The sequence below is a fragment of the Xyrauchen texanus genome, chromosome 15, assembly GCF_025860055.1.
Source record: "Xyrauchen texanus isolate HMW12.3.18 chromosome 15, RBS_HiC_50CHRs, whole genome shotgun sequence".
NCBI lineage: Eukaryota > Metazoa > Chordata > Actinopteri > Cypriniformes > Catostomidae > Xyrauchen > Xyrauchen texanus.
In genome coordinates this window covers 11,176,534-11,248,622 of record NC_068290.1, presented here as the reverse complement: position 1 = coordinate 11,248,622, position 72,089 = coordinate 11,176,534, and the positions used below count along the sequence as shown (strand labels likewise).

The window sequence follows — 72,089 nt, the reverse complement described above, 5'->3', positions numbered from 1 at the left end:
CTCCCACGGCTCCACCTCCCGGGCCTCTTACGGCTCTGCTCCCAAAGACTCCAGAGCTTTCTACGGCTCCGCCTCTCGGGCCTCCTACGGCTCCCCCTCCAGAGCCTCCCACGGCTCCACCTCACGAGCCTCTCACGGCTCTGATCCCAAAGACTCCAGAGCTTTCTAGAGCTCCGCCCCTCGAGCCTGCTACGGCTCTACCCCCCGAGACTACAGAGCCTGCCAGGTCTTCGCCTCGGGGACCTCCCACGGCGCCACCTCCCTTGGCTCCACCTCCAGAGCCTTCCAGGCCTACTTCGCTAGAGCCTCCCACGGTGCCACCGTCATCGGCTCCACCTCCTGAGCCTTCCAGGCCTTCGCCCCTAAAGCCTCCTTCGGCTCCACCTCCAGAGCCTTCCAGGCCTCCGCCTCTAGAGCCTCCTGCGGCACCACCTCCCTCTGCCCTGTCTCTTGGGCTCCCCATGGCGCCGCCTCCTCAGTCTCTCAGTACCCCGCCTGCCGAGTCTCTCACGGCTCCGTCTTCCAAGGCTCCGTCTCCCAAGTCCTCCACGGCTCCGCCTTTCACGGCTCTTCCCTGGCCCCCTGACCCTGTCCGGTGGCCCCCTGACACTCTCCCTGTCCTGTGGCCTCTTCCCTGGCCTCCTGACCCTGTTCCTGTCCGGTGGTCACCTTCCAGACCCCCGGACCCAGTCCCTGTCCTCCAGTCGCCTTCCAGACCCCCTGACCCAGTCTCTGCCCTATGGCTGCCCCCTAGATCTCCCGACCACCCACCTGTCCACTATGTTCCCCCTGACCTTACCTTGAACTGCCCATGGACTGTCTCACTTCCCTTTGTCTGTCCAACGATTATCCTGCACCGCCTCCCACGGCCGTCAGGAGCCGTCCTATTCAGAGGGGGGAGTGCTGTCACGAACCCCGCTCCCTCGCTCCGCCCCCTTGAGCTCGTACGCTCTTTTTCCTCCCTCGGGCTTCCATGCCCGTTTTGCTCGTTCGAGCTTGCACGCTCGTTTTTGCTCCTACGAGCTCACATGCTCGTAGGCTATCTCCCCCCTCGGGCACACATGCACTCCGCGAGCGTACTCGCTCGCTTCCCGCTCTCATCCAGAACATTATGACCACCTGCACTCATCCCAATCACCACGTCATTGTTTACACCTGCACTCGCATCATCTGCACTCCTGTTCATTGTTTACACCTGCACTCGTCACTATATATTCCACACGCATTCGTTTCTCCAGGGTTGGTTATTGTACTTAGATTCCCGTGTCTTTGCCCCCTCTAGTCTCGTCTAGTTTTGACCCCCCTTTGATTCATTACCCCTTAGCTTGCCAGCTCTCTTGTTCCCCTAGCTCCCCTGTTTAGTCCTTCCCGCTACTCATTCTGATTACCCCGGCTTTGACCCTACGCTTTCCTCGACTACTCTCCTGGATTTGCCCTTTGTACTTTCGCCTGCACTGCTTTCTTTTAATAAAGCAGTTTCATCCGACATTGTGACTGTCTCATCTTGTGTATGTGTGTTCGCTACACAAGGTTTATTTCTATTTCTTCTGCCCAAACTAAATTCAAAAATAATTCTGTGTCTGCTCGTATGAATGTAACACATCATAAGAAAGTGTTTCACCGCTGTTCAAATGCACTTTGGATTGCATAATTTATATATATAAATGTTTTTCATCTGAAAGGACTAAATATTAAATTAAACAAATTACAATTAAATGCAAAGTAATCTCTTCAGTAATCAAAATACTTTTTGAATGTAACTGTATTCTAAATACCAATTAATTAAACTGTAGTGGAATACAGTTACTTATATTTTGTATTTTAAATAAATAAATCCCTGTTATATGTATTCCGTTACTCTACAACACTGACTACAACACATCGAGACAGCATCACCTAGATATCATATAAATACTGAGTCTGTTCCCTGAACAATCAAACACAAATCTCTCACTAAAAAGGTCAAACTTGGAAAAAATTAATAATTGAAGATAAACATCATGTAAAGGGAGGGCTACTAAATATTATATCTCTTTCTACCAAAGCACTAATTGAAAATGAAATTATTACAGATCATAGTTTGGATGCACTCTGTTTGACTGCCACCTGGCTTAAACCGGATAAATATATTAGTTTAAATGAATCTACTCCCTCGGCTTATTGTTATAAACATGAGCCTCATCTGAAGGGTCGAGGAGGAGGCGTTGCTACAATTTACAGTGAAGTTTTTGGTGTTACTTAGATAACAGGATATAAGTTTAAGTCTTTTGATCTAATAATGCTTAATATGACACAGTCAGATATAAATAAAAAAATATCTGTTGTCTTTTGCCCTTGCTACAGTATATAGATCACCTTGGCCTTACTCTGGCTTCCTTTGTGAATTTGCATGTTCTATCTGATCTAATAGTAAATGTAGATAGAGCTTTAATTGTTGGTGACTTCAACATTCACATAGATAATGAAAATGATGCATTGGGATTAGCATTTATTGATATTCTCAACCCTCTTGGAATCAGACAGAATGTGACAGGACCGACTCATTGCCATAATCATATGCAAGATTTAATTCTGTCATATGGAATTGATGTTGATACTATAGAAATTATACTGTGTTCCAAATTAGGTTTGAATTACCGGATCGGTATGCACTGACCGCCACAGTGTTCCTGTTAGAAAACTCTGAGTCATTGATAGGCAATATATTCCTTTAATGATCGCTCTGATGTTGACACCTGAAGATGCATATGTAAGAAGGACATATGTAAGGTTTCTAGAACAATAGAGAATAGACAAATAGCAAAGTATTACTAAAGTGTCATCATTTACACACATTGAATGTAAATAACATAACTCAGTGTTCTAGAGCATTATCTTCTCATATACAATCTATAATAATCACTATATTACGTTAATAACTCCCAGATAATCAACATTGAGCATTACATCACTTAACTCAAGCGTGATAAACCGATCACGCTGATATAAATGAACTGAACTTATAAACAGTATCTCTAGAGTATACTCAGACAATATATATAACATAATAAAGTAAATAACAGTAATCTTACTTAGTCTGTTACTCATACAGTGTCCCTAAAACACGAGCAGTCCAGATAATCTTCAAGTCAGAACGGCTGATGCAACAATATGGTGCTACACTCATTCACTGAATACACAATTTCCGTATCAACGCCAATAGCTTATATCTTAACTCCGCCTAACGCTTATTCTGTGCTCCTCTCCATTATAAGAACAAACAGAGAATTCTGTACATACTGCATAGTGATGACATCTCAGATCATTACCTCATCTCTTGTTTGTTGCGATCAGCTAATGTCACTCAATCTACAGCACGCTATTGTTCAGTTAGAACTATTCTTTCAACCACTAAAGATAGCTTCACTAATAATCTTCCAGAATAGTCTCACTTACTCAGTAATCATCTGGGGCGACCGAGCATCATCTGGGGCGACCGCCACTGATTGCTTAAATGATAGAAAACACATATCATGTATTTGTAGTTTCTGTATGCAAATGTTTTCACTCATTATATGCATTTAGTTGTTTTAAATAACTTTCTACATTTCACCACATATTATTTCTAAATTTCAATAATTTCCATCCTACTTCAGAGAGGACTAAGCTTACTTCTTTTTGATTATTATGTTTTTATCAGAGAAATGTGTGAATATTAAGCATTCATTCTACTTTTTCCAATTCCTTTTCTAACTCTGTGTATGTTTAAATATACTTTTTTTCTAGATGGCCCCACTAACAAGCAAAGAAAAGACTGCTCGCTACAGGCAGCGGATCAATGCAGATCCTGTAGCAAGAGCTGACTATCTTGCCAGGAAAAAAGAAAGGTAAAATCTATAGGTAGTTAACAGTAAATAAAATGTAATGTTTGGCCACCAGAATCAGTGACAGTATACTAATGTCAATAGTTTATTATACAATAATTTGTTTCAGCTACCAGAGAAGAAAGCAAAAGGGCACAATCAAATACATGAAGTCAGATGAACTATCAGAGAGAGAGGAAGAAACAGAAAGCCAAGTGGAAGGCTGCATCAAAAGGTTACAGGGAGAGGAAGAAGATAGAAAAGGCGATGCTGGAAATGACACCACCATCCTTAGAAAACACCCCACCAGTTTTAGTTGGTATAGGGCTTTATGAGCAGCAGGAGAATCCAGGGCAAATTGTGGTGAATCCCCTACCTCTAGTGGAGGAATTTAATCCACCGATGTCCTCTACACCAGAGAGAGAAAGAGAGAAAACTCCCGAGAAACGAGAAAGAAAGAGAAAGAGACTGCAGGCTCAGAATCGTAAACTACGTGAGGAGAACCGAAAACTGGAAGAAAAACTAGCAGAGATGATAAAGGAAAATGCTGTTCAATGTTATGTCCAAGCGTTTAATGCATTAGTATTGAAAATATTAATATGATGGTTATGTGTCAAATGAAATAGTGAGGAAACTGTTAATGTTATGAAATGTGTCAAATGAAATGGATATGCTGATTCTTCATAACATTTAATTAAATGTGTTTTAGCTATCAAAATCATTGAATAGTCTTAATTGCCTGCTGTTTTTCATCATGTGGGGCGACCACTTGTCATGTGGGGTAACCAACCATATTCAATTCTGTAGTAAATTCAAAAAATAATGTCTGTCCATTTTGGTTGAAATATAATTCATTGGTATAACATCAATAAGTGGATACTATATCTACACATTTTAAATCAGTTTTATGGATTATATGAGTAAAAAAAATATGTAATTGCTTTATGAGGGTGACACTGCCATTATAGATAAAAATGTATTTAACATCATTTGCAATAAGTGAAAGGACACATGAGTATATCTTTCTTAAACAGTTCAATTAATTACTGATACTTCTTAAAATATAACTTATGTAAAGGAAATCTATTAATTTTAAGATAAATTACGGTCGCCCCAAATGACTTTTTTAAGGTCGTTGCCCTATTCATTTGAGTTTAAAAGCACTAAAATATCTTTGTTTGAAGTTTTCACACACATTTTCACTACACTCCAAATGTTTAGAAAATAGCCAAATATATTATTATTTCAAGTATTTTAAAAATCTCCTCTCAAAGGCCTTATACGTCATTGACCCATAATCAGAAATAAAATTTGAACTATTTAACAGTGTATCATAATTTTGCTCATTAGAAACTTCAATAATTTGCTGTCATAGGTCATGAAGAGCTAACAAAACTTATAAAAAAATGAAAAGCCACATGTATGTTAGATCAAATACCAACTACGCTCTTAAAAGAGGTGTTCCCAGTCATCTCAGAACTTCTTCTTAATATTATTAACTCCTCACTCGCCTTAGGACACTTTCCAAGAAACTTTAAAATGGCAGTTAACAAACTGCTTATTAAGAAGCCATAGCTTTATCCTAGAGAACTTGCTAATTACAGACCGATTTCAAATCTACCATTTATGTCGAAAATACTAAAAAAGGTAATTTCCTCCCAACTAGGTTCATTTCTACAGAGAAATTTAATATATTAAGAATTTCAGTCAATATTTAGGCCCCATCACAGTACAGAGACTGCATATATCAGATTTACAAATGACTTGCTCTTATTATATGATCGCAGCTGTATTTCTCTTCTAGTGCTTTTAGATCTTAGTTCTGCCTTCGACACAAGAGATCATGACATTCTCTTGAATAGGCTGGAGAATTATGTTGGCATTAGTGGACTTGCATTAGCATGGTTTTGGTCCTATGTATCAGACTGCTACCACTTTGTACGTGTAAATGAGGAATTGTCAAATCAAACAAAAGTTAAGTATGGAGTGCCACAGGGATCAGATTTAGGATCTCTGCGTTTTTCCTTATGCATGCTTCCCTTGGGAGATATTGCTTGATTTTCTTTATTTTATATTTCTTCTAAATCCAATGAAAATTCACAGTTCTCAAAATTAGCAGTGTATTAATGAAATCTAAGATTGGATGGCCAGAAATTTCCTTCTACTCAATTCTGACAAAACAGAGGTACTATTGATTGGACCAAAAGCCTCTAAAAATAAGCCATAAAATTATAATTTGACTCTCGATAGATGTACTGTTACGTCGTCTTCTTCTGCAAAGAACTTAGGTGTTATATTTTATACCAGTCTCTCCTTTGAAAATACAATTTCCAATGTTTGTAGAACAGCATTCTTCCACCTGAGTAATATTTCTAAATAAGGACACATGCTCTCTGTTGTTGATGCCGAAAAATTAATTCATGTTTTCATGACCTCAAGACTAGATTATTGTAATACATTACTGGGAGGATGTCCAGCAAATTCAATAAATAAACTTCAATTGGTTCAAAATGCAGCTGCCAGAGTGCTGACTTGAACTAAGAAATATTATCATATTAGCCCAATTTTATTGTTGTTACATTGACTACTTGTTCAATTTCATATTCATTTTAAATTTCTGTTAACTACATACAAAGCTTTGAATGGTCTAGCTCCACAGTACTTAAGTGACCTTCTGACACGCAAAATTCCATCACATTCATTACGATCATAAACTTCTGGCTTGTTAATAATTCCAAGAATTTTTATATCCACAAAAGGAGGTAGATCCTTTTCATACTTGGCTCCTAAACTATGGAATAATTGTACACTGTTTGGGATGCAGACACACTCGTTATAGCACTATGCATATAAAAATGACTTGACTTAAAATAAACTAATCAAATCAGGATTGATTGAGTAATATTCACAATTTCCTTTTCATTCTCTGTTGAAGTTTTATCATCAGTATGAGTTACAACACTTGACAGTTATATAAGGGGATGTGAGTTGGATTAATTTGCCCATATGAGCACCGCTGTTCACTATGTTGGAACATGTGCACTGAATATTTGTGTTTTATTGACAATAATGCACCAGAGGCAGTGGATTTAGTCTATTCTGGCTCCTCACACTGATTAAATCCCTTAGAGTTTGTACCACCCTTGCAGATTGGAGAGGACTAGACCGAGCTGGTTTAAAGACTCATTTGACCTACACTTGTATTTGCAAAACTCTTTAAAAATCTCACCTGCTTCCATTGGACATCATATTCATCCGCTGTTCAAAGTGTAAGGAACAAAATGTCCTGTGTGCCCCCTGCCGTTCCCCCTCTCCTCTGTCGGGTGGCCATTGGGAGGTACAGCACGCCAGTGGTGTATAATGCAATTTGGTTGATTAAAAGAAAACATTAAAGCACTACCTTATTGAATTTGACGGCACGTACAGAACCGGATCTTTGCTGGCCACTCTCTTTTATTGGCTGGGATAAAGGGGATCACGTCATCCTTATCCTACCCAACAACCTTAGCTAAAAGGGATGTCAGTTAGGACAGAGATTTGTTCAGTACACCCTCCGGCCCAACCCTTTCCTTTCAGAACTTCTGACAATTCTGAGTCCAAAGGAGAAAGCAGAAGAACCCTGTCCTGGCATGGTGGAACAAAAGGGGTAGTCCTTTTATTTATTATAAACAAGGTCGATGACTCATAGTGTGTTTTGCTTTATTATTGTAGTGACTCATTCATTGTACGAAGAGAGTCTGGAACAAGCAGGACAAGCAAAGAGAGATGGGCCAACATCAGTGCTAAATAACAATCACCTGTCAGTTCTCTATATCACACTCCAGGTACACACTCTCACTCTTTCATTCTGCTGATTTATCATCTGTACTGTCTCAAAAGCAGCTACCATCAAACACTCACAAAAGCTCTGTCAGTAGCGTGACTCTACTGGATGTGATGCGGCACATCAGACCAGCTGGACTTACCAATAACAACCTAGACTTAGTTGTGATTAACATAAAGCTTACACTGTCAATCAAAAACAGAGTTTTTCAGTGCAGCTGTGTTGGGCATAAATGTAGAGTATGAAATAGCATACCCAATGCTGTTTTTCATTTATTTTGAGATCACAGAGATGACATCCTGTCAATAATTCACTAAAATGATACACAGATGTGTAACGGCTTCTTCCCCCAAGCCATCAGACTCCTCAATACTCAGAGACTGGTTTGACACACACACAAACTGAGTTGCACTTTAATTACTGTCACTTTATAACTGTCTGCTACCTTAATAAATGCTATGTGTATAGAACACTATCTCATAGTATGTTATGTTTACGTTTTTAGAAACTGTCATCTTTTTTCACTACTGTGTACTGGTCTCTCACTGTGCCTATCCTGTTCATTGTCAGAAATGTATTGTACGGTCTCGTACTTTTTGCACATGCACTTTATATAGGTATATAGGTATATATATAGGTATTTTATATAGGTATTTTATTTAGTTGTGTAGTCTCATGTGGTCCTGTGTTTGTCGTTTGTTGTTTTTATGTAGCACCATGGTCCTGGAGGAACGTTGTCTCGTTTCGCTGTGTACTGTACTAACTGTATATGGTTGAAAAGACAATAAAAACCACTTGACTTGACTTGACAATAAAGGGCCCCATCCACACAAATCCATTTTCAGTTTCCTAACCTCATTGTTTTCCAAAGTATGCAGTGCTAGAAAGCATTTTCAAATGTTTGCAGTAGAAGAAAACACTGGTCCAGTGTGGATGAGAGGTGTAAATACATCACACAAAAAAAGAAAGAGCGTTTTCAAACAAAAACACCAGTTTGGATGTGGTTAAAATCTGGGATTTTTTAACATAATGAAGATTGTTGAGTGTAACTCGCATAGATTTATCTTTTCTTGATACTTTTTTGTCTTGAAGCTTAGTAAAGTGTTTCTCTTGTAGCTCAAGGACATGAATAGCTGATGATTAACAAACTTAACTTTAATTTATCAATACCAATTATCCTTATGGGATTTCAGACTGTGCTTGGATTTGCCAAAATACCATAGTCTGCAATTAAAGATTGCAATATGAACTCTACAGGAGAGATGTGAGATAATTGGGTCTTTTTCTCAGGACAAAATAAAAAATAAAAAAGTTTACTTGATTTTTAAAAACACAATATTTATTTTGCTTACATGTGCAGGAAATTCTCTCTCAGCTAATGCTGTTAATTATACTGGGGCTCTTCCAACTAGGTACATTGCAAAATTATAACATTTACAAATTTTATTTCGTCATTTGTTTTTTTATAATTTTCATTTTGGTCAATCCATGTATTCCAACAATATGTATGATGTCTTGAATTTGTATATAGGCTATTAAATATATTAGGCTATATATATATATTTTCCGTGTTAAATTATATCCACTTTTGCAACTTTGTTGCAATGACGACATAACTCCTAAAATGAAGATAAAAACAAAGATTTAAATAAACTTAAAGCTCAAATAATTCACAAGTGCTTTTATAAAATATTAAGTTTCACATTTCTGCTTTTAATCCCTCCAAAAATTGGCCCGAATTGTTTCCCCTGAGTGGAATCGTCTTTTGATTCCCACGCCTCAAACGATTTCATGTTAAGTCATTTTTATTTGTATAAGGCTTTTCACAACATGCATTCTTTCAAAGCAGATTCACAGAAAATTATGCTGTAATGCCTGTAATGTCTTAAATAACTTACTGAGCAGTTTAAATAAAAAATGTGTTCGAAAATCATGCTTTAAAAATGATTTGTCTTTAGGCCCCCAGTGAGTAAGCCAAAGGTGTCTGCAGAAGCAGTGTCCTTTTTTATTTGGCTGATGAAGGCTATAGTTGGCATTAGTTATTGTCTGTGTATTCCATTTTAAGAGAGTATAGTCAATCCTATGACCAAGATGATGCAAGCAGAGATCAGTGATGTGTGCCTCGCAGTTGGGCTGGAAGCCAGGGGCAGTTCATTTCTGATGAAGTCCATCCTAAATACAAGGTGCAGGCTGTGGCCAGTGACGTGTCCCTTAGCTTTTCTGCATCAGATACAGAGAGCATGTGTCGCCATCCAGTCTTTGATATAATTGATACTTTCTGCTAACTTGGAGAATTAGGAAAGTTTACCAGGTCTCAAAGAAATATAAAGCGGAGTATAATTGGCTTAACAGTGAAAACGAATTCCATGGTTCCTATAATGTATCCCAGGGGAAAAGCAGAGGACCTAATACTGAGCCCTGCGGCTTTCTATAGTTCACTTTTATTTGAATTGAAAATTCCTTGTTTAAACATACAAAGTGGAAGCAGTTGGATAAATAGGACCTAAAGCATGCTAATAACTGTTAGCAAACGTCAACATAATTCTCAAGCCTATTCAAGAGAATTTTGTGATCTATGGTGTCAAAGAGGTGCTGTGGTAGATGGTTAGATAATTCCAAATTTCTATTTGATGATCTCAGTTAGATTAGTAAAGAAATACATAAAGTTGTTACTACTGTACTGCAAGGGAATATCTGGTTCAGTTGAAACTTTGTTCCTTGTCAATTTAGCCATGGTACTGAAAAAATACCTAGGATTGTTGTGGTTATTTTTGCTAAAATATTCAGACCTGGCAGTTTTAAGATCCTGTTTGTCTCTATACCTAGACACACTAACCACCTCTAATTGCTCTTTCAATTGTGTTCTATTTTCCGAGCTGCTCCCTCAAGAGCATAAGTATTGTATAGAGCATAAGTAAGAGCATTGTACCACAATCAGGGCTTTTTTCTTCAACTTTCTTTAACAGAAGGGGGCAACACTATCTACATTTACATTTATGCATTTGGCAGATGCTTTTATCCAAAGCGACTTACAGTGCAATTATTACAGGGACAATCCCCCCGGAACAACCTGGAGTTAAGTGCCTTGCTCAAGGGCACAATGGTGGTGGCTGTGGGGTTCGAACCAGCGACCTTCTGATTAACAGCCCTGTGCTTTAGCCACTACGCCACCACCACTCACTACGCCACTCATTCTTCTGAAATGTTTGGCATACTTTGTATTTGAGACAGATCTGGAAGATTATTAGTGAAGCTATCTTTAGTGGTCGAATGAATAGTTTTACCCCTTCGATAACGTGTTGTAGTTTGAGTGACCTTAGAAAAGTGCAACATGCAAGAGACAAGGTAATGATCTGAGATGTCATCCCTCTGTGACAGAATTGCTATATTATCAACATCAACTCCATTAGACAGAATTAAATCTAGTGTTTGATTATGGAAATTAGTTGGTCCTGTCATATTTTGTTAGACCCCAACAGAGTTGAGAATATCGATAAATGCTAATCCCAATGTATCATGTTCATTTTCTATGTGAATGTTAAAGTCACCAACAATGAAATCTCTATCCAGTAAATACTAGATCTGACAGAAAATCTGCAAATTCTCTAAGGAAGTCTATATAGGGTCCTGGGGGTCTGTATACAGTTGCAAAAGTAAAAAAGATGACAGAGTTTGTTTTTTTTTTTTTTACTAACAGTTGTGCTCAAATGTTTGCATACCCTGGAAGAAATTGTGAAATTTTGGCATTGATTTTGAAAATATGACTGATCATGCAAAACAATTATCATATGATGACATTTATTATCACATAGTTTTTTGGCTCCTTTTTAAATCATACAGAAATCACCCAAATTGACCTGATTAAAAGTTTACATACCCTTGAATATTTGGCGTTGTTGCAGACACACAAGGTGACAAACACAGGTTTAAATGGCAATTAAAGGTTCATTTCCCACACCTGTGGCTTTTTAAATTGCAGCTAGTGTCTGTGTATAAATACACAATGACTTTGTTAGCTCTCACGTGGATGCACTGAGCAGGCTATATACTGAGCCATGGGGTACAGAAAAGACCTGCATAACAAGGTAATGGAACTTTATATAGATGGAAAATGATATAAAAATATATCCAAAGCCTTTAAAATGCCAGTCAGTACTGTTCAATCACTTATTAAGAAGTGGAAAATTCAGGGATCTTTGATACCAAGCCAAGGTCAGGTAGACCAAGAAAGATTTCAGACACAACTGCCAGAAGAATTGTTTGGGATACAAGGAAAAGCCAGGAGAATTACAGGCTGCTCTGGAAAACGATGGTGTGTTTGTTTCAAGGAGCACAATATGACAATACTTGAACAAAAATTAGCTGCATGGTTTAGTTGCCACAAAGAAGCCTTCACTGCACCAATGCCACAAAAAAGCCTGGTTACAATATGCCTGACAACACCTTGACATGCCTCGCAGCTTCTGGCACACTGTAATTTGGAGTGACAAGACCAAAATAGAGCTTTATGGTCGCAACCATAAGCGCTATGTTTGGAGCGGGGTCAACAAGGCATATAGTGGAAAGAATACCATCCCCACTGTGAATTTTGCCAAGACGAATGGGCAGTTATACCACCTGCAAGAATTTGGGGCCTCATAGACAACCATTACAAAAGATATGGTGGACGAAACCTGCAAAAATAATAAATAAATGTAATAAGAAAATGAATAAATGCCTTGATAAAAAAAATATAATTTTTTTTAATGTATTCCTGAATTTATTATTGTATGACTTTTTTTCCTTTTATTATTTTCTGTATTTATTTAAAAAAAAAAATCTTTCATTGATTTTTACATTTATTTATTCCCACATGTATGTATTTCCATATTTAAATATTCCCACATTTATTTATTTTTGTATTTATTCCTAAATTTCTGTCTCTTATGATAATTATGTGGGCTGGTCCTGCTTACCATTGGTTTATTGTAGATTGAAGCATGTGCTTGATTACTCTTGACTTGTTTTGATGTGATGTCAGGTCATAGACAAATCTTGTGTCGCATTAATAAAAAATAAATACAGCTGATTCTTCACATATATCTACAGAGTTGCGCAACTTAGCGAATTAAGTCGATAACCACGCATCAAATTACTATTTCATTTACAGTAGAGGAGCTTATTGATGTTTTAGGAGAGCCGTATGCCGGTATGAATGTCGAAACACATTCTAAATTGTAAGACTCTCTGCAAAATGCGTCCCTGCATATTCCAAATCCGTGTGAGTCAGAGGGTGTTAATGTAGGACGTCCATCTTATTTGCTTCCGATAAGTACTATTGAGCTCTCACCAATGATGCACTGGAGCTACGCAAGGACTTTCTCCCTCCTTTCCATGCTGCACACAGAAAAATAAAAATAAATACATGTATAGAAAATTATACATATATATATGGGAACATATAAATGAACACATAAATAAAAACAATGCAAAATAAATTAATAAATAAAAGTTAAAAATAAATACAGAAAATAATAAATTTAAAAGTCATACAGTAATAAATTCAGGAATCAATTTAATTAAAAACTAATTATATATATTTTTTTTTATTAAGACATTTATTCCTTTATTTTCTTATACATTTATTTATTATTTTTGCAGGTTTGGACCTCCATAAAAAGACAGCACGCTGTTATTGATGCTAAAGGGGGAAATACTTATTATTAAGAACTAGGGGTGTGCATACTTTTGAACAGGGATCATTTAATTTTTTTATTTGTTGCCATGTTTTGTTTTATGATTATGCCATTCTGTTATAACCTACAGTTGAATATGAATCCCATAAGAAATAAAATAAATATGTTTTGCCTGCTCGCTCATGTTTTCTTTAAAAATGATAAACATATTACAAATTCTTCAAGGGTATAAAAACTATTGAGCACAAATGTATATCACACAAATATGTTTGCTTTAAAATAATTAAACTTGTGTCCTGACCTCTAAGTAACATCAATATAAATTGTAGTAACACCTTCTCCTTGACCCTTCAGGCAAAGCTCATGTTTATTACAATAACCTGGGGTTATTAGACTCATTTACACTAATATATTAATCTAATTTAAGCCAGGTTTCTGTCAAACCAAGCTAATTTAAACTATGCCTTAATTTTGAGCCCCTTGTATCACTCTGTCTGTTGTTTTCTCTTTGTGTTTACAGTAGTCAGGGCCAGAAAGGCCAACTTCAAGGTTAAGGAGTGATGACAGGGCACAGCATAAGGTCTTGGTATAGCTGAGTAACCTGAGATCGGCCCAGATACGATCATTCGCCAGTGATTCCCGCAAAACGTTCCTCTCCACTTCACAGATAGCCAGCGGGAAGGAGAGGGAGACAGAGCCCAGCCCAGATCACGTCAGGGCTTCACCCGCCTTGTCAAATCTGCTTTACAAAACATGACGCTGCAGTAATCCTTGACATGTCGCGCAAGCTCAACATGCAAACAAAAGACGCCTTGTTTCTCATGATACTGTACACGAGAGGAAACCTCCATTACACATGCCTGCTGGTCTCTTAAGCTTTATTGACAGGAATTAATAATTCAAACTTGTTGTTTGTTGCTCCATTGTGGTTCTTAGGGTGGAGGGAAACGCCTGTGCAAAATGTGCATTGACCATCATAAGCGATCCATAATAAAGCCAAAGAAGGTTTCTGTCATGAGAGGGAGGTCAGAGCATTTATCCTGCATGTGTTTTTGTTTTTACAACAGGATCCGTGACAGGAACGGGTTGTTGTGCGGTTACATGGGCTACTTGTAATGAGGCCATTTTGCAGATGCATATGGCGGGAAGTGTTTAGAGTTGTTTGTTTGTATTGGCTATATTTAATATGATTAATACAATTTGACTAGCTTGCATGCAAAAACTTACTTTCAACACTGTGAATTCTTTCTACATGTGTTCTAATCTAAAAACCTGGTTTCACTGACTTCCCCACGTGGAAGCAAATTAAAATGTCTGTAAAGTGATAACAGAGAGGAACTGATCCCATCATGCGATTTATGAAATCATATAAGATGTGAATCTAGCTATGGATCCAGCGCTCTACTTATTCAGATCCTAAGGTGCCACCTTCTGGTCTTTAGTGGGAACTACACCAAAGAAGCGACTAAAGATATTATTTATGATTCCTATGAACAAATGTGTACGCTAGTTTTGATGGAGGAAAGGTATAAGGGTTGGTTAAGGCTTGAAATATGGAATGATCTGTGAAAATGTTTCTTTAAATACTGTGAGTAAACTTGATTACACTGACACAAATAATGACTCCTTGACTGTTATTTATTTTGTATCCTTTTCTTGATGCTCAGTTGTATAATTATATATTATGCTTATGTGCATTAATTCAGATTTTGGAGAGATGTTCTGAATAATTCTCTATGATGATTATGCAGTTGAATTCTGAATTTTAGTTTCAGGGAATAGATATAGCCTAACATTTTGACTTGATTTGAATTGAATTGAAATTGTGTTTCATTTAGTATTTATATTGTTTGTTGTTGTAGAACAGATGCTGAAAGCTGAAAGTTTGTTAAAGGAGTACATTTTCAGATCTTCATACAAGAATGGGGTTCATAAAAGTATTTTTGTAAATATATTTTTATGGTCATTTGTAGCCTACATTTTATTCCTTACACTGTACCAAAAAACAACTCATTTGTCTGGCACCTCAGCATATACAGTACAAAATGAAGAAACATTACAGACTTTCTATATCTGATACACCATTGCAGCTGTGTCCTATATAGGGTGTGCTGTTAATTTTTTGTTATCATAAAAAAGTTTCTATCGGGAAGACACGCAGGCTTGAGTAAGGTTTAAGATGCCATTTATTTGATGAATGTAAAACGGAAAAGTAATGTCTCTCTTTGGCGTAGGCCCCGTCTGGCAGTCCGAGGGAGTTGTACTCGGAACCATCATATCCTGCCGGAGATAGGAGGCAGGGGCGAGGAGCCTACCCCCGTGCGGGACGGGGCTCAACTGGTGGTGGTGGGGTGGTGGAGGTTGCCGCGTTAGCACACTGAAACAGCAATGTAATAGATTGTGAGCAGACTTGTAAAGCAATGGCTTACATGCGATTGGCTAGGAGTTACCCAGCTAATGATGTGATGATGAACAGCTGCTAGTCTTCTCGCTAGAGCTATGCTGCGCTTCCATAGAAAGTCTGGCTGGTGAGATCAAAAGCTGAATAGACGTATTCCATATTACCCCAATTCTTATGTAGAATTTCTGATGACAATCAGATCCATATATTGTCTGATTTGAATGAAAACATTTACAAATATTTCACATGGCAGGTGCAGGATACACAAAGAAAGATTAACTAAAATGTCCTTATTGTAATGCAACTGATCCTGACTCTTATTGTCTGTTTTATTTTGTTTGCCTGGTTGTTTACTCCACAGTAGAGACCAAACACTCAGTGCAGAAATGTGACAAAGGCAATCATCTCCGGATGCTCTCCGAGCTCTCATCAGTGTTGATACTGCCAGGCATTATTTTCACCCACCTCCGTCTGAACTAAACAGAGCATTCGTTTCTTCACAGCTTCCCTTTCCAGTCATTCTGGAGACATTATTGCCAACTATTAATGTGGTGGCATCATATGGTCATAATCATCCTCTCCTGAAAAGCAAACCTGCATGTTAACTGGACTGGACAGTGAAAGTCTATTTATATGTTGACAAATGACACCAAAACTTTTTGTAATTTTACCATTATCTTTTATTTGACTATACCTTGGAATAACAAGCATTAAAGGAATAGTTCACCCAAAAACAACAAACACAAACGAAGATTTTTAGAAGAATATCTTAGCTTTCCAGGTCCATTCAATGCAGAACTTTGAAAATCCAAAAAGCACATAAAGGCAGCATATAAGTAATCTATACAACTCAAGTGGTTAAGATCATGTCTCAGAGAGAATATTTAAGTCCTCTTTTGTCTATAAATCTCCACTTTCACTTCCACTTCTTCTTTTGGTGATTCACATTCTTTGTTATACTGTGTAGGGGGGATAATTTACAGTAAAAAGGGCTAAAATATTGAACTGATTCTCACCAAGACATATCATATCACTTCTGAAGATATGGATTAAACCACTGGAGTCATATGGATTAGTTTTATGCTGCATTTATGTGCTTTTTGGACATTCAAAGTTCTGGCCACCATTCGCTTGCATTGTATTGACCTACAGAGCTGAGATATTGTTCAAAAAATCTTTGTTGTGCTCAACAGAAGAAAGAAAGTCATAAACATATAGGCTGGCGTGAGGGTGAATAAGTGATAAGAACTGATGTCACTATGTTAAAAATTAGTTCACATATATACAGATGTATAATTAGTCAACATTATGAACAATTTTGAACAGCAGTCTATATAGTAAATGTGAAAGTCAGTCCCATGGGTAAGGTCAATGAGCATTAAGGAACTTACAAAACTACCTTTTAGGATATGTGAACAAGTGTGCTTGGAGCCTGCAAATGCGACGTTCCCTCTTTTCCATTTGCAACTGATTCGACATAGTTAATAGACAGGTAGAAGCCTCTTAGAGATGAACAGGCCTCTCAAAGATTTCCCAGGGGCTTTTTGAAGCATCCTTATTCCACCTCATAATGACAAATGCTTCTGGCTAATCGAGCTGGATTGGAAGAAAAAAATCTCAGTGCTAATGTAGAGTGCAGCGAGGCATAGTTCCATTTCAGCTAAAGAGCTTAAAGGATTGAATTTACATTACAAAGAGATATCAAGTCTAATGTTAATAAACCCTGGTAAACCATACAAATACCCACATTGTGCTGTTACTAAAAATAATGCAAAGGGAAAAACAGCCAATTGCAGACAGAGCTGGGGTCAGGTCCCTGAGGCTGTCACAGTGGAGTGCTTTTCTGAGAAATCAATACCACTGGAAATTGTTCACAAGGTTTCCAAGGGTACAAGTACATACAATAAGCTTTCCGTCATGTACTGGAGCATTTCTTTAGGAACAAGTTGCCTTGTCTGTGCTAGTGAATGATGTACCTGGGTTGTCCAAGGAAGACTAGATGACTAATAGCTTCCAACAAGGTTAATATGTTCCATTTTTAGAAGTACAACAAACAAATGCACACAAACTTACTTCTTTATAGTTTCCAGAAAACCTATTTAAAGGTGTCCACTTGCAGGCTGTGTGACAGTATCTGCTCTTTGAAATGGCCAGCTTTGCTATTTTCAACATTTTATCCATGGACAGACTGGGCTTCAGAGCAACGTCCATTTCAATTACTACAACTAATTTGTTTTCTTACCTTTGTCAACATACAAATATAGACATATCCATATGTACTGTATGTAATAATATCTTTTGGAGATATTTTTACTTCTTAAGGGAATAAGGACACCCACAAATAAAAATGCTGTCATCAGTCACTCCATAATATGTTAGTTATTCCATACAATAAAATTAAATGGTGACAAAAGGCTGCCTAAAATCAGCTTTTGTGCTCCTTGAAAGAATGAAATATGAGTTTGGAACAACAAGACTTTGATCACATTTTTGGTTGAACTGTCCCGTTTAAAGCATCTCCTCATATCACCATAAAATGACGGGAAGGAATAAAAAATTGTCATTTGAAAATATTGTATTTACTCCTATTCAAAAGATTTGCTGACATGCCATTGAGTCAAGGCAAATCCATTTTAGTTTATAGCGCTTTTCACAATGCATGTTGTTTCAAAGCAGCTAATGACAATTATGCCTTTGGGTCTTAGAGTGAGCAAGTGAGCAAATCATATGTGACTGTGGTAAGGACAGAAACTCCATTAATACATAAAACTCTCAAAAAAGATGCTTAGAGGGAGAAAAACCAGACCCCAATACATAAACTAGACTTAAAGATCCTCATCTGAAATCTGATTAGCTACAATATCTAAATCTAAAGTTACTCAGAAACAAGTAACAAAAAGGCTAATACAAAAGGGATACCTTTTGCCTAAAGTCTGTCAGTACATAGTTATTAGTGAATAACTGTATTGAACAGCCCCTTTAAAAGTTGTTAAAAATCCCTAAAGATCTTGTTAAATGTGTTTCTATTATTTTATTAATCAATTCTCTACATTTTGTGTCCATGAAACTAAGACGTAAATCTATTTACAATACCATATTTAGTTTCTTGCTAAATATTAATGTATATCAGAAATAAATTTGAAGCATCCACACTGCTGTAGTGAAGAATAAAACTAGAAACACCATGAAATGCACATTATTTGCAAGAAAAGGCTATCATCTCCAAGCAACAATTTAGCAGCCAGTGACCAGCCACTGTTTTTGGAGACAAATTTTCATTCAGTCTCTGCTTTATTTCATGTTTTTGGCTAGCTTTGACAGCATGTTAAATGTACTTTTAAGCACTTTAAATCAGAGATATAATGCCTATGGTTTTCCACAATTAACGGAATAATTCACCCAAAAATAAAAATTCTCTCATCTTTCACTCACCCTCTTGCCATACCAGATGTGTATGACTTTCTTTCGTCTGCTGAACACAAACATATCATTTTAGAAGTATACCTCCGCTCTGTAGGTCCTTACAATGGAAGTGGATGGTAGCCAGAAATTTGAAGGTCCAAAAAGCACATAAAAGCAGCATAAAAGTAATCCATATGACTCCAGTGGTTAAATCCATATCTTCAGAAGCGAGATGATAGGTCTGGGTGAGAAACAGATCAATATTTAAGTCCTCTTATTACCATAAATTCTCCTCTCTACCCAGTATGTTGCAGTATACAAAAAGTATGTAAATCGCCAAAAACAAAAGAAGAATGTGAAAGTGAAACAAGAGATTTATTGTAAAAGGACTCAAATATTGATCTGTTTCTCACCCACACCTATCATATAACTTCAGATTATATGGATTTAACCACTGGATTACTCTTATGGATTACATTATGCTTTCTTTATATGCTTTTTGGACCTTCAAAGGTCTAGTCGCCATTCACTTGCACACCTACAGAACTGAATTTTCTTCTAAAAATCTACACTTGTGTTCAGCAGAAGAAAGAAAGTCATACACGGAAGCGTGAGGGTGAATAAATTACGAGAAATGTTTGGGTGAAGAATTTTTGGGTGAACTATGCTTTTATAAGCAAAGAAACAGAGACGAAACCAATAAATATATACTTTTATTTTCATATCAGAAAGTGAATCTATAGTAATAGTAATGAGTTGTATGAATTGTCATTAACATGTCAGCAGCAGAGGCAGCAGGGAGGGGCTACCGTGTGCGTTAGCCTCTCTAAGAAAGTCCATATCACCCCTGGCAAATGTTTGTAACAGCCAGCAGATTATCATCTGTATGAAGATTGCGTGACATTTTCCCAGACATTATTTTAGCAATCATGTCGCCTGTTTAGAATCAGAACTAGTGATGCCCAATTTACGAATGAATGAATCTGAGTTGATTCCTTCAAAGAATAAGTCAAACGGTTTAGCAAAATTATCCAAATCTTTCAGACAGCTCCCGCAGTGGTTTGGGGCTTTTCTCACTCCGTAAAAACAGAATTTGTATTAATAGAACGGAAAACAATCAAGTGGAATATTTATTGTTATGATACACAGAGCAGATGAGGAGGTAAACTTAACTGTTGAAACTTTATTAAGCGCACTCCAACTCCAACACCGAATCCTGCTTTGTAACAACCAGAGCCCTTCTACCAAGGGAGCCTACAAATTTAGCAAAAAAAAAAAGCATAATACAGCGGTACCATAGACATTCTTATGGCGGTTAACTGGCCAGGAGACAAGATATAAGAATAATAAACTGCTTTTGTGAGGAAACAGTGCATAACTTAATGAATTGGCCAAAGGTCCATTAATCTTCAACATGTTTTACACTCAACAATCCTACTGGATTAAACAATGTTTGGAGTTTACTACAATAATAGCTGTTTTTTAAGAGAAGTAACAGACTAATGTGCGACATGTAGGTGTCTGTTTATGGGCTCTCCCCATTCATACGGTGACGGCGATATTTTCAATCAAAACTTGCAAGTGCATCCTTCGTTTGACAGAGATTAATAATATCTTTATTAAGTTTAACGCCTGCATGCGTAGCTTTTGAACAACTCTTGGTAAAGCCATTTTTCCAACCAAACAGGTATCAAAAAGTATCATTGCTGGTTTTACATTGAATTACTATGTAAATACCATGGTGTACATCAATGCACTGCAGTATAACCATCTGATACCATCACAATACCATGGTCCTGACAGAGCAGGTTTCTTTTTCTTTCTTTTTTTGAAAGGTAGTTGATTTTGATGAACTTTAGTGCTGGATGTGCTGTGTGAATGAGTCTTTTATCAATACTTTGTGGCCCATAGTTACATTAATTACTACACAAGGTGAAAAGATAAAAATGCTGCTCCTAAAGTCACAAGAAAGAAATGCTTTAGTGCCGTGTTCTCCCAGGGGAGCATGTCCCCAGACCCCCAATAAGGGTACACTGTTTTGCTGTACTTCAGACAGTACTGTAAAAAGATGAAAACACCCCTGAAAGTTTGTTGCCTTCTTTATTGAGGCTGCAGCGAAGAGATTTCACTTCTGTTGTCACCACGTGCAGAATTATATTAGTAAAATTAGTAAACCCCCCCATTATTTTAACCCTGATCAATTGAAACATGCAAATGCGAAATGCTACAATCCCTCAAATGTTCAAGACAAATCTACCCCCTTGAATTTAGCACCTCTTCAGCACCAGCAATCAAAATTAGCTGGCACCGCCCCTGGTCAGCAGTGTTATCAAAACATATGTATTTGTAATCGATAATCTCATAATAAATCCTGTGAGTATAGAGGATGTTTTTCAGTGAGTTAACATGTTCTTGTAGGCCTATGGTTTCTGCTCTGTGCATAATGTCCGTGAATAAGGATATGCTTTGCTTCTTCAGAGGTGGGTTTAAATTTCCAAATGATAGCAAATCATTGTGTGGAAGCTATCTCTATTAAATATTTATCAAATATTTTTAGTACTTGGAGAAAAAGTTTAGCATTTCTGGACAGACCGTTCCTCGCATAAACTAACAAGGACACTACGAAAAAATTACGACAAAAAATCTCAGAATATATTGACATTTTTCCAGTGTACCATGGGGCAATGTTTTTTTTAGCATTTAAATGCACACCATGATGAAATGGCCGAAGTGGGTGCACATATATAGGTTTTGACAGGATTCTAAAAATGTAAGAAAGAGGCAGTAGGATTGTCAGTATTAGCAGCAGGATTTTGTATAATGGAGCATTTGCTGAATCAGGATAGCCTACTTATTCATTGTTAGGACACATAATATTTACCTCATAAAGTCAGCAAATGAGCTAGACTTAATTTTGCTCTTAAAAAGTATTTTGCTTTATGGTAAATGCAAATAGTACCATGCTGTATATTTGTGTAGCCTGATAAATTCTGTAATGTGATATTCTGTTTTTCTGGATCTGTAAGCAGTTGTTACATAGTCAGTGATAAGGTCGATAACAAGCTTTTTAGCCATGCTGGTTGGGTGAACGTTATATTGATAAATGACTAGAGAGTACAGTCAACTAATAGCATCACCATTCTCCTCCTCGACAAAACTATGTGTTGGCGACGGCCGACACGGGCTCGATTTCGTTCTTAAGTTAATAGAGCCGTAGAGTTTTGCGGAGTGCTTGGAATACGCGAAGGCTTTTCTCCTGTACATCTCACCCTTCCACATTGAAATCATTAGCAAAGTGGATAGCACTACGCCGCCCAAAGTGAGAAGGCAAAGGCCGGCGATAACGCACCTGTCCAGGTGCGCGCCTATCCTGGCGCTCTCGTTCTCGAGTCTTTCCATTTCGCGCGCGGACACGTTGTCAGGGTTTACTCTGACATCCCTTGGGACCGCGTACGAAATGATCACGAGCGAGATCCCGGTAATGAGGAACGTGACCGCACTAATTAATCCGTAATCCACGGATTTCCCCGAACTCTCAGAGCTGAGGTCGATGTCGGACATCAGCGATAGATCCTGAAGCCCCTCGGGACGGATTTCGCTCGCCGAGTCGTGGAGCGCCGGCGTCGCGTGACGAGGGATTTTCTCGCTCGTGTCCGGAGTGGCCAGCCGAAGATTGACGTTTTCGTCGACGTAAGTGAACGAGGTCTCCAGCTCCTCGTCGCAGCACACTCTGACCTTCTCTGCGGGCTGATGATGGCGGTGCCGGTCATGCTGTCCTCTGAGGGGAGCCGCCGTCCTTGGTGCTGAATCGCACTGTCCATGACAAGCTTCTTCCACTGATCTGCTCAGCTTGTGAACATGAAGAGGGCTAGAAGACCAGTCCAGTAATCCTGGAGGATCGGGTCTTCCACCTCTTTTATCTATGTAAAGTAACTCCACCGCGGCCATCAGATCCACTCCACACGGATCACTTTAATTCCCCGCAGCACCGTCATCCGCACTATAGCCTACCTATTAACACAAACAAAAAATGGCTCAGACGAGAAAGTAATTAACACAGTATAGCATACTAGTATAGAGCACGTGCTATTACGGGCTGGCCAAAGTTAATGACTGTTTTTGAACGAAATCATTTTCCTCTCGTAATGAAAGACGATTAAATTTACTGATTTGCCCTACTGCTTCAGTATCCATTTAGCAAAGCAATCAGTATAAAACCCAAGATAAGCTAAAAGTCACTTTAAAACGCATAGCTAAACCGCAGACAGGCGGAAGTAGGCACTTCTCATAATAAAGAATGACAATAAAGTAATCATACATAGACTACTGTCATCACTGCTATAGCAAACATGCAATACCATAATCACAGCCGGTAAAGTGTTACGTTATCAGCAAAATGCTATAATTATATCAACAACTACACGATAATTATATCGTTTTGGCACCTGCCCATTTGGCAGCATCGTTTTACACGCATCGTTAGGTCACACATAGGCTACTATCCCGTAAAGAACGCGAGACAAACAGGACAAATACGACTTTTTCGTATAAGTACATCAAAAATTATTTGTGTGGCATTTAAACGGGTTTTTTTTTTCCTGATCAGTACCTTCTCCTTCAACGAACATTTTGGCCTCCCGGCAGCTTCGCTTCGCCGCTTCCCTCCCACGCTCCGTTTTAAAGCTGAACTGAGCTCTTGATGGCGAAATTACTTATCCTACTATGGCGAAGGTGTTTCGCATGAATATTAATTTAGCAGTGATGACGTTGCTTGGTAACCTTCCTATGGCGAAATAGGTTTTCTGAAAGAGTTTTTGTGGCAGAATATTGTTTACTACCAAAATTTAACAATATAATTTTGACGTTCCCCTCCTTTTTTATTTAAATAAATAAGTAATTAAAAAATTAAAAAACAAAAATCTGGGTTACAGCGAGGCACTTACAGTGGAAGTGAATGGCGCCAATCCGTAAACGTTAAAATACTTCAAAAGTATAGCCACAAGACATGAACTATATGCGTGTTAACAAGATTTTATTGTGATACAATCACTTACTAACATTTTCTGTGAAATGTTGAACCGGGAATATTCCTTTAAAATGTATTATCAAGTAAAAAATCACACTTTAAATTATATTGATAACTTCACTAAAAAAAACCTGTTTTAATGTCTTGTTTTAGTGTTTGTGGCCTTTACAATTTTTCCATAATAATAATAACAATAGGCTAGTACTATATATATATTTTTTTTCCCTACTTATTTTTTTTTTTTATGTTTTGTATCTCAATTCAGAACTATACATCCTGTAATTTTCTTTTATTTGGAACAATGTGAATAAGGGTTTGGGGGGGCATGGTCCATTTATAAATATTAATAAGATTGTCCCGACGTTCCATCGTTATCGTCCTATGGCAAAGGGTTGCATCTTGAATATTAATTAGGTTTTGCTGACATTTGGTATCCTTCCAATGGTGAACGTATGACTTATGAATATTTAGAAATATGCCTTCAACATAGTAAAATCCATAAAACGCCTGCCGTTTGCTGATTTGCATCACTCTAGCATTGTCAAGTTAAGGATAAAAGGTTTAAAATTGTATTGGCACTATGGGAAATGAAGTTCTTGTGAACGAAAAGTAATATTTTTACAGATAAATTCATGGACAGCTGGTGAAATCTACTGCCTTGAGACATTTCCTACTTGACTGTGCTAAACCACACCCATTCCACACCATCTGCTACAGGGTTCTTTTAAAGCTTGCAAGATTACTGTTCAGTTTGAGCAAGGTCTGTATAATCTATTTTTAATCTGTCCGAGCCAAACCATTACAACTCATATTCTTTAAACGACTTTCAACATGTTGTAAATACAAGGTGTGCATGACCTTTACCTGGTCATCAATGGTACTGTAAATACCATTACCTGATTTTGTATAAATGTTTGACTGCCATATCTTTAATTACAGAATACAAACTTAAAAAAAATAAAATGCTATTTTTTTTTTGAATGCATTAATGAATAATAAAGAAAACACAATATCTTATCCACATAATCTTGAGCTTTTACATCAAATCCCAAAAGTACAGTCAAATATAATCCCTAATCTTAATAACATACAATCAATATGATTTCCCTATGTCCAATTTTGTTGGCCAAAGGATGTCTTTGGCCGGAGGCCAGGCAAGTTCCAATTTAACAGATGAGTCTGCAGAGAAGCGGTGCTTACCAAAGTCTTTCTAGCAAGTCAGTCTCTCGGGAGGCTATTTCCAGTCATACCAGTGCAGGTCCTATCTACTTGAATGGAGAAAGACCAAAATCTCTGAAGTGGTTGGTCAATATTATGATCTAAGCATATATTTCAAATCAGCAGTAAAATCTGACAATACTGAAATCATTAATTGTGATTCTTTACCTTATATTACGCTAAAAAACTAAATTTTCTCGTCTTGTATAGCTAAAGCACATGCACGTTCCAAAGTTGATTGACAGGTGATGTCTGTATCTAAAAGGTGATTGGCTCTTTTAACTGTCAGACGGGACTTCCTTTCTACATCTGTTGACCATTGGGCACAAGCTCCTTGGCTGAGTGTTCCAATTTCTCCCATTCATTTAAATGGAAGTGTCCCATCTCTGCTAAATAATCTCTGGGTTTACCCAGCCAGAGATTAATTTCCTAGGCTGGTGGAGGGAGGCTCAGCTCAGAGAGTACAAGGTTCACAGTCATGAATTTCCATCTGTCACTGCTGGCTTCATGAACATGGGTGGAGTTGCTCTTTGAAGCAGTCAGTTTGGACTATTTTCAACAGGATGGAAATCTCAGAAGGGTGCACAGCTAATGTTGTGCTGCGTGCCCCTGTGAGATTTCCATACTGTCATCTGAGCCAATCCTGTGTGCTTTGCCAAGGACAAAATTGAGTTTAAACACAGAGCCTTTGGATCCCAATGAAGTCATCTTGAAATGTATAAAAGCATGTTGTGACTTGTCAATCTATCTTTGTGTTTAAAGCAGGTGATTACAAAGGCATAGTCACATGGATACTAAACAACACTGTAGAAAAAGCAACTTTCCTCCAGTCATATTCCTTTACTATCCTCAGCTGTATGAATTGCTGCTGTATGTGTTGCATCATAAGATCAAAGATAGGCCCTTTCGAGCACATTTTTATCAGGTGTGTGTGTGTATGTGGTTGTAAATTGATGCAATATGTTGAATCTGGATGAGGTTGGCAGTGAAAACAATATAATTTCTACAAGTTTATTTTTATAGCACATTTAAAACAACGGAAGTTTGTGAAAGAGCTTTACAGTTAAAGGGATAGTTCACCCAAAAATGAAAATTAAGTTATCATTTACTCACCCTTATGTTGTTCCAAAACTGCATGACTTTCTTTCTTCCATGGAACACTAAATTTGTGTGAGTTGTACTAAATCCCATTGCCATAGTGTAACTGATCCAGATCCTGGAGGAGGCTTAGCTCTTTATTTGTCTCTGTGACAACAGCTTTTAAAGGATGTGAGGCAAAGAGGAGAAAAGAGGCATTTCTCAAAGGCAGATTGTGCCCTTGGCAGGGTGGGGAGCCTCTTGCAATCAGGTTTGGGTAAGCAAATCGAAGAAGGTAGAGGGGTGCTGTCCCTGGTCCTGAAGTTGGTGAATCCCTATATATATGGCAGAAATAATAGTAGTATGGGTAGTATGGCATTCCGAACTCAACTTGAGTGTTGTCTGCATGCAAGCTAGAAATAATTCACCCAAAAATTAAAATTGTATCTTTTTTCCTTTTCATGTAAGTGGATGGTGATTAAGGCTGTAATTCTGCCTAACATTTCCTTGTGTTCCATGGAAGAAAAAGTCATTTGGGTTTGGAACAAGATGCGGGTGAGTAAAGGATGGCAGAATCTTCATTTTTGGGTAAATTGTCCCTTTAAAAGTAGACAGAAAAGGTAGTTATACTGGTCTAAACTCTTAAGCCTGCTTTTTGTTTGAAAGTAAGAACTGCAGTATATATAGGAGATGTACACTAGCGGTTGTCGAGAGGGTGCAGGGTTTCAAGAGGACAAAAGAAATCAAGAGATGGAGACAGAATGACAGAAGACAGCTCTTTTAATTATTAAACATCCAGTCCTTGAAGGTTATTGAATATATTGATTCACTTGCCCCGTGCCCTTGCCATGGCAACAAAATTTTGAGTTCTTATTGCATCATAATGTGAGCTCTTCCCTGTCCATTTAAAACTATTAAATCACAATGTCTACTATCTTGAAGGTTTTTATTTACTATTTTAAAAGACACAAAAGCACTGGGCAACAATGATCAATATTACCAACCTGGTTTCTTAATCACATTACTATACCAACATTTTAGCAAAAATTATCTTTACATACCTTGTACATATCGTGGCAGTTTCCTGGTGCCTAGAGGTGCTACAACAGCGATTTCTATTCACTTTCTAACAAATCGCGAGTAAAAGGGCAGATTATCCATTTATAAACATATACTTTTCACTCTGTTTCACTTTTCACACAATGCTATCTAATGACATCTTAACACTTTTACTATAGCGCATGACTTTATAGTCGATACATTTTAAAGGTGCTGTAAGCGTTTTTTTAACAGAACTTTATGCAAAATGTTTTCCTACTCCCTGAAAGATATTAATAAAATAAGTTTCTCTGACAACACTAGACTCTGTAAACAGCAAACAAAAATATGTCCGCAGGCCACGGTCTCTGATAATTTCAGCCTGTCAATCATTTTACGCATTCTCATTGTATTGTAGTTACACCGAGTTATTGAGGCTTAATTTCATTTTTATATCATGTTGTTCATATCAGTTGTCAGTTGAGGGCCCTATTTTTCTGCTGTTGTTTTTAACAACCGCTTCTGGTCAGTGTCAGTCTCAATAAAGCTAATTTGGTATCTTTGGAGTGTGGGGTATTGGAAAAAGATACCAAAGCTAACCAAACGGCTTAACTTGTGGAAATTCCAGAGAGGCTCTTACAGCAACTTTAATGGTTGCATTACATAACTACATTTACAAGTTTGTTAAATCGTGATCAAACTTTGTGGTACTTCAACTGATACACTGTACTTGCGATTCAAAGGACCGGAGTACGAGTCCTGAAGAGCATGCAAATCGACACACGATTTAGTGCAACAATGCGTTCAGTCTGAACGGCCCCTAAGTTTCCTAAATTTTCACACTGCTGTAAATAATACTGTAGCCATATGATCACAAAAGCATTATGCCACTATAACTTATGCAAATCTTCAGTACAGAATGTACCATTCTAACACATGAAAATAAAATACTGTGAACATCTGTTACTGTTTAATGGTGAACAGCCTCCTGTTTTTTTTATCACTTTAATAATGCTCAAAAGTGTCTTAGAAGAAAATCAAAATAACGTTGTTGCTTCACCAATATCCTTTTTTTTAATCTCACATAGCTTTTATGGCACTATCAGTTGGTGATAGACCAATATATCGGCCAGGACAATTAATCGATCAATATTTGGCCATTTTGTGATTATCGCATCAGCCGTTAACAGAAGTGTTAACATTCCCTTGAGTCAGTTCCTAAATCAACAAATAGATTTGTCAATTGATAGTCAAAACTTTTTGTTTTCAAAGTATTTATGCAAATTTTATGAGACGTTGCATTTAATAAGTGCTTGTTTCACTTTAGAAATGTTGTGTACATTTGATTTTCGGTTGTTAAATTGTATTATGTTTATTGGCTTTTTTATCGGTCATTGGCCATCCTTCTCTCTAGGTAGCAGCATCGGCCATTGAAAAACCTGTATCGGTCGACCACTACTATCAGTTAGGTTTACGTTTAAGGAATAGGGTAGGGAGGTAGGTTTTGTTTATTTTAAACTCAATAGAGAATAATCCTTAATAACCTCATCTGTTAATCACGCAATATCATTTCTCAAATATGTCGCCTCGTCACATCATTTTCATGAGATCAGGCTGAATATTACTGTATCTAAGTTTTTACTGAATACAAGTCATGACTTTACTTAAATTGACATGAACGATGCTTCATAGTTTGACCACATTGTGCGCACGGCTGTGCAGCAAGCCCTTTTGGATGAGAGACATGTAAGGTGAGATGTAGAAACAGGCTGTTGTCATTAGGAAAATTAGAGAGTCCTGAGTCTCAGCCAGATATTTTTTTTAATCCTTTGGATGTGAGCTGCCAAGCTTTGAGTGGTCTGCTGGCATTGTAAAGAATGGAGAGTGGAACAACATCTTTGTGTTTTAAATTCTGAAGTTTGTTGAAATCAAATTCAATTAGAGAATGAATGATTAGAGTCCGGCAGATGGTGAAAGATTCATTTCATTTCCGTAACAAATGATGAAATCAGAGCCTTGTCTTTATGAATGCTTGTCACACTCATATATTTATAAACTCTTGCTTCTCAGCTCAATAATCAGATCTCTCAGTTCTTTTAAAGTCTTTGCATGTTCTTTTCAGAATTAAAGTTGGGCGATGATCCATTGCAGGAAGTCAACTTTGATCAATGCAATAAGAACTCCTTTGGCTCTTTCTGGAGGAGAGATTTGCCAAATATTACATTCCAGACCAGGGAATGGGCAATAGAGTAAAATTAGTATAGTTTATCATTTTCAGGGGGTTTTATTATTATGAATAAAGATAATGTTAATCCGTGTCTCTTCCGTTCATTCCATATCCATTTTGAAATAAAAAATGTTTAAAAACAACTTGTCTTTTTATTTATCACTTGATACATTATTCACCTAAACTTTAAGTTAAAATTACATTTTAGAAAAATGACCTTAATACTGATTTTGTTATTTCTGTTATTTCCCGAAATGTCCACGGAAGTTTGCGTAAAGGCTAACAAGGATTGACACTTTTAACCTACTTTATGTTCTGCACTTCACTTTAGATGAACTGCAGATAATGCTGGCTGTTGCATTTGGACTGATGCATGTTTTTTCTCAAGCATTTTATGCTGTCGAGTGTTAATTTAGCCATGAAAAAGATTTAATAAGAAAATAAGTAGCTAGACAAGCACGTAATATTGTGATTTGCCCCTCGTGTTTCAGCACATTTTGCAGAGGGACAAATATAATGCGAATTAATTGTAAAAAAAAATTCAACTGTGTAATATAAGATTTCAGGCTCGCCCCCCTGCTGTGGGGGGCTCTACGCTGGGGCCGAGAACTGGGTTCAGGTTGAGGCGGAGCTGCCTGGGCTTTCGCCGCCGCAGGGGGATGCCATTGGCAAGCAGACGGGAGATGGGCATGTTGATAAAGTGCGCTTTGTCGGCGTCCCTCATCTCGACTAGATTCAGCCACAATGGCGCTCCTGGACCACCAAGGTAGACATCTCCTGCCCGAGTGCTCGCGCTGTGACCTTCGATGTCCAGAGGGCGAGGGCGGTCGCTGAGCGCAGCTCCTGCAGCATGTCGGATCAGGACTACCCACGTGCAGTTCTTAGAGTCCCTTTGCCTGGTGTACCTGCAGGATGGCCATGGCATGCAGGGCAGAGGTGGCCTGTCCAGCGTCACTGTAGGCTTTGGTCACCAGCTATGATGTATCCCTACAAGCTTTGGAGGGGAGTGTCGGTCGATTCCGCCAGGTGGGGGCGTTTTGCGGGCACAGGTGCATCTTATCCACCCGAGGGACCTCCGTGTACCAGTAGACTGCCCCGCCGTTGAGGGTAGTGAGAGCGGACAACAAGGAAGTCTGTTTTGGGCAGTTTTGAACTCATGTGGCCATGAGCGGCTCCCAGAACCCAGGAACCAATCATCTAGCGGCAAGTGCTCAAGGGAGGGTGGAGGGTTCCAATCCAGTTCCAGTCTTGCGGTGGCCCAGCAAGCATGGCGGTCAGCTCTGCATCAACCTCAGACTGGGCGGGCAGACCTGAAGGTGGCAGCCCAGTCAAGTCATTGGCATCTGACATCGCCATTGTGCTCACCGATGCAGTGATCGAAGACTCATCCTGCTCGCAGGCCCTGAAAGAGTTGCATGCTGGCCATGAGGCAGGCTGGTCTCATTTCGGAACCGGACGGGAGCAAACGAGCGTGCTGGGGAACGGGAGGTCCATGGGGAATTAGCCGGCGATTGAACTCCCCAAATCGCCTCAAGCGCCAGCCGGGCCGGACTCATACCCGTGGGTAGAAGGCGCAGCATGGGAGGTGGGTAGAATGGCTTTCCCCCGGAAGAAGGAAAGCCGTGACCAAAATGTTGCCATGGTCATATTCTCGCAATGAGAACATGAACCATCCACAAACGCTGCCTCAGCGTGATCGCTGCCCAGATACGTGAGGCAGCGCCCGTGGACATCGGAATTGGAGAGATAATGACCATATCCAGGAATCACACAAAGACAGAAACGCGTCTTTAAAAAGACGTACAACGTCAATGTGTTTGCTCTAATAGAGAAAAATATATACTCTTTTGCAAGCATAAACACTCTTTTAGCGCTGTTGAAGTGCCCAGGGGCAAAATCTGAACTCATCGTGCAGAAGGAGAGAAATCCAACAGCATACACTTCTTAAGAGGTGAATAGAACAGCAGTAATATTGAGCTCGCTGATAGTATAACCACTCGGCTCCGAAGAAAAAATCTGAATGACTGGAGTGGGAATTCCAACTCTTTTTGGCATGTAAATTCCACTCGCCAATTCTCCTTGGCCTTTTCTCAAAGAATGGGAGGAGTTCGGGACTCTCAAGAGCAACCCCTAGTGTCACTACATCGACACAACGTCGAGTGAGTGACAGAATGGGAATTGGAGTTTTGACTAGTCAAAACATAAGTATGGATAGTCAAATTTGAATATTAAATGATAAAAGTGCCTGCCATAGTAAATGCAGAAGACACACCCATCTCTGTGATTTCTGCAGACATCGCTTAATTCCCATGCAGATCGACGGTAAATTGACAGACATCTGCATTAATAACATACTTCCGGTAAACTAATCCAATACGAATAAGGCTTCCTCCTTAAAAGTCCCTTTACTGTGTATTTCTTAAAATCGCGATGAAAACAATAGTTTTTTCCACAACATGCCATATTTACTATATTTATTATCTGAATAGTCACGTCCTCTTACCCCATGTAAAATATAAATTCTATTAGGTCTCTTATCTTTACTCTCCCTGCTGGTGACTTTTGTAAGAGTTGATGAGAAGAGTTAATAGTTTTTTTTTTTATTTTATTCCTTTTTTTTCCCCAATTCAATTTTAGTTACGTATCAATTGTATCAATGTATCAATTTGTGTATGTTCGATTTTTACTTTGCAGAAAAAGAAAAAAATAAATCCTGTTTTTTCGTTAACCGAATTTTGATTTCAAAACGGAAATGAAATGAACAGAAGCTACATGTATTAATGTTCTCCAATGATTTTTTTAATTCTCGTTCACGTTGTTTTTCCTGCTCAAGGGTTTAAGTAGAATGTAGTAAAGTAAGAATTCTTATAGGATGTAAAAATATATTTTATAACACAATGCAAAACTATACAATGTACAATATAAAAGGACTGGTCCTAGGGCTTCATTTCTCCCAAAATAATTTTATGTTTAACATCTTGACCATGTTATTTGTCCAAGTTTTGTGAGCACCTTGCCAATAAGCAGGTTTTAAATGTTCAACAGCATCCTTCCAATGTTTAACAGAAATGTGTTTAGCTGCTTCTCTAGATCTCAGATTTTTCTTGAAATAAAAAAACGACATTGTATCCAACATGGGGAATAATTCTGCGATCTTAATTTGGATTTAACAAATTGTGGGCATTCATTATGTCCACAAGATGGCAGTAGAACTCTTAGCACCAAAAAATAAATAAACAGCCAACACAAGTTATTGCATGAACACCTACAGTATATTAAGGTAATTTATGGTTATAATAAAGTTTACAAACAATGCATTATCTATCAAGAACTATAGAGAAAATAATAAATCAGAAAAACTTGTCAGATTGTGTACAATTCCAAAGGTCTAAGACAGACAAAACACTTTAGTGCATGAACCTCCTGAAATCTTATTGATTTATTTTAATGTGCACATAAATGAGTGTGTCTTTATGGCCATCAGGTATCACCCTCTCACAAGAGTCATACAATCCACTAATACAACTGAGCTTCTCAAAATGGAAAGTCCAATGACTTGTAGCACATATGGACCTGTAATGACTTTCATTGTGCAAAATTTAGTCAAGTCAAATAAACATAAAACTAAATAAATACCCTCTTTAATGCATTTGACAGCTTTCAGTAAAGTGATGAACATTTGTTAACTTTCCTCACAAATATCTGTCAATTCTCGTTAGAGCACAAAGGCTGTCAAAAATGATTGAATTCATTCATTTCATTATTTATTTATTTATTTTTTACAAGAATGACACTGTCAAGCTTTTAAGGCAGATTTTGCAGAAAGCTTATCCAATGGTAAACACTGCCATTGTAAGGAGATTAACACCAACATAATTGTATTTTTTATAATTCTGTTCCAGAACACAATTAACAACACACTGAGAATGAGCATAGATCAACTAATTGGGTAATAGGCAAAAAGCCTGAATAAATTGAAAACCCTTATAGGAAAATACCAATTTGCTAAACAAACAGACCAATTATTCCAATATCCCAACCAACACCCTACTTAAAGAAACATTCTGGGTTCATTACAAATCCAATACAAAAATGAAGGTAACAGTGAGGCACTTACAATGGAAGTGAATTGGGCCAATTTTTGGAGGGTTTAGAAATGTGAAAAGAATATATAATAGTATAAAGACAATCATTCTTGAATCATTCTTGGTATTGTTTATGCTATACAGTTGTGTAAATCATAATTTTTATGGTCGTTTTAGGGTTTACTGTGTTATGTCATCATGGCAACCAGTCTGTAAAATCAGAAAAAGCTTTACATCAAAAAGGTTAGTAAGTGAATTTATCACACTAAAATCATGTTTACACACATATCGTTTACACATTGTAACTATACTTTGAAAAAGTATGCATTTTTATGTTTACAGATTGGCCACATTCACTTCCATTGTAAGTTCCTCACTGTAACTCAGATGTTTTTTTTTTTTGTTATTGTTGTTTTAGTTTTTTAAGAAAAGGATAGAAATTATGCTAGAAATGCTGTCATTTGATCTTAAACCGTATTAAAACTGGAATATATCTTTAAAGCCCTAAAGCTAAAAATTGCACAAATTAGGCATAGCTTTAGCCCTCCCTGACAGTTTCTTAAAATCTTATTTTATTTGCCCCCATTTTTTTTTTTTTTTTTTTTTGTACAAATTTTATTGTAATCTGTCAATATGTAACATTTTTGTTCCTTAACTTCATAGCTGTTTAATGGTAGGCTATTTATGGTAGGTTAATGCAACAAGGCACAATAACAACCCAAAGATTAATTACAGACTATTTAATCCTTTTAAGTGCATCCTATGCATTAGTGAGGATGCAAACAGACCTGATCCACAATAGACTCAGTCAAGAGTCAATAATGACTTGGCTCTCCTGGGTGTGAACCTCCCTCTGCAGATGAAATTTAACTTGACCAGCCTTCCTGAGCTCGGATCAATCTTTGTCCTTATCATAACATTGGAAACAAACAGACTAAAAGCAAACAGCATCAATTTTGATACAACAACATGCAAATTGCTTTTAAACAAACACTATGTTGCATTGGAACACTGTAATTACAATCTGAAATAGGCCTATAATAGGCTTATTTGGCAGTTTAGCTAAGAAACCTTTAATTGAACAGATTGTGTGTGTTGGAGACACTTCCTCTTTTGCCTGCTGCAGCATTACACACTGCACAACCTGCCCTTCCTGACGCTCTTGATCTCATATTAGGGTTACAGTGGGCTCAGTGAGACCATATCTGCCTGTTCATACCTGGGCGGTGCAACACCTCTGTCAGCTCTCTGCAGTCACGCACGCCATCAGTGAAAGGATTTTTACATATCACACAAATTACCACGGACACATTCTTGGCATTGCACCATTTTAGTGGTCTGCTTTAAGTGCTGCTTGACTCCAGAAGGACATTAAAAACTGCAGAATATCTTGAACAGTGTCATTTTAACTTTATGGAATTTCCTTGTTATGGAGATTCAACGGAATATTGAAAAATGACCTTTTTATGTGCACGTCGGACTTTTCTCTGTTGAAAAGTGAAGACTAAAGCTGAAAATAGCCGATCGGAACATGGAGAACAGCACTTTCTTCCAATTCCCCAACGCAACTCTCCCGACGTGGACTGATAACAGTATCGAATATAAATTCGTAAGCATTATATTAGTGATTCTTATTTGTGGAATTGGTATTGTCGGAAATGTGATGGTCATTCTTGTGGTCTTAACGACCAAGCACATGCGCACCCCAACTAACTGCTACTTGGTGAGTCTGGCGGTTGCCGACCTCATGGTCCTGACGGCAGCGGGACTGCCCAATATCACCGAAAGCCTGTTCGGTCAGTGGGTCTACGGATACGCCGGTTGCCTCTCCATCACTTACTTTCAGTACCTGGGCATCAATGCGTCCTCCTGCTCCATCACAGCCTTCACCATTGAGCGCTACATCGCCATCTGTCACCCGATAAAAGCGCAATTCCTGTGCACCCTCTCCAGAGCCAAAAAGATCATTGTTGTCGTTTGGGTTTTGACGTCCCTATATTGCGTTATGTGGTTTTATCTTTCCGATACGGAGGAGTTGGCTTACGACAACATTATCCTAAAGAAGTGCGCCTACAAAGTGTCCAGAAACCTGTATTTGCCGATATATTTCACAGATTTTGCCGTGTTCTACGTTGTCCCGCTTTTGTTGGCGACAGTTTTATACGGGTTGATTGCAAGAATTCTGTTCCTCAACCCACTCCCGTCAGACCCCAAGGAAAGTAGAAGGAACTGGAAAAAGGACTCGTCGTTGGGGAATAAATCAATTAACTCCAGGAGTTCCTCCAGCTGCACGAAGATAGCTTCTCGGAGGCAGGTAAAGTGCTGATTTTGTTCCCTTTGTATAGAGTTTCTTTAACTCTCGAGTTAGTTTTCATCAAATAATATCAGCTTATATTGCGCGCGTGAAAGGCGCTCTGTGCACGAGACTCAAAACCGCTGTTGTCGGAGAACAAGGGAAAAAACAACTATAGGCCTATTGTTTGTGTGATTATTTGATATGGGGTTGAAAGCTTACCCATCCTCGAGCAGGTGGATTTTTAAATGCAATTATGTGAAACCAACTCCATCAGAATAAATCGGGGCAATTACTTGTGTGATTGTGCTGCTACCTTTGTGTCCTTTGGCTGTCATTTTGTAACTTGCTGAGGAGAAATAATTACCTTTGAAAAAGCTTTTCATTTAGCTGTACATTTGTCTGTTTCATAAGCGACCTGTGAAGGGTTATGGTTTGTTAACGCTTTTTACAACCACTGTGCAAACAATGCAACATCTATACCGTGATAATCACGTTTATTCTGTTACAAAAGTTCAAGATTAAGCTTGCCTCCTTATTCATTGACTTATCAGGGGGACACACACCCTTCAGCTGTCACAGAAATCCAAACAGATGTACATATTAATCAGTGGCGATTTCTCAGGGCCAGCAAAACTTTCTCTGCCGGCGTAACATTAATTGACCTTTTTGCCTATGTATTTTCAATCACTTTCCTCTCCTAATTCATCTACAAACGAAGAGCAAAAATCTAAAAGTTCAGAATGTATGCCTTGTTACTAACAAGTGTTGACAACTGTTTCACAAATTGCATGCCTGAAGCCATGCTCCTTAGCCGAAGCTGCATGAGTCTGAGCTCAACCCCGTCAGGCCTTCAGAATTTCCACAGAATCCCTCAACAGTGTAAGTGAACAGGCATCTAAACTAGCCAGATGCTCAGATTCATCAGCCAATCAGATTTATTTAGGCTATTTGTTCTTGTGGGTGTGGTCTTTAGGATATGTCCCAGTCCAGGCCGTCTAGCTGACCTTGAGTGACGCAATTACACTTTAAGTGATTAATTAATTAATTAATTTGAAAGCGAAGAGCCTGATATCTTGCTGACGAATTCGCTTTCATCACTGTTGGTATTGCCATTGAGAAAGAGATCCTTCTGGATTTAAAAACCTGAGATGTTCTGCAAGATCATGCGATTGATTAATTAAACAGAATAGGAGGACTGATTTTCAATTCAAGCAAATTGTTAAGCACGTTATGCATTGTTATATCAAGGACACATTCGGTGTCGGATCAAGTTTTTAAAAGTAACCATGTACCCTGACGAAACAAAATGTATTGCAAGCAAAATTTAAATCGCAAATATTATTTAAAGTAATTATCTTGATTGAAAGTCAGAAACTGTAATCTGATTACGATAATTTGTAATGCAATGCACTACACTACTTTTTGCACTAAAGATATTAGAAGTAATTTAATTAGAGTAGATTACATCCAACACAGCCGAAAAATTAACATTCTGTTACCATTTAGTCACCCGTAACTTGTATGACTTTCCTCCATGGAACACAATGATGGTGATGCTAGGCAGAATGAGCCTCAGTCACCATTCACTTTCATTGGATAGAAAAAATGCATTGAAAGTGTGTAGTGACTGAAATAAACATACTGCATAACATCTCCTTTTGGGTTCCATGAAATAAAGAAAGTCATAAGGATTTGAAAGAACATGATGATGATGATGATGATAAAATTTTCATTTCTGGTTGAACTACCATTTGAACCCAATTTGAGATCTTAAATTTGATCTGTTGCTGGTGTAGGTGACAAAGATGCTGGCAGTGGTGGTGATCCTCTTCGCTCTGCTCTGGATGCCCTATCGGACACTGGTGGTGGTCAACTCCTTCCTCAAGGATGCCTACCTGGACACCTGGTTCCTTCTCTTCTGCCGTCTCTGCATCTACATGAACAGCGCCATCAACCCCATTATCTACAATGCCATGTCGCAGAAGTTCCGCGCCGCCTTCCATAAACTGTGCCATTGCAGGGCCAAGCGCTCCGAGAAGCCCGCCACATACAGCGTGGCCCTCACATACAGTGTCATCAAGGAGACCTCCAATGGAGAAAGCCCAGATCACTACAGCACAGAGCTAGACAACATACGTGAAGCCGCTGAAGTACTTTTGCCTGGGAGAAAAATTTTATCATTTAAAGAGCCCTCAATGGCTTGTAAGAACACATTGTCTACTGCTTAGCTCCTTGTTGGTAAATATGATGAGGCAGGGAGATTATAGTTTAATCTACAGTGTCAACAGTGTAACAGGTAAAATGTGCCTATGAGAACTAGGAAACAGATTTTGACAATCAGAGTTTCTAATTTACAGTTTTTAAATGTAGCATATTTATTCCGAGCCAACACAGTCTCGTGACAACTCGTAATAATTCGTACAACATGACGAAATCACAAGATATCGTACCATTTTTATTCCATTAGAGACCAACCAATCAGTAAACCGAATTTAGAAATTGATACAGGCATCACATTTTAGCTAGCTTACTATCCAGCACGTTTTTTTTTTTTTTTTTTTGTTCTTTCTTAAAAGGAAATTTCAGTGAACAAATTCGCTCACACATTTCATATTTATTTATGCAATACAAATGACTGATGTCAATAACCTGTAACATGCTTCCATCAACTCAACCCAAACCCTAATGTTTTCTTTCTTTCTTTGTTATATAATAGGGATTTTACTATTTGTAAGGGGGTTAAGATGGGCAAGGAGGAGGCGAGAACCGGCTTGTCAATATAAATAATAATTTAATGAAAACTTAATCCAAAACACACAAACATAAACACACACATGACAGACATGCCCGTAATTCTCTCTCTCTCGAACCGTCGTCACCGGCCCCCTTTATCCCTCGCGTGCCCCATCAGGCCGATTGGGGACCGGGCGTGCGACATTCCAGCCCGGCCCCGCCCCCCTCCGCTCCACACTATTCAAATCACGGTTTAGGTTAAGGGTTTGGGAAAGGTTTAGCTTGAGTTTGGGATAGGGGTTATATTTATGAAAACTCCAAATAACATTTTTCATTGGTTTGTTTATTTTTCACTATGGGAGTAAAAGTCATTCGTTTTTGATACAGTTTCTTTCGATTTACCATCTCATACTAATTATTACAACTTGTCATGAGACCAGGTTGTTTATATCATGCTACTGAAGACCAAAATAGGCTTACCTTTACCTTCTACTCTGTTTTAAGCAGTGTCCAGTCTAGTCTCAGCTTCTAAAGCAATTATAGGTGAATATTTAGAGACACTTGATTGGTTGGTTGAACTTGACTGGGGGATTTTATTGGAGGTGATTAAGTGTGTGAGCTCAGGGGGGAATTCTCTGGTACTTCTACACAGAAACATTTTACCACCATGTACTAAAGCACTGCCTATTGGTAACTGTATTAACAGCTGCATGTATCAATGCCAAATCACTCTGGGAAACTTGTTCTATCAGGAAGACTTGCAGACTTGAGTGAAATTTAAGATGACCTTTATTTGATGAATATAAAACAGAAATGTAATGTCTCTCTTTGGCGTAAGCCCCGTCTGGTGGTCCGAACAAGTTGTACTAGGAACAGTCATATCCTGCTGGAGATAGGAGGCAGGTGGGAGGAGCCTACCCCTGTGCAGGATGGGACTCAAATGGTGGTGGTTGGGTGGCGGAGGTTGCTGTGTTAGCACAATGAAACAGCAATGTGATAGATTGTGAGCAGACTTATATAACAATGGCTTACATGTGATTGGCTAGGAGTTACCTAGCTAATGGTGCGATGATGTACAACTGCTAGTCTTCTCGCTAGAACTACGCTGCGTTTACATTTCCAGGGATGCTTACACACTGATACTTACACTGCACTCAACCACTGGTTTGAAAATGGGTGGTTGATTACTTATCATTTGTTCATCACTCTCATTTGTTTAAATTGCAAGCTGAATTTTACAATTAACAAAAACACCCTTATAAAATAAGTTGTAAATAGCTCGTCCAATAACGCATTCTTTTGTAAAGGAGTATAAAAATAGCCCATTGCGTTCATACAATGGCATTAAGTCACTGACTTTATCAGCATTTGTGTTCACTGGGATGTGAAAGGACCTTGGCATTGTTAGCACCATGCTGTACCAGCTGAGCTATAGGAACACTCAAAAACCCTAACTTCAGCATTTCAGGAAGTCACATCTTCATTGTCCCATGAATCAATCTAAATCCTCAGTAAATAAGTGGCTACTGCTTTCTTTACATATTTTTTGCACATAGCCCAATCTGCTACTTGCTTCATCTTCACTCTATTTATACTGCCCTTTTTCACAGATTTGGCATGTTTAACTAGCAGAGCAGTGCATATGAAGTGCATAAATGACCACCATTATGATTGTGAGCTGCAAAAGTTTAAATATCATTTAAGAGTAGACTAATACAATGTATGATTTTGGATGTTTATAGCTGTATCATTGTCTCTTTTTTCTTTTCTTTTTTGAATAACACAAGGGAAATAATTTAACAATCATTTTATGTTGTAAAAATCCTGTTTTGATATCTCACTCTTTGAAAGAATAATGTTTCAGCTCTCTTTTTCAATGGTAATTGCAGAAGTTTTCGATAGTCTGTTGCTGTACAATGCCTGAGTGAACATTTGCTGGCTTTTGATGTAGCATCATTAACTTTACATGACTCAAACTGGCAAAAAGTGTTGAACTTATGGTTTAAATCATCATCAGCTTAAGCATGTACACCTTAGAGGAAAAAGATAACAGCTGTTGTGATGTGAGCAAAAAATTAAATCAATTTAGTAGAATCTGTAATATTTGTGTTTAAATTGCCTTTCTTGCTGTTTTGTATGTATTTTGTACAGTTGTTGTTTAAAAAATAAACTGATGGTAGATGTTTGGCAAATGTAAACTAATACAGAGGCTGCTTCTGTATCTATCGGAATCTGTTTCAGTCTTTTATTATGTGACTTAATGCTACAACATGACTCTCACTGCAAAACGAATTTTCTAAAAATCATCCCTATTTGTCCTTTGGATATTGTTTTTTTTTTTCACAGTTATTACCGGTGGCAGAAAACAAACAAGGTGTCACTCTGAGTTTGTGTGTTCAGGTCAAAGTAACAATAACTCCTGTTAGTTCCATTCCACTGCAGAGGGATTTCTGGTCTTTGTTATTTGGTTCCATTCGTGTCCCTCACTAAAGTGTATGAGTGTTTGGTGCCTCTGGCACAGGGCAGATGACCAGTCAGAAGATGAATGAAAAAAAAAAAAAACTATAAGAAGAGCCTGTCCATTTGTTACCATTCTGTCTTCCTCTCCAATAACAATAAGTAATCACTCCATGTTGAAATTGCACACTTAGAGAATGAGAACGGGCTGGTTTTCAACAAGAAATCTTTGTTGTCAGTTATTAATCTTTGAATATTATTTTATGTGTTTAACCTGAATGTTTATTATTGTTCGTGACTTTTCTGCTTGTTACGTCTTATATAGGCTATAAGCCCTATAATCATTTTCCAACCCATACAATGACGTTGTGTGAGTAGCATAGTTAAACTGAAGATTTCCATAAAAATATTCGCGAAGGCATCACGATGCGTTGTCATTCTGATTCTACCGGCATGTCTCTAAATGTAAAAAATAAATAAATAAATAATACAAATAAATACTAATTTTACATCCAAAATCGAGGTCGTTGTAATCGGTCACAAGATGGCTGCGCGAGCGCCAATTGTAAATACTTGGGCTGTAATATTCGGTCACAAGACACACGAGAGACAATGGCATAATCGCCTGACGTCAAACACACGTAATTACGCTTGAGGCTGCAATTTTTGAATGTGTTAGTACGAAACTTGTGCAGGATGTGTTATGGTGGACGCTGGATTACTGTGTTCAGTGACTAAAAAACGTGCATTTAGGTTTGTCCATCACATAAAATGATTGAAAGACTCGGAATACATCCGGAATAAAACGGGTCACTTCAGCAGTGCAGGATGTGTACAGACAGATTAAACAGACAGACAACAGATTAAATATTAACCACTGTGAATAAATGTTGCTGAATTCAAATGGAATGAAAATGCATACACATCAATCACTACCGGTCAAAGTTTTGAAACACACTCATCCTTTATTATATTTTTTTTCTTTCGCATTTTAGAATAATAATAGTACGTCAAAACTATAAATGGAACTATGGGTATAAATAAAAACTTAAAGCCTAGAATTTGCAGACATGTACTCTTGACATTTTCTCAACCAACATACGTCTTATCACCATGGGAATATTTTTAAACAGTACTGAAGAACTTCTGACTTATTGTCTGCCTTTCTTTATTATTTGCTCTAAGTCATCAATTTAAAAAACTTTTATTATTATTATTATTATTTCATTTTAGTTTTGTAATTAAATAAATTAATGTGGTGGCACAATTATATTTTTGTCCGTTTTGTGGTCCGTTCTGCATAACGCGACGGCTCATTTTAGCTTATTGTGGCCCATTCAGCACGTTTTGCAGCCGACCCACCAGCCAACTTGGTTCTCCCAATGGCCATCCACCTCTGATCGGCCCCAAGGTGCGTCGGCCACCAGGAAAATGCCCGGTACGCCAGATTACCAGTTCAGCCCTGACCCCAGTGTATAATTAAACGATGCAAAAATTATAATACCCATCACGTCAAAGGTTTCTCTTTGAAAAGAACGCACTTGCCGTATGCATTACAAACTGACGCCAGAGGGCGGCTTTGACATCATCACGCAGACGCAGACAGCTTCTGCACAAGCAGCAAAATTAGACGCTTATGGTGCGTTCACATAGGCCTACAATGCGAAGAAAATTTTCTATTCGTGTCTTCGTGTGTATTTGCATCGACTTTGTATGTAATCGAGCCGCGTGAAACGCATGCTTCACGTTGTATGTGAACGCACCATTAGGGAATGAGAACAGGTTGTATATAGAGAAGTGGGTTATCAAAGTAATTTATAAAACATAATAAATTACAAACAGAGTGGTTGCAGATGCAAGTAAATTAAAAAAAGCGAACAATGGATTATGTTTGAGCCTGAGAGTCTTTGACAAAAAGCAATTTATCAAATCATAAATCAAGTGGCGGATTTAGGCATGGGGCAGCATCTTACGAAATTGGAATTTGCTCACGCAATGAGCTATCAGTAGAACTAGAGGAAAATGTGCTCATGCATTAATTCATGGAAAAATATCTGTTAGGGGAGTAACTTCTCAGCAATTAATTGAAAGGGGTTGATTTCAGGGTAGGGCCTACATGAACGTTTGAAGGCAACATGTAGATTCCTGTGTTTCAATACCTTGAGTCGACATACACTATCCCAAATCTATATTTCAACCCTTTTTCTCATTTTGTGTGCACTGTCTAGCTGGATTAACGTTGCAGCTGAATTTCTGCACCAAAACACATTCAATTTGTCCATGTGTGCCTGGGGACAAAACAACACAGACTGACAAATCCATTTTTACCTAAGGGTCCAAAATAGTTAGAATGAGTGCATGTTAAACTGAACAAAAGGTCCCCTGACACCAGAAGTCAACAGAAAGGCTCAGGCAGGACAGGACTGATTAATTTGAACAGCTACAGCCCATTTCAGCCCCACTTATGTCAACACTTGACCCAGAGGAGATAACCGTACACTCTGCTTATATTTCTATTTTAGGACGCTACATTGTATAACACCCATGCGTCTATTACAATAGAGTCTGGAATACAAATGAATTACAGTTTACACTGAATGTTCATTTAACCACCAATGCTGCCTCTCAAAAATAAGGAGCATCAGGTGTTTAATAATCCATGCATGAAATAATCTTTTCCGGGTTTCACACAAATATATAAATGTTTTTAACATTCTGTTTTCCAATATTTTCAACAAAAATTGTTTTAGAACTGTGAAGTATACATTTGACAGACTGTAAGCCATAGCAAACCAGACAAATTATGAAAATCAATACATTTGTTTTAGTCTCCAATGGGCTACACAGTGGAATACAAAATTTAAGGAAGAGAAATCTGCTTCTCATGGAGAAATGGTCAATTTTTCCAGTTCATCTACACAAGGCATTCAAAAATACCACAGAGACTTTAACGCTCAAAGAAAAATGTGAGGTGACAAGAGTGTTAGCTCTCCATGTCTAGCTTGTCTTCAAGACATTCAATTATACGTGACAGGACTGCTATTCCTAATACTCTCAAATTAAATTATTGCTGGTCCTGTGTTTTTCTGTCAGGAACACTACACACTCAAATAAAATCATGCAAATTTCCAATGGAAAGAGAATGTTGGTGAGCATGCAACATTATCCACAGACAGCTGAAATGGCAAGAAAATTCTTTAATGTACTTACACTCATTTTTAAAAGTCTTAAAGTCAGCAGGTAAGATATACCACTTCAAACTTTTCGTACTGAACCCCTTATTGGATGTCTGTTGGAGTTTTGGTAACACTTTACAATAAAGTTTTGTTAACTTGTTAATTTGTTAACATTAGTTAATGCATTAGGTATAATGAACTTACAATAAACAATGCATTTTTACAGCATGTATTCATCTTTTTTAAATGCTAGTTAATAGAAATACAATGGTTCATTGTTAGTTCATGTTAGTTCATAGTGCATTAAATACTGTTAACATATACAACTTTTGATTTTAAAAAGGTACTTGAAATTAACATTAACCAAGATTCATAAATGCTGTAAAAGTATTGTTCATTGTTAGTTCATGTTATCTAATGTTGTTAACTAAAGTTAACAAATGGAAACTTACTGAAAAGTATTGTTTTTTTGTTGTTGTTATTTTACTATTCTTTTGGGGACATTTTCTTGCATAAACATACCTTCAGTTTTAACCAATAAACGCTAAAATGTTAATCTATAAAACAATTAAATAAGTTTGCTGTTCTTCAATGAACACTCCTTTAGTTTAGAGTGAAATGTTTTTTTTTTTTCTCTGGTTTTTGAGGCAGTTGTAATTTCAAAAAATATCTTTGACCTGTATTGTCAAAACCAACAAAACAGTGCTGTAATCTAGGGGAGACTAATTATTTTACTCCAGTGAAAACTAGTGAATACTGGTTTATTTTTGAAAATATTCCATTTCATTATAGGCACATACCTTAAAGTACTGGCTACAAAAAAAGCAGTTGAAAATTTTCACCATTGCCCAGAAAGAAAAAAACCAAACATACTATACTGTATATTTCATTGAACACACATTGACACGTCACCCCACCACCACCACCAAAACAATATGTATGCATCTCTTTAAATATACGTCTTCATTAAACAGCCTATTGTAGGTTTTTCAGCTACATTATAAAAGTAAAACTATGGTAAATGGTCTGCACTTATATAGCACCTTTTAGCCTTAACAGCATTCAAAGCGCTTTAAACTGTGACTCATTCACACACACACTCATACACCATGCAAGGCACTAGCCTCCCATTGGGAGCAACTTGGGGTTCAGTGTCGACAAAGGACACTTCAGCATGTGGAGTCGTGTGGGCCGGGATTTGAACCACCAACCCTGCGATTAGTAGCTGACCCGCTCTACCAACTGAGCCACAGCAATTGAAAAAGTAACATACACAAATTTCACTTTCATGAAAAATACCTTTATGCTAAGAACACATTAATCCTTTCCATAAAAATCTGCCTTCATCATATATTTGACCCTTGCCTGAGTGTATGCCAGTGTGGTTTGATCAAGTTGGCTTTTTTCCCAAGAGCTGCTCTAACAAAAACATGTCTATAGTTACTTTAAAATATAAGTAATACATATATGAAATATATTATTTATAAATATGATCAAATGTATTTAATTTGGGGGTAGAATACACAAAAACAATTATTTCAGAGGATTTTAAACTAAGGGTTTGAAACCAAAATACAATAACACAAGTTTGTAAAATGTGACATTTTACTCTAAATCTTATCGTTACTAAGTTCCAGCAATTGTGACTACTTCCCACTGTGAAGTCCAGATCTTCCCTATGTATTTTAAGATAAAGTGAAAGTTCTCAATAGAAGTACTGAAATATGTCATGCTGAATTATAGTACATTCATTCTGGTACTTTGGTGCTATTTATAGTTTAAGTCTTGGTGATATCTCACACAATCCATACTGTATGTGTAGGTTATTCCTTAAATATATTAATGTAATTCAAAAGAAGTTCTAAGAATATGTAAATAGCATTAATCAGCAATGCTATCATGTAGGTGTTACATGCAAATGCAAAAGACATCCTTAACTGGCACTGCAATCACTGGCCTGCTAACACAAGTGGAACAAAGTGAGTCAAGACCATGTAAAACTAGGCTGCTGAGGGGGTCATTGGCTAGCTTTCTCTGATCGGCTTTTCTTAGTGAGGGAGAACAAAAGTGGCATTCACACTTAAAGTATACACTTGATGTAGTCAGGAAAAGTACTGCCATGACTGCTTTACCCAAAGGCCTCTTTTCACTGTTCAAAGTTCTTCAGATTCTGAGGTGTTGATGTGAAAAGGGACATATGTATGCATACTGACCTTCAAGGTCATTCTAACCCTAACCTGTAAAAAAACATCCACAAGCTCAGACTAGTGAGGAATTGACATCAACAAAAGTAGGATAATTTGCACTTAATAATACAGTACTTCTAATGCAACAATGGGTAGAGCAAACCCGATAAAGTAATGCTAAATTCCATACAAAGCTGTATATGGGATATTTCTACTTGATGTCTCATGCCACATCCACACTAATCCTTTTTCATTTGACAACTCTGTTTTCAGTTTCCGAACATCATCGTTTTGCATAGCATGTGGTAATGGAGGGCGTTTTTGAAACACTCTGTTTTCACATCTGCAAAAAGTTTTATTAGCTTTAATTTAGGAGCTTCTACTCATTTATACATTTTATGTTTAAAAGTGAATTTTTAGGTTTAACTATGTATACTGTATCTCCCTGGATACTGCCATGTTCTATGACATCCACAGGCATCTTTGTGAAGTCAGATTGTGAATTTCCCCACAAGTTTCTAAATAGTTTCAAAAGTGCTGTCCTATAAACCTTTTTCACACTCTGGGTTTTGGAACGCAGAAGTAAACTTTTGCAGTGTAAACTTCGACAGCGGTGAATGGGGGTGAATGGGAGAACGCAGCATATGTTATTTTCACTTACACATTTTCTCCAAGACCAAAAGAAAAAATACACTCTCATGTTTGAATTGGGTTTCCAGAAGAGGAATATAGAGAGCGGTGGATTAAGACAGATGGGAGAAGATGCCAAATTTACTGTCACTCTCTCAGCAGTTGTAATCGAAACCACCATGCAGCTGTGGTAATTCATTTTGTAAAACTAATTCCAGAGTAATGTCTACACTAATATGTTTCGATTGAAAACCATTTTCTAACATCATGGTTTTAAAAAGTATGCAGTTCTAGTAAAAAAAAAAAAAGCCTCATTTTCGGTGGAGTGTGGATGAGAGTCATAAACATGGCAAAATCAATTTTTTTTTTCAACCAAAAATCTATTAATCTACACATCTTTCATCTCCGTTGTCAGTATCCTAATATTACCGTTTTTCCAAAGTAGTCGTTTATGGAGAGGGTTTTCAAAATGCTAAATTTTTGGTGGAGGAAAATGCTGTTCTAGTGTGCATGTCAAACTGAAATCAATGTATTTTCAACCAAAAAAGAACCATGATTTCACAAAATTTCAAAAGTCAGTCATTGCATCTTCAAAAAATGAGGCCCTGGGAACAGCCCAGGTGCTGTACACCATTATAGAAGTTGCTGAACCAATGAAACCAAGATCAATTATTTGCTGAACGAATTAAAAAATGTAATCAGCATAAAAATTCGGAAGCGATAATAAGCCTAATGTGGCTCGGTAATTGCTGTAACCCCTTTTAAAAAGCAAGCTGATGTTGCTATGGTTGGGGAAATCAAACAGCTGACTGATAACATCTGCAGATTATCACAGAGTTTGACACACTGTGCCATGCAACACTTCACCTGGTGTGCATATAATATAGGATGGGAGATTGAGCAGATGTTTCTGCCTGAACTGTGCCTAAAATTAATGGTTAACCTCTATCATTGCCATGTTACAATGAACGTACAGTAAAGCCTCTTTGGCATTAAGAAATCTCTAACCGTTGTTGCTAAGCAACATTTATTTTCTATCCATCAAAGCTCCACTTGATAGCTTTTCTGTGGACAGCTGCAGAAGAAACCCAGCAGAGGAAAGGGGTTCGATCCAGAGGCTATTGATACAGTAGGTCCATTGAGGCTCTAAACCCGGACTATGAATGGATAAATCCGATAAACCACATACTCATCTTTAGCTAATCTGCAAGCACACTATCGAAAATAGAGATTCACCAAATTACACTCAGCCTAAATCGTAGTATTGTCATGATGTCAATGGGGCCTTGTAGCTATATGGTACAACAGAGCTAAAGGCAACATGGGGTAAAAGGCACATTTTCTTTTATTTTCTACCAAAACACTACATAGCAACAATAACCAACACAGCAAAAATATTCCAGATCCTTTAAATAATTACGTGCAATTTCTAAAGTTTGAGTTTGAGGTAATTTGATCTAAGACTTAATCATTTTTAAAATGATGCAAAACATTTATGTAGCTAATGAGCATCACATTTATTTCATACTTAAATACTTATTTATAATTTTCAGTTTTGCTCAAGGTGATTGAAACTATAAAATGTTTTTTAAATAACTATCCAATAAGTGAAAGGATGGTATTTGGTGTAACACATACTATACATAACAAACACTCCTCTGACTAACACAAAACACAACTGGATATAATGACATCACTAAAGATGAGTCTAAAGTGTGTGCAACACGTTTTTGAGAGAAATCTTGTGTTTTAAGCATTTCAAACAAAAAATATGTTCTTTTCACACTAGACTTGGGCCACTTTCTTATTTGACCCTAGATTAAACGCTTATCTGATTCTTAGCCATGCAAATTTGTTTGTTTCTTTAAAGGTATAATTTACCCCAGTTAAAGTAAATGGTGACTGAGGCTAACAATCTGCCTTACATCGCTTTTTGTGTTCCATAGAAGAAAGAAAGTCATAAGAGTTTGAAATGGCGTGAGTGTGTGTCAATTATTAATTTTGATCTTTTTTTTGATTCTGGAATTTTGGTCACTATTCACTTGCATTGAAAGGACCTAGTGAGCTGAAATATATTTCTTAATATCTTTGTGTTTAGCAGAAGAAAGAAAGTCACACACATCTTGGATGTCAGGGTAAGTAATTGATAAGAGAATATTCATTTTTAGGTGAACAATCCCTTTAAATAGTGTGCATATCTTTAAGTGTGGCTTAAGTGTCCAAATACTTTTTGGGGCCACTGTGTAGAGGTTTCTAGTTCATTTATATAGCACAATTTCCAACAAACTGAATTCTGATTATCCATCCAAATAATGGTATCCTGTTAGTAAAGTGGTAATGCAGCTGGTAAGTTATCTAGCTACTCCCTAAATAAGTATACCTAAATATGCTGTTTTTAATCACATCAGATGTGGAAAAACAATAATGCTGTCATATGGAATGCCATTTGCCCCTCTTAAAGCTCTTTACGGAGACACGTATGAATAAGACTTTGAATACTTTGAAGCACTAATTTATACTTCATATTTGATCACATTATGATTCTGATATAAAGCATTTGATCACATTATGATTCTGATATAAAGCATTTGATCACATTATGATTCTGATATAAAGCATTTGATCACATTATGATTCTGATATAAAGCATTTGATCACATTATGCCTCTCATATGAAGCTATTCCCCGTAACCACCTAACCGAAAACATTTCGTATTCCATCCTTTTGTACCATTTTAGATATCATTTTCTAATCCATCAGTGTGAATTATATTTCCGTTCACATCATTGGAACCCCACTGGAATCTAATTTTCCATTTCTTACTTTGTATTATCTTTCTCAAGCTGAATATAAGCTCTGGTCTCATATTCTTTCTTTCCAGGCTGGGGCGTGTGAAAGTGACTGATTGCTCTCTAGGTGGCACCCACCCATGTGCCTCATGGCTTGCGGACTACATTAAAAGCTTTATGAACATACAGGGCTTAAACGTGTTGAATTCTTAGCTCTCTAGACAGGAAGGGTGAGTGGCTTGGTGACCCCAGCTGTGTACAAAAGTTGAAAAATACTGCCTTTGTTGGCAATATGCAGAGGTAGGAAGGCAACAAGACAGGTTTGAATGCAATGTTTGTATAACATCCTGTCTACTAAGATGTATTCCTTTTTGTACACAAAAATCATGTTCTTGCAGTTGATGGAATGAAAAAAGTAGCATCTGAAGGGGAAGTTTATTTTAGGAGGATCAAATGTATCAAATTTCCATTTATTCCATTTATTTTTTTTTTACTTATGATTCAATTTCCACCTGATCTAACTCTCAAATTCTTGGTGTAACATTATGTATTCATGTATTCAAGCTGAATAAATTTTTTAGGTTATCTGATAAAAAAAATCAGTGTACCTTTAGTACTCAATAGGAAATCTCTGTTTAGTCACTGACTGACTGGGCAGTGAGAGGGCAAGCCAGCTGTCTTGGTTTTTGGACAAAGCCCCTGTCTCATCCTGCTCTGGGTTGGTTGAGGTCACTCATCTGCATACTGATCAGGTCACAGATCAAAAGGTCAGCTAATAGCTACATGGCAGGTCATGTCTAAGAGTGAAATTCTACTGGCTGGCCTTTACAAGAGCAGCACTGACTTCAAAGGACTGTAATTCACATTTAGAGACTTAAAGAAAACAACTGTGATTTAAATTTCCATACATGTTGGAGTACTGCTGCATAAATATTCCTGCATTACCCAAAAATGTTAAGGTTGTTCAGAATTTACTCACTCGCATGCCGTTCCAAACCTGTACACTATTGTTTGTTCTGTGGAACACAAATAATCTTTATGTATTTATGCAGGAACAGACTGGGACTAAAAAGTGGCCTGCAAAACACAACACCATAACACACCGTCTCATTCATTTCATTTTCCTGTTGTCAACATTATTGTGATTCATTTAAATCCATGTGAGTTACGCAGTAAACACGTGCATACGGAAACGACGCCACTGTTTAAGTGATTTCAAAATAAAAGTCATTACATGATTTTAAAATAAAAACCACTGTGTTGTTGTGACCTTACTAAGTGTATTGAATTTTAACTCTGTTATGGGTTCCGTGCAGCTATGTTGGAGCCCAAGACGGCTTCCTATACATATTGCCTATAGGACAGGCCGGTACTTGCGCAGCAGTAGGCTGGCCCAAATTACCAAAAGCCAACTGGGAAAACGCATGGTCCTCCCGATGGCTAGTCCACCCCTGCTTTTATGTCAAGCTCCATAAAGATCATAAAAGCTTCAACTTCAGCTTGAATTTCGGTTTGTTCCTCTCACAAATGTCTTCAGAAGACCTGGAATACAGGGCATGGTTATACTTTTGTAAGGCAGGTGCCAGCAAGTCTGGACCACCCCTCGAGAAAACAAAAGGATCTCATGAGAATTAACATTTGAACTCTCTCTTGCATATGTAACAGCAACATCCGAGATGCAGCACACAGTGCAGCTCACACCTCACTTCTACAGTCTCATCATCTCCCCCTACTCCCCCCTTCTCCTCCTCAATTAAAGCTCACTAAAAACCTATGCAATGTTAAGTGTTTACAAAAAAGTAACTATACATGTTTGGCATCATTTAAAGTGTCTCAGTGCGCCTGGAAAACTGGTCTCATTCTCCCATCCATAATGAAAAGCTAAAAGAAGTTATAAAATATGAGAAATGTGGTGTCCCCTTAAAGGTGTGCCCTCCCCCAGATCCTCGATATAAACTACCTCCTGTATGTAAATCTACAGGAATCAAGAACCCTTTTAATTACAAATTCTGATCCCACTGTTATGAACCTCTCAATAGGGGACCAAAATCTAATTAGTATGACACACACCAGGTTTATATGGAAAATGGGCAAGAGGTTCTGGAGTCTGTAGGTAGACTTCCCACACGATCGCTGTGTGTAGTTTTCGTTGCCAGGTAAACATTTCTATAAATTTCTTGATTTCCGAATTGTTGTTATTATATTTGATTGATCGATGATTTTACTCTATGAATTGGATTTTGAATTATTGTTCTATTACCTGGTCAATAAATTGTAAACATTTGATTTTATTCTGACTGACTCTGAAATTGTTTTCCCAAGTAGATTAAACGATTTGTATGTTACCGCAAGTCTGCGTCAGATTAGTGACGTCTAATATTTGGCATCAATTCAAGTGTACTTGGTTTGCAAAGACAAAAAGGGAATTTCCATTTAGAAAACAAAATGCTGCTTGACCAATCTAAATTCGGGTGTGTCTTACCTCTGTTTTAATTTAATGTTTCTCCTGATAAGTGTATGCTTGAAACCATGGCATGGCCAATCCAAAAGAGAAGTTATGTTGGTCAACTTATATCTGTAATAGTGGCCGTGACCTCTACTGAAGAAAACGTTAAGTTAAATTCAAGTGTATGCAATTCCATGGGGCTATACTGATATATATCTTTGATTGTGTAAACGTGAATGTGATTGATCTTAGGTATATAGCAATTACCTCTGTTTGATGATCAAAGACTGATGAGCTTGTGATAGTGAGACCCACGTAAAAGAGAAAAACATGCAAGGACATCAAAGCGACATAGTTTCCTAATCTGAACGGGTAAAATATAATTAAAGAGTTAAAAAGAATAATCAAACATTCGCTAACTTTTAATGATGCTCAGATATCATTAAAACCTTTTTCATTTATGGAGTCAGATGAAATAACGAGGTAATACATAAGAGAAAATGTATTTCATTTAATCTTGCTGTGTTGCGTAAAAGGAAAGACAGTAACGCGCAGAGACCTTCACCCGTATTATTGGAGACCGCCATTGAACCGATAAACGGGCTTACACTTTAATATTGCATTTTTGTCCTTTTTAGAGCTTGAAAGACACAGTCACTATGAATTGTCATTGTATAGAAAGAGCTGCATAACAGTTCTTCAAGAAAAGAACAGCATACATGTTTAAAACGACATGATAGTGAGTAAATAAATGACAGAATTTTCAGGTTTTGGGTGAATTATTCCTGTAAACATAATATGTGGTGAAAAGATATCAGTTGCAGATATCATAGCCCTTGTTGCAGAATTTCTATTATTGCATATGGCAAAAAGTAATTACATTACTTGTAATAAATGCGCTGGCAACTGCGCAGGTAAAGGTGTGTCTTAAAATGACAGCGACTTCAAATGTCAAGAGTCCTCCTTCTCCATTAACTTACCATCTTGTATAACCCACACAGCTCAATGCACTCGCTAATAAATGAGGATGTGACTCACATATGAACAGATCATCTGGAATTACCGCACTGATGCTGTTGTGCAGTAGCTCGCAGACTGAAATGCCACATTGTGCCAGGGGAAGAAATAAAGGTTGTGCTTCTTATTTAGAGCTTAAACTGCTGGGTAAAATAATAATGAATGGTTTCATTAAAGAGCCTGCCAGAAATGGACTAATGAAATTATATTCAAACAAGGGCTGCCAATTTAATGCATTTATTCAGTGCAGATAATTATATAAAATGTATTAAATATTTTACACAAATAATCATATCCCTGGACCCAATAAGGAATATTCCTACCATCTGAGCAATTCAAGCTTGAAGTACTACTTCTACTTCTTTGAAAATTGCAGTTGTCAAGCCCCTCTTGATAAAGAGCAATCAGGATAAGATCATATTAAGCAACTATAGACCGATCTCAAATCTTCCTTTCATAGGCAAGATCATTGAAAAAGTTGTCTTCAATCAGCTGAACAAATTCTTGAACTCAAATGGATACTTTGACAATTTTCAATCTGGTTTCCGATCTCATCACAGCACAGAGACAGCGCTCATAAAGATAATAAACGATCTTCGCTTAAATACTGATACAGGCAAATTATCAGTACTGGTACTACTCGACATCAGTGCTGCATTTGACACTGTCGATCACAACATACTTCTTGACAGGCTGGAAAACTGGGTGGGGCTTTCTGGGATGGTCCTAAAATGGTTCAGGTCATATCCATGACATGCGGAGTCCCTCAAGGCTCAATTCTTGCGCCACTCCTGTTCAACCTGTATATGCTCCCAATGAGCCAAATAATGAGAAAGAACCAAATTGCTTACCACAGCTATGCAGACGACACACAGATCTACTTAGCCCTATCACCTAACGATTACAGCCCCATTGACTCCCTGTGCCAATGCATTGATGAAGTAAACAGTTGGATATGCCAAAACCTTCATTGCGTTTGGAAACAAAGATGAATTTCTCAAGGTGAATGCATACCTTGACGCTAGGGGTCAAACAACTAAAAATCAAGTCAGGAATCTTGGTGTGTCTCTAGAGTCAGATCTTAGTTTCAGTAGTCATGTCAAAGCAATAACTAAATCAGCATACTATCATCTGAAAAATATTGCAAGAATTAGATGCTTTGTTTCCAGTCAAGACCTAGAGAAACTTGTGCATGCGTTCATCACCAGCAGGGTGGATTATTGTAATGGACTCCTCACTGGTATTCCCAAAAAGACCATAAGACAATTGCAGCTCATACAGAACGCTGCTGCCAGGATTCTGAGCAGAACCAGAAAATATGAACATATCACACCAGTCCTCAGGTCTTTTCACTGGCTCCCAGTTACATTTAGGATTGATTTTAAAGTATTATTACTGGTATATAAATCACTCAATGGGCTAGGACCTCAATATATTGCAGATATGCTCACTGAATATAAATCCAACAGATCACTCAGCTCATTAGGATCACATCAGCTAGAAATACCAAGGGTTCACTCTAAGCAAGGAGAGTCTGCTTTTAGCTATTATGCCAGCCGCTGCTGGAACCAGCTTCCAGAAGAGATCAGATGTGCTCCTACAGTAATCACATTCAAATCCAGACTCAAAACACATCTGTTTAGCTGTGCATTTACTGAATGAGCACTGTGCCACTGTGTGTCCGACTGTTTGTACTGTATTTTATTTTATTTTATATTCTAAACTGTTTCAATTATTCTTATTTTTTTATCCTTATTTTAATCTCTTCTATGTAAAGCACTTTGAATTACCATTGTGTATGAAATGTGCTATATTAATAAACTTGCCTTGCCTTGCCTGTACAGAGAAAAAACACGAGTGGTGTCCAAATAACTGCCTTTGCCAAGCTGACCTATAGACCATTCTCTTTTACTGCACACCATTCCACTGACAAACACAAAACACCCTTCTCCTCATCTTTCTACAGTATATGTCTAAGACCAGAAAATATCTTGAATATACTGTATGAACAGGGCGATTCTAGGATTTTAATCTCAGCCAATGACACTATAAAATGTGTGCATTTAATTTAAGCTTTTCCTCTCTGTTAGGGTTGCCACTTTTGAAGTTTTAAAATAAGGAACACAGTTTTAGCAATAAATGCTAAATTAATGCCGAGTTAATTTGCATTATTAATACAAATGTTATATACTTTCTTATGTGCTACAATGATAACTTTCCTGACCCATGACTTATAAAAAAAAAAATCATAATTTACATGTTAATAAATATATTTATTTAATTTTTGTTTTATTATTTGTCTTCTTTATCTTATTTATGTATACACTTTGGATGGTTTATACATATTTTTAATAATTTTTATTTATTTTATTTGTTTAGTTTTTTCCTTCACCTGTACTTGTCTTTATGATTGTATTCATACATTGTTTGATCTTATTGAACATTTATATAGAAAAAAACTCCACAGTTTTACCACCATTTGTGGAATTTTCAGATGGTCCCTTTATGTGCATTCTTCATAAAATTGATAGCCTCTAGTTATCCAGTTATTTTTCCAAGACTCTCTCTCAAAAAAATAAAATAAAATGCATAACAACCAAGAAGTATTGGTGACATTTTGTCCCACTGTATAGGGGAGTAACTTTTAGATGACTTAATTTCCAGGAAATACTCCAATGGGTTGCTTAGGGGAAGGATAAGAAGGTGATATGAGACCAACAACCGTATTTCCTGTTCCTTCCTGTTCTAATAAAGATATTGCATTGCTAAGGAAACACTAATATGCTACTGTGACTCATACACCTCCTCTTTAGGAAATGAAAGGACAAGCATCATCTTTGACTTCTGCAGGAATGGACAGATATGAGCATCCTTTTCATTTCAATCCCAATACAAGCTTCTTAAAAGAGACTAAATTGGCTTTTCAGGGCAAAAATGTACCGTTTGATAAGATGAGGCTTGAACATGCATTAGGTTTAGTTTAGTATAGGTAAGGTTAAGTTTAAGTTCAAAGCTATGGTATCAGAAGCTGGAAAGCATGAAAAATAAAAGGTTTTAGATCTATGGTTTCAACAAGACCCTAAAAAGCTGTGACATTCCAAATGCATATGGCATATTATATACTGTATACTGCATACTTTTATATATATATATATATATATATATATATATATATATATATATATATATATATATATATATATAGATAGATAGATTTTCTCCCCTTTTCTCCCAGTTTGGAATGCCCAGTTCCCAATGCGCTCTAAGTCCTTGTGGTGGCTCGTGACTCGCTTCAATCTGGGTGAGGACGAATCTCAGTTGCCTCCGCGTCTGAGACGTCAGTCTGCGCATGTTATCACGTGGCTTGTTGAGCGTGTTACTGTGGAGAAATAGCGCATGTGGAGGCTTCACGCTATTCTCCACATCATAGCGACCACGAGGAGGTTACCATGTGTGACTCTACCTTCCCTAGCAACCTGGCCATTTTGGTTGCTTAGGAGACCTGGCTAGAGACACTCAGCACACCCTGGATTTCGACTCGTGACTCCAGTGGTGGTAGTCAGTGTCTTTGCTCGCTGAGCTAACCAGGCCCCCACTTTTTTATATATATTATGTGACACATGCAATGTTTTAACCAATAGTATGTTACACTGTTGTCACATGACCTCATCAAATTGCATGTTTAATTCACCTAGTGCCGTCCAGATATCTTGGAAAACAAATACATTTTTAATCCAAGTTTGTGTAAAAATGTCTTAACTTTTAGTAGACTGATTAAAGAGTGAGTCAAGTAAAATATGTTTAAATTTGCTGCTTAAATTACTTCCAGTTAATTTGTCATGAGAAGTTCCCATCGCAGTGTGTTCAGTTGTACACTGCATATTTTGGACAATTTCTAGTTTAACAGGTCATTTGTGTATCACGTATTACATTTTTATTTAGTGTGCATCCCAATTGGCAAGACTGCTCATTTGTTAATGCAAATTAACTTAGATTGCTAAGTAAATCACATGCCTAATATGATTATGACAACTCCATGGATGAAAGGCATGTTTCCTTGCTCCATGCAGCGATCTCATTAGCCACTTAATAATGATGCACAGGTAGTCACTTCACTTGGAAAAGGAATTGCTTAATTCTTCTCACTAGATCAATGTCAGGTTAAAATTTAAATCTGACTCCAGGCCAGATGGAATTTCACATATATTGTATGTTGGTATAATAGATACAGCAATCTCCAAATAAAAAATGTATTTGTCAGTGGAGCCCCAAACAACTCTTCCTATCTGTCTCCATTATCACTCTGTTGTATTGGATAACTGCATGATGTCTAACAGACTGTGCAGTCTGATGGAGTTAAGGCAGCAAACAGACCCTAATCTGAGCAGACAAATTTACAGTGACAGTGCACAGAGGGGCCAGATTCACAAGCGCTGTGAAATTTATAGTTTATGTGCTTGAGGCCAGTCTTTATACATTGGACAGAAGAGGAATTGCGAGATGTCAGCATTTTCAATACATGAGATGAAGTGCAGAGACTGGATTCCTTGAGACATGCAGAGTCAAATAATGCCTAGTGTTTCTATGTTTCCTATGTATCATTACGAAACATTTTATGTGGTAACATGGTAACATGATCTTCAGACCTTAACAAAAAGTTATTTAATGTTTTTTTTTAATAGACCAAACCTTTCTCATATAACGCCTTAATGAATTCCACAGCGAGCATGTGAAAGAGGTTGTGAACATTTGGCATTGAAACGAAATATGAAAAAACATTATAAACACTAAATGTCTTTGGATTCCTTGGGTCATGCCGAGTAAAATTATTCCAAATTTGCCATGGTCGGACATAGGTCCTGTCCACCATTTAGAATTTTATTTAAAAAATACATTTTCAAACTCAGCGTTCATCGAATGTACCCCAAATTTGGGAAACATTATCTTCAGACCTTACAAACAGACATTTGTTAAAAGCTTTAAATAATAACCAGACAGTTCTTTTGTAGCATCAACGAATTCCATTGTGAGCATGCCAAAGAGGTCGTGAACTTAAATCTTTGAAACACTTTGCCATATTGAAACAAAACTTGGAACATATCATAGCCATTCAAGTGTTCATGTGTAGTTTGGAGACAGCGACACCAACTGGTAAAGGAATATGCAAAGTTACTATTTTTTATTATAACTTCTAGATTATTTGTCCTAAAATCATTAATCCAGGGGGATACAGAGTTAAATTATACCAAATGTTCCTAAGTCGGCCATTTTGGGTAATTTTTTTTATAAAATTCTGTATTTGGTGACAGTGACACATATTGGTCAAAATGTATCAACAGTTTTATTTATGTTTTTAGTAATTCTACCAATGGCTTTTGAAAAAGTGATCTGGTGATCATTTTAGACAATCAAATATTATTGCCATTGCTGATATTATTATGCTTATACAATAAATTATATTTAGTTATCCTTTGCTTTTACTTGTTAAATTCCTCATCATTCTCCAGTTTAAAAACCACTGCTTTAGAGTACACTAGCATTTAGATTGCTTCAAAGCTAATAGACATGAGCTAAAAGCCACACAACTCAAATTTTGATTTCTTGGAGACTGTAATTGGAATAAATAGTAAATCTATCCATGCATGTAATGTTTAGAAGGTCAAAATCCTTTAAGGATTAGAGACTCTAATACACCCTGTTGTAAATCAATTAAGCTGTTTAAGAGAACTGACTAATATTTCCTTATACTCCGAGTGTAAGGAAATAATAGTCAGTTCTCTTAAACAGCATAATTGATTTACAGCAGGGTGTATCCAAGTGTACACAGCTTCCAGGCAGGCTGCCAGTGCTGTTTTATCTGTGAGAGCTCTGCTGCTTTGAGATGATCACCCTCTTTGTTTCACTGTCTGTTTGTTGTCACAGCTTAATGTACAGTTCAACCATTCTGGTTATCAGAATCAGAGGGAATGTTCAAACACTAAGAAAGACTAGAGAATACAAAACACACCATAACCAGTAGAGCTTTGGGCACTTGTTGTACTGTTGCTGACATCTTAAAGATTAATTTCCTTTCCTTTAGCAGTGTAAGTGCTTTACCCAATGTTCTTTTAAAAGACTGTCGAGAATTGCCAGAATCTAAACTTTAGTTTGAAAGTCAAAGCGTGCACAAACACATACACACACACACACACGCACGCACGCACGCACGCACGCACGCACACACACACATATTTATAAACAACCCACACCTCTTCACTCCCAATTCTCCCAAAATCCCCAAGGAATTCCTTTCTGGCGTTTGACCTGTCAGTGGGTCCACACTTTATTGTGCCTATGGGATCTGGAAGCGCTCAGCTGAATCCCAGAAGTGTCTAAAGTCTGTCTCTAGATATAACAGGAAAAATCATAATGCTTAGGGCCCTATTTTAAGAGCTCTACATCTTAAGCACAGCGCTATGTGAGTCAGTGGGTATGGCCATGAAGTTTTAGTATTTATGTCCAGTCTAGGTGCAAGAGGGTTGGCAAATTCACGCTCGCAGAGCGGTAATGGGAAGGGTCAAGAGCAATTTAATAAGGACGCTCTTCTGTTGTTATTACACCCACCATTTGAGTGCTATTACATTCCCTGTCCAGTATTAGTAACATTCACAAGCTTTATGCAATGAATTAGAATAATAGAAATATGGACTTGCATTCTTCTGCACATTAACTGCATCCTGGTTAAATTTCAGGCATATTTCTATGAGAATATTACGATCCTTATAGGACTATCTGGATGTAGGCTCCATTAAATTATAGAGAATGTAACTATAATTAATCATATTGATCTAATCACACACAAAAAATGGCTAGTGTTAACAGTAATTGCTAGGGATGTCATTTGATGTTGACTGATGTTGACTGAATTGGACATCAACTTTATAACCACCTGCTGGTAAAATCTTCAATCTGCAAATGCAGGAACTGAGTTAAACTTTGCAGCAAATGCAGAAGTGGTTCTCAGATGTCGAAGACCATTGACCTGCTTCACAGGAAAAGAGCAAATTCTAGCATTCTAACTAGGGCTGTGTCAATACAATCAAATATCAATATATCGCGATACATTTTCTCATGGTATTATATCGATAAATTAGATCCATGTAGCAATATTTAAATATGATGTAAACACACAACAAAGTTGGCACACTGTCACTTTTTTATACATTTTATGAGCTCACGAAGAGACAAAAATTTGATATTTCGAGCTACATCAGACATCAGTATATAATGGAAATGTACCCACATGTATTGGAATTGAAATTGATTATTTTTTTAATAAAATTATGATATCATAATGTATTGCAATATATTATGTTTTGTATCAAGAGGTGCCAGGTGATACCCAGCACTACATTCTACCCAATTACATAATATCATAAGTATTAAATTAACCCTAGTAAACAATGGCAACGTCCTAATTAGAGCAGTAATTTGTATTCTACTCTTGGGGGATTCAATGTAGAGGCCTTGAGGATCTAGCAACATGAAGGCTAAGGTCTAATGACATGCACAAAAGGTTGCACATCAGTTATTCCTACTGCTTTGATAAAAGACTGGTGCATTATTTTATTACAGTGCTTGCAAGAATAATTCTCAAAAATTCTGGTTTATAGTTTGTTTTAAATTTCTGCAATACTGTAATTTATCTTGTCTATTTTAGTTTTCATAAACTTTATCCTTTTAAATAAATTCAAGATTACATTTTATTTAATGTAAGAAATGCCACAATGACAAGTTTAATATAGAGTAAAAATAATCTATATAAATTACAAATCACTATTTGTGAATAGCGAATAAAAATGTCAAATATCATACATCATTATTGCTCCGGTTGTTCAGGTAATGTAATCCATGTTTTTTCTTCATGAATATATTAAGTGTAAATCACTGGAGCGCGAACAGACAGCATTTGTAGTGAGCAAAATGTGCTACCAAACATACAGATGGCAGGGGAATACTCGTTTATATTTATTAAGAAATCGCTAAATTATTGTTCTGTGAAACGTTGCAATCCCCTGCTGTCCTACGTTTCAGAAATGAGCTTGAGGGCCACTTGAAATTAAACAAGTTTGACACATGTTGTAATGTGGTGACGTTGCTGTGAGTAAGTGCATGTATTTGTTTGTGTGTGTGTGTGTGTGGGGGGGGGGGGTGGGGGCTGGACTTGCGCACAGCTGACTTGGGCTGGCAAGCGTTATGTTGCGTCAAGAATTTTTAATTAACCATGTGAAATCCCAACAGAGATCTATCTATCTATCTATCTATCTATCTATCTATCTATCTATCTATCTATCTATCTATCTATCTATCTATCTATCTATCTATCTATCTATCTATCCATCCATCCATCCATCCATCCATCCATCCATCCATCTATATATGTGTGTGACAAACTTTGATAGGGTGGAAAATATCAAAAGGTGATTAAGAATGCTTAATGGATGCTCAAATCAGACCACTGGGAGCAGAGCACACATCTCCCTCCCTAACACATGGAGAGTACACAAAAGGACTCATCAAAGCCACTGATACACTACAGGAAAAAAGTAAAAGAAAACAGCATGCACCCACAATGCAAGAAGCCTGTTTTGTTCATTTGTTTGTTTATTTATTTATTATTCATTGAAGAAGTTGTCGGTTGCTTGGTTTTTAATGCATACTGTATAATAGAGAGCCTACAGTATTTTGTGATGCATAAGGTTGCATGTTGTGTTCATTGACTATTCAGCGAGCATTACATGTTTTCTGATGTCTGATAATGGCATTCTGCTTTTGTTGTGTATCTGTAGCTCACCAAGTAGAATATGGTGCAATGATTGATGATTGGTTTTAACAAAATGTGGTTGTGGTTTGGACATGACATTCAAAATTAATACATTTTCCTAAACAAACAAAGTATGCATGCAGCATGTAGTATAAATGCAGGCTTCATTCACTTAGGGCGCTTTAGTTGATTCAGGAGAAAAGAGTTTGGCTTCTTCTTTTGTATAAAAAAGCTTAAGTCACTTTGGATAAAAGCCAAATGCATAAATGATTATAGCCCAATCACCAATGACTCTCATGCTTGTTATTTATTTATTTAATATTTATTACTGAAAATGTTGCAAGTTGCCAAGGTTTTAATGCACGCTGTTTTTAATGCACACTGCATTTTGGCATTGTAAATAACTAGAGCTGTCAGAATTAACACATTAATGCATGCAATACATTTTTTAAGTTTTACTTAATATTTTAACTCAGTTAACACATTTTCCAATTTTACATTAAATTCTGACATTTTATTCAGCTCCGTCTGGGTTCTAAACGCTGGTTGAAATTGGTTATGTGTCCGGGACATTACACTGATGTACACACCACCAACACACAAGAGCAATTACGTGTCAATGATCAAATGATTGAGAAGGGACTTCTCAACCATAATCTTTTGTAAAAACAAACCTAATAAATAATAAATTACTTTGAAGTAATTTTAAGTTCTCCAGTGGAAAGTCTGTCGACTGTCACAAGTGCCCTAAAACTAAGCCGATTCACATGACAATCTGGAGTGAAGCAACAGCGTTTCCCCAGTGCCACTTCCCTCTTACTGAACAATTAGGCAGTGCCAGAACTAAAAACAAATCATTCTCTGCAGCGCTTGTCATGTGGAGTTCAAAGCAGTGTGAATCATGTGAATGCGGCTTCACAATTGCTGTAGCAAAGTAGACAGTGAATGGCCACAGCCTGCTGGAAGATTAATATTAGGGAGGATAAGGGTTTATACGATTTATTGCTCATTGCAATGAATACACAACCTATCAGGACTATTTTTTATTTATTTTTTTTCTTTCAATTTGTCACCATCCCACTTGAACTCTGAGAAATTTTTAATGTTACTTGAATTGGTGCTATGTTAGTGTATTTTACACTGTGGAATGCCTTGTTTGGAAAATTTGAATAAAACATTATTGTCACAAATTTTGAATGCCCAATTCCCACTACTTAGTAGGTCCTCGTGGTGGTGTGGTTACTCACCTCAATCTGGGTGGAGGAGGCCAAGTCCCAATTGCCTGTGCTTCTGAGGTCAATCCACGCATCTTGTCACGTGACTCGTTTTGCATGACACCGCGGAGACTCCCAGCATGCGTAGGCTCATGCTACAATCTGCAAACTTACAACGCACCCCATTGAGAGCGAGAACCACTAATCGCGACCACATGGAGGTGACCCCATGTGATTCTACCCTCCCTAGCATCTAGGCTAATTTGGTTGCTTAGAAGACCTGGCTGGAGTCACTCAACACACCCTGGATTCGAACTTGTGACTCCAGGGGTGATAGACAGCATCAATACTCACTGAGCTACCCAGGCCCCCACATATGGAAGCACAGCGTAGTTCTAGCGGGAAGACTATCAGCTGTACATCATCACATCATTAGCTGGGTAACTCCTAGCCAATCGCATGTAAGCCATTGTTTTATAAGTCTGCTCACAATCTATCACATTGCTGTTTCAGCGTGCTAACACAACAACCTCCACCACCCCACCACCACCAGTTGAGCCCCATCCCACACGGTGGTAGGCTCCTTGCCCCTGCCTCCTATCTCCGGCAGGATATGATGGTTCCGAGTTCAACTCCCTTGGACCGCCAGACAGGGCCTACGCCAAAGAGAGACATTACATTTCTGTTTTACATTCATTAAATAAATGGCATCTTAAACCTCACTCAAGCCTGTGTGTCTTCCTGGTAGAAATGGTTTTCTTTTCATTTCTAAGAAAGAACTAAATGCATTTTGACAGGAAAAGAAGTATATAGTCAACTTTAAGTACTTTCAAAATCTGTGATTAATTGCAATTAACTGTAAAAAAAGTATGTGATTAATCGCAATTCAATATTTCAATTGACTCACTGCACTAAAAATAACCTAAAACAAAGTAAATATTTCTGAAAATAATCCATATCCAGAGATACTTTTAAACGATACTGACTACAGTGCGAAGGCAAAAGGAAACAGGTAAAAATTGTAGATTGTCTTTAAAAGCATATTTGTTGAGCATTGCATGGTCTCTGTTGTCAGATAATGGTCCAGTCTCAAATGCCTCTTCTACACAATAAAATATGATGAGTAAATTTCAAAGTATATTTTGTATTTAACAGAACTCATAAATAACATAACTCTGACCTCAAAGAAAGATGTGCACGCATTTTGCATCAGCTTACCATGCTATCCAAACAAACACTGGCACATTTATGACACCACAGCAACCAAAGTGTCGCCATGACTCAGCCATTAAGTTAAGGATTTCTGGGAAAGTGTCAGGGAGGAGAGGTTTAAAAATGACACAGTTTTCCGCTGTGGGGAAGGCTGAATCACAAAAGAGTTTATATCATTTTTATATCCTCTCTAACATGCACTTTGACCTCGTTCGACCTCCCCTGACAACACAGAATAGGACCAGCACGATGCAAAAAATGACCTCTAAAGCCTTCCACTCAGCACATGATGTGGGCATCCTTGTTACGGCCTATCAAAACCCCAATTAGCTGGCTGTGTGCTACTATTGGCCACAGTTACCAGAACCACAGAAATCAACAGAGCAGAGTGAACCTACCCACTGCCATCATAATCACAACAGTTGAAAGGTAACACTTGAGAATAAGGTTTTATTCTTTATCATTATTTAATGCATTAGGTGTTATTAAATCACAATGAACATTTCTTTCAGCATTTACTAATCTTGGTAAATGTTTATTTATAAATGTATTATTGTTCATTGTCATTTGCCCTGTTGAAAAAAAGGTTAGTTGCTACAGTAGTTGGCTGGTTTTAGCATGGTCTCCCAGCCTGCTCAGTTGTCTGGTTCTAGAGGGGGGCTTAGGGACTTTTAAGCTGGTAAGACTGAGAGACCAGCTACAACCAACTACAACCATCTTAAGCTGGTTTTAACAGTTTTTTGTTTGTTTGTTGTTGTCAGCAGGGATAATGTTAACGTTTACAACGTAACCTATATACTGCAAATATTATAAACTTACAGTATACTATCTCCTGTTAACTTGTAACAGTTTGCTGGTCTTAGCAGGTTTAAGATGGATGTAGTTGGTTTAAAAATGTACAGTATTTCTAGTATACAGAAATTAACCCTTTAATCTCGGAAGTGCCCGTACGCAAGATATAAAATAATCGTCAAAATATTAACTAAGAACTACAGTCTTGACCAACACAAAATAGGTATCATTTGAAAGCTTAGAAGCTCTACTTTCAATGCATATAGGCATTATGATCTAAACTCAACAAGTGCTTTGAAATCTGCAGACAAATCATAAGTGTTCCATTTTGATAATTTATGAAAACTTTTGCACAAGAGTACAATACAATTTGTTTTACTCAGACAAAAATATAGCGATGTAACAGATAAAGGACAGGCAAGGAGGAGGAGGGAACTGGCTGATCAGTAAACATAAAGTCTAATAAGAAACTCAACATAAAATAAACACAGACACACATGCAATGCGGCCAAATGTGTCTCTCTCGAACTGGCACCTCAGGCTCCCCTTCATTTCACTCTTCTGTGATCAGCTGATTCAGCACCGGCCGTGAATCATCACAAGCGAGTAATTGCTAAATATATGTCTTTGATATTCAAGTCATTTTTATTTGTATAGCGCCTTTCACAACACACATCGTTTCAAAGCAGCTATACAGAATATCATACATTAACAGAAAATTAAACTGTAATATCTATAAAGTCTTAAAGTCATCATTGTGTAGTTTGATTAAATATGATTATGAAGTGTGTATAACCTCTTCCCAATCCTGTAAAATTAGCCTAAAACGCCTAATCAAGGCATACCCGAAGTAAATTTAAAGCTGTTCTTGAACCGTTTGGAGTACATTTTGGTCACATTTGAAAGGGGGCACTCTGAAGTTTTTTCTCCAGCTGTCAGAATTACTGTAAGTGCTACTGATTTTGAGTAATAGAAGTTTGAACACAATGAAATAGAATTTTTTTTTTCCGCCTGAAATTTTTTTTGCATACAGATGCCTGCAGATGACTATAACTTGTAGCTATTAGCTTGAGAACACAATGGGATCACAGCATGAATCCTTACCTAGTCCAGGTTCAAATGTTATAACAATATCATAAAAAATGAATATTTTACACATGTTTTTCTAAGGGTACACCCAGGCGTTTTATAAAAGTGCCTTTTGGATACTCCAAAAGGTCACTTTGGAAACCTAGGACAAAAAGGCTGCAACTTTTGAACGCTTCAACGTACAGTCATAATTTTGGGCTCTAATGAAAGATGACACTTAGAGCTATCATATTCCATATCCAGATCCACTATTAGTTTTGCTGACACAGAGTAACTGATGCATAAACACATTAGAGTGCCTTTTCCTTCTTGAAACTAAATGTTGTGCATATAAAAGAGTCAAAACTAGTGCTATGGTGGACAATTTGTTTATATAAAAAATACACAACAAACTATTTACATTAATTTTTACATAAAGTATTTACAAACCATTATAAAATTGTACATGTTTCTAGCAACATGCCAGTCATTGTAGCAGTCACATTTGTGTACAAAGCACATAGGCACAACACAGGAGAGTACTTCACTGGTGTCTTTGCATGACACTGCCTGCACTTCAGACGCACCAGCGGTGCAAGATTTGGTGATGTGCAACGGCCTGTGATGTGCTCTTCGTGGAGCAGGAGATACGGGTCTGGCTGTGGAGTGAGACCCCAACTCTGCCATGCTCCTCAGCAAGGGTCTCTCTGAAAGCCCTCCTCTCTTGATGAGGTGCTGTCCTGCTGCTCCACTTTATGTGGCCGCTTGCTGAGTGGGGAGAATAAATAAATGTAATTTACAAAGCTAGACACAACTTTTCCATCTTTTCTGTATTCTATATATATATATATATATATATATATATATATATATATATATATATATATATATATATTAGTTTTTCTTTTCGAGTGTGTAAAAATGTATTATTGTATGTATATTTACTGTAAATACTGTATACTTTGCCAATGTACTATGGAACAAAGAGATGGGCCTACACCTCCCCCATCAATTCAGCATTGTAACAAATAGATGGCCCTACACCTCCCCCACCTCCCCAAGCATTGTAACAAATAGACTCTCAAACATATATTCTTATTTTCAACTTATATTTATTGATTTATTTACTATATATATATATATATATATATATATATATATATATATATATATATATATATATATTTACAGTAAATATACAAAACATCTATATAGCATGTCAATAGATCTGAAACAAACAATGAACTAAAAACACGCACAAACGGTTCAAACACTCACTGAGGAAACACACGACAAAGGGTAATTACAAAATGTGTATTCATTATTCAAACTAAAGCTTATTTATGCGAATATACAGTAATATATGTTATAAACACAAGAAAACACTTACTTGTCCAGAGCCATGTCTCATCTCTCCATCTGCCTCTGAATCATCTGTATTGTTTTCAGAAATTTCATCTCCAAACTCAGAATTTTGACAATGAATGCCTTCTTATATCGCGATCCTGGGGTGAAAATCCTGTTTTTCAGGTCCGCTTCACCATATTTAAATCGCCAAATGTGTAAACAGTTCCAAAGCAGCTCTGCATGCATTTACGCTGAGGCGCTACAGCAGTGGGTAAACTCGAGGAAACTTTATGCACAGGAATAACAGAGCCGTACTCTAATCGCTCCACTAAAGCCGCATATCACTGTTTTCAGAATTTCATTGGCTATACGATGCGCCAGTCATTTCCACTCTTCAATGTAATTGGTTTGATCAGTAAACAAAGGAAAGTGGGTATGCCCTTACACTCGACACAGATGGTGGTTGGGTATTGAAGGCTGTGGACAGGACATGGAAGCTCCTATTGGGTCAAATGAGGTGTCAATCGAAAGGTCAGAGTGCGTGCTTCCATTTTGATACCGGATATAGGAAATGTTTACATCTGAACTGAAGTTATTACCGTAATATGTGAAAGATTAGGCACAGCTGCCAGGTGCTTTGAAATGATGCAACAAGAGTCTGTGGATATTTATTGATGTAATACTGTGATTTGGACTAAACATTTTACTTGATTTGATCATTTGGACATTTGACAATGAAACAACACCGCTTTTGTCGGGAAGTTATGGCTCAGTGTACAACTATGAGGCATCATAGGTGAGTTGCCTAAATTTTGTTATTGGTTGTTTATATGTTGGTGGTCTGACAAAGATATAGATTGTACCTGCTGTTGTGATTGTATCTTAAAATGGTTTATATCAATAGAAAATCAAGAAATGTAGCTTTCCAAAGATATGTGGCATGTGTACCAATGTAACACACAGCTGTTTTGTTTATCGCATACTTTTATTTTGTACATTTAAGGGCCCGTCCGCGGGCCTAGATTTCCATGGTGATAAAAATAAGTAATTAAATAATAATTGTATTTAGAAGCCCAGTGAGCAAGCTGAAGGCAACTGTGGCAAGGAACACAAAACTCACGTAATATGAAAATCAAAATAATATGTTGGTTAATGGAGAAAGATAACCTTGGGAGAAACTAGGCTAACTGTTCCCCTCTGGCTACCAGCATGAATATAATGCCAATATTACTTATTTATGTGCAGTAAAAGTCATGGTTTAAAATTATGAAACTAAGTAAGTGTTAAGGGCCAGTTTTAAAAAAAAGATTTTTTAAGAACTGTAAGATTAATTACTAATGTCTTTGAAATTCATCCTGGATTAACTGCAGAAGTTCATATAGATGCATTTTCCTCTGTTAGTTGGCTGATGAAGGCCTTTGTTGGCAATTTATTAATAGTCTATGTATTCCATTTCTAGAGTGCAGCCAATCATTAGACCAAGGTGATGCAGGCCGAGATCAGTGAGGTGCTTCACAGTTCAACCGGCCAGTAATTTTCTGGTGACCTCGAGTTAGGAGTCCCGAGGTTGAGACATGGAAACAAATAGAATAACATTAGCGTAGATGCTATTCAGTGTTTTGCAGAGTTATAGATCATGATCAATGTTTCAAGTTCCGGCAGACCTAACTAAAGCAGCCTAATTGTGTGGTGAAGAATAAATTAGGTTATTACAGGGACAATCCCCCGGAGCAACCTGGAGTTAAGTGCCTTGCTCAAGGACACAATGGTGGTGGCTGTGGGGATCAAACCAGTGACCTTCTGATTAACAGTTATGTACAAACATTGGAAATTAGATTTTCAAATGACATATTGGTATCAAATATAACACCTAAGTTCTTCACTGTTATAGATGATGTAACAGTACATCTATCGAGAGTAAAATTATATTTTAGCAGCTTATTATTAGAGGTTTTTGGTTCAATAACTACCTCTGTTTTGTCGGAATTGAGTAGAAGGAAATTTCTGGCCATCCCATTTGATTTCATTAATACACTCTGCTAATTTGGAGAATTGTGAAATTTCATCAGGTTTCGAAGAAACATAAAGTTGGGTATCGTCTGCATAACAGAGGAAACCTATTCCATGATTCCTGATAATATCTCCCGGGGGAAGCATATATAAGAAGGAAAGCAGAGGCCCTAAATCTGATCCCTGTGGCACTCCATACTTAACTTTTGTTTGATTTAACAATTTCTGGTTTACACAGACAAAGTGGTAGCAGTCTGCTAAATAGGACCTAAAAAGAAAATCCACAAATGCCAAAATAGTTCTCTAGCCTATTCAAGAGAATATCCTGATCTATTGTGTCGAAGGCAGCACTAAGATCTAAAAGCACTAGAAAAGAAATGCAGCTGCGATCATAAGAGCAAGTCATTAGTAACTCTGATAAGTGAAGTCTCTGTACTGTGGTGTGGCCTAAATCCTGACTGAAATTGTTCATGTAGACTACTTCTCTGTAGAACTTAACATAATTGGGAGGACACAACCATAGTATTTTGACTTAAATGGTATATTTGAAATCGATCTGTAATTAGCCAGTTCTAAAGGATCAAGTTGTGGCTTCTTAAGTGGTTTGATAACGTATCGGTTACCTAACGTAACCTCGGTTCTCTCTAGATGAGGGAACGAGTATTGCGTAAGCTAGCTTACGCTACGGGAAAGATTCATCTTTTCTGAGATATTGAAGCCAAAAAATTATCCTTAATTTTTGTATCCATTGTCAACGCAGTGCGGCAACTGCAGACCTTGAGCGGGCTAGCTAGCGAGCTCATAGGTTGCTCTGCGGCAACTGCTGCAGCCTATAGACAAGCTTGGGCTGAACTCGCGATCCAATGAGAGGCGTCCGCGCTCACTGCATCAAAGCCCGCCAAAATGGGTGTGACTTGAGTGCATATAAGCGTAGTTCATAGGCTGGAACCCTGGTTTTCATTGACTGAAGCTGAAAAGTCGCCGTGGCGCGAAGCACAGCCGGCTACACAATACTCGTTCCTCATCTAGAGAGAACCGAGGTTACGTTAGGTAACCGATACGTTCTCTTACGAGAGGTTCTCTCAGTATATGTAAGCTAGCTTACGCCACGGAACCCATTGTCAACGCCGCACGCCAAGCATCCACTGTATGAGCCCCAGGGAATTAAGGGGGACCCGGGAGCCCTTACGAGTGGGGAAATAATATTTGGCCGGCAAGAATGCGGGTCATTGGTTGTGTAATACATAAGCACATAGTGGGAAGGAAACGACAGAGCGGCGGTGCCGGTCTGTGTGGAATGTGTCCCATCAGTGCAGCTCACCAGGGGAGCTGTAGCGTATTAAACCGCTAGTAGTTTTGCCTGCAGAGCGGGCACTTCCATATTGTAAAATCTGACAAAGGTGGAGGGGGAAGTCCATCCCGCTGCCACACATATGTTGTGAATGGAAATCCCGCTGGACCATGCCCACGAGGATGCCATGCCTCTAGTGGAGTGAGCCCTAATGCATGGCAGGTCTTTTGACGCGTATGCAGCAGCAATAGCGTCCACTATCCATCTAGATAGTGTCTGTTTCGGGGCGGCGAGACCTTTGGTGCGCCCTCTGAACGAAACGAAAAGCTGCTCAGAGCATCTGAAAGCGGCGAGCGCGCAGTATACAATCTCAGTGCTCTGACCGGGCAAAGGAGATTAGCGCCACGCTCAGCTATCGGAAGCTGGCAGCCCGATAGGGAAATGACCTGTGCTCTGAAAGGAGTACCGATCACATTGGGAACATAGCCGTGTCTAGGCTTTAAAATGACCTTGGAGTCACTTGGTCCAAACTCAAGACACGCAGCTGACAGACAGCGCGTGAAGGTCTCCCACACGCTTGACTGATGACAGGGCAGTCAGAAAACGGTTTTGAGTAAAAGGTATTTCAAATCCACAGATTGAAGTGGTTCGAAGGGGGGCTTTCATAGTTTCGAGAACTATAGAAAGATACCAGATAGGAACCGATGGGGGCGCGGGGTTCATCCTTCTAGCTCCCCTGAGGAAGCCGGATGACCAGCTCGCTTTTACCCCATGACTGGCCGTGCAGGGTTCAGCTGAACGCCGCAA

The 72,089-nt window shown here is 37.7% G+C and overlaps 2 protein-coding genes across 2 annotated transcripts; one reads left to right on the top strand and one right to left on the bottom strand.

The window, feature by feature from the left end:
- Positions 1–19,874: 19,874 nt before the first annotated feature.
- Positions 19,875–23,812, bottom strand: LOC127656375 (transmembrane protein 74). Its single transcript, XM_052144680.1, has 2 exons — positions 23,753–23,812; positions 19,875–23,154 (listed from the first exon to the last, which is right to left on the bottom strand). The coding sequence occupies exon 2, from the start codon at positions 23,089–23,091 to the stop codon at positions 22,264–22,266; it is 828 nt and encodes a 275-aa protein (XP_052000640.1). The 5' UTR covers positions 23,092–23,154; positions 23,753–23,812; the 3' UTR covers positions 19,875–22,263.
- Positions 23,813–35,345: 11,533 nt separating this feature from the next.
- On the top strand, positions 35,346–38,643 carry LOC127656227 (thyrotropin-releasing hormone receptor-like). Its single transcript, XM_052144431.1, has 2 exons — positions 35,346–36,128; positions 37,907–38,643. Exons 1-2 carry the CDS (start codon positions 35,346–35,348, stop codon positions 38,336–38,338), a joined length of 1,215 nt encoding a protein of 404 aa, XP_052000391.1. The 3' UTR covers positions 38,339–38,643.
- The last annotated feature ends 33,446 nt before the right edge of the window (positions 38,644–72,089 follow it).

What these genes read in the sequence shown, in the direction of transcription:
- LOC127656375 (XM_052144680.1), bottom strand. Translation starts at nt 23,091, where the DNA reads ATGGCCGCGGTGGAGTTACTTTACATAGATAAAAGAGGTGGAAGACCC.
- LOC127656227 (XM_052144431.1), top strand. Translation starts at nt 35,346, where the DNA reads ATGGAGAACAGCACTTTCTTCCAATTCCCCAACGCAACTCTCCCGACG. An exon ending in AGATAGCTTCTCGGAGGCAG is followed by an intron (nt 36,129 to 37,906) that starts GTAAAGTGCTGA and finishes TTGCTGGTGTAG; the next exon opens with GTGACAAAGATGCTGGCAGT.